Here is a 65,376-nt window from a genome sequence, read left to right as displayed (position 1 = left end):
AACAAGAGTTTTGAGAAAGTTTTTCTTCAATCTGCAATAGACACATTCAAGTAATGTATTATAATTTACACACAAAACATTATAAAGCAAAATTGACAAGTTTGATCTTAAAACAGATCAGTTATTGCTTATCACAGAGAGTGATGATTACAGGTATAATAGGCTACCCAGTTTAGGTAAATCATCCTCACAGGAATAATGATGCTGTAGTTTAGGTCCATTATTATCAAATGGATAACTGATACATGCTTCATATAAGATGCTCAATATGATGTTAATCTTTATCAATACACAAATGTAGTGGAAACAATTGCTTATTCTCTAAGTGTTGACCTTAAAACAGATCATTAGACAATCACAAAAATATTGATAATTTTAGGTAAAAGTCCTCTTAGAAGACTGTTAAAGTTGAATAAACACATAATCAATGTATTCAACACATATTTCACAAAACATAAAGGTTATTATGATGTCAATTATACAATACCATCACACAACAAAAATCTAATTTTCATGGACAATTGTCTTAGAATAATATAATGATAATATATGCCATTTAGCAGTACAACTTCTTGAGTACATTTTTTTAAGGTACATTTTGAGTACAACTGAAATGAACAGTCTCAATCACAGCAAGACTTTAAAAAACTCCTGAATAAGGAGATAGAGAATGTATCTTCCTATTGTCATTACTGTCCATGACAAATATGGCATTAATATAGACCAACATGGTCCATTGTGTTTGTCTCAGAGTGGAACTCCAGTCTGTAAGACTCTACCAGGGCCTCCAGAGGGCGATGTTAACTGGACTCTTCTCCTTACTGATGTTGTGCTCGGTTGGGGAGCTCAATTTAGGCAGGTCACTCTCCCTCCGATTATTATCAGAGGATGGCTGCAGGCTCTGGAAGTGGCTCAGCAGTCTTCTCTGGGACAGTGTCTTCACCTCATCCTTGGACAGGACATGCACAATCTGAATTGCACATCTGGAGTAACCCAGATTGACAGGTGCTGAGTAGAAGTAGGCGCTCACTGGCTGGTACTGTTGCTGTCGTTTCAGGAAGCTAACTGTCATCTCCAGGATGTCGGCTTTCTCCAGCTTGGAGTCAGGCTGCTAATTGAGGATCTCTGGACCCAGGAGAGACATGAGCTGCTGAACGCTGCTGTTGATACTATCTCCACCACTGGCTTTCTTAGCTGTAAGAAGAGGAGAGTCATTAATAACATTGCTCAGCAATATGGCATTATTGAAATAAATAATAATCAAATCAAATTGAATAATGGTCCTTGAATTTGAATCTTTAGAGTGGATCATAGCGAATGGATGATCATAGAGAAGACTGCTGAGCCACTTCCAGAGCCTGCAGCCATTCTCTGATAATAATCGGAGGGAGAGTGACCTGCCTAAATTGAGCTCCCCAACCTAGCACAACATCAGTAAAGAGAAGAGTCCAGTTAACATCGCCCTCTGGAGGCCCTGGTAGAGTCTTACAGACTGGAGTTCCACTCTGAGACAAACACAATGGACCATGTTGGACCATAGTGACTGTAGGTGCCATGGCTTGATCTCTGTGCTGTATAGGTCTCTGTGTAGAGAGAATCTGATTTCTACTGGCTTCATCTCTCCTTTGAGATTGTTGGAGTTTTTCACAGTCTGTAGCGCTGTGTGAATCTGGGAAAGTGGTGACCCTCAGATCTGTTGCCTGATGTTGGGATTGTTGTGGAAAGTCTTACACAGGGACAGTCAAAGTCAATCTTAAATGAATAATTGTTTATTTGTCAGAGCGCTGGAGAGGTTTTGACTCTATTGACATGTGTACTATGGTGCATTGAGTTGGTTGGAACATCTCCAGCGCGCTGATAATAAACGATGATTCATTTAAGATTGACTTTGAGTGTCCCTGTGTAAAAATTTCCACAACAATTTGCCGTCAATGAACAGCATGATGGATTCTGCCTGCGGAGCTTTCCAGTGGGGGTCTGCGAGGAAAACCGGTGGCGCATTTTATGAAGCATGAGGGAAATTCCTGTCTGAACATATCACAACGAGGACCCGCCCAGAACAGACCCTTACTGTGAGCTGCCCAGGAGGAGGCACATCATCCACCAACAATTGAGGGACAGCAACTGATTTCCGTTAGTCAATTTAAATGAATCTGTATAAAAAAAAATGATTACAAAAATAAATAAACAATTTGCAGATTTACTAAAGGGCCACGGGGGACCGGTAATTCCCCTTTTGGTACATATGACTCACATCGTGATTCATGAGTCCCAAAAAAACAGCAACAATGCCTGTTAAATCAAAAATAAACAAATTACAATAAATCAAATTGGGAATAGTAAACATTGGGTTTTTCAGTACATTTCTTCTAATCAAGAGAATTTACATGTGTGCAACCAAAACTCTGACAATAGAAATTTCATTTTTGTACAGCATCTTTTCCAACCTATGAAAACCCCCACTAAAACCAAATAAAAAGAACCCACACCATAAATCAGTATTAACACCACTAACAAATATTAATTAACAGGTGGGTTGTGTGTGGGTGCTGGCGTGTGTTCTCAAAAATCATAGGGTTAACACAAACAAAATGGCCAGGCCTTGCTTAATTTGGGAGATCCCTTAACAGCTGGATCCGGGTACTTTAACTGCTCTCCCAAGGCACCTGCCTCAGGAAGCCTTTCAAAGGGAGAGATACAGAATCACTGATAAACATGAAAAAAAACTTGGTATTGGACATTTCATCAGTCCTGGAAGAAAGAAAATAAACACAATCGAGTTTACTGCATCTTGGGCAGGAAGTCTTAATAAACCCATGCGTATATAGAATTATACTTCAGACACCTTAATACTTTCGACATATCAGATGACATGGGTTTACTATTCCCAAACACACTCGGTAATCTCCTCATTACCACATGTGCATCGTCAACTGTGCATCTCTTGCCGTTACTTGCTATGCACTATATCTATCATCAATGGGTCTTTTACAGCTACTTGCTATACATATAAATAACACCCCGTATTAAAAAATATCTTGTGTTATTTTGTAGTGGCTGCAGACCACATAGACATTTCTTCTAAATACCTACAGACAGCTGTCAGCGGGGCTTTCCATGGTACCGTTACGCCCTCGCTCTATTTTTCTCATAAAACTAGTGAATAGTCTTCTCTCTTTTTTTTATTTTTTATAACACCTTTATTTAACCAGGTAGGCTAGTTGAGAACAGGTTCTCATTTACAACTGCGACCTGGCCAAGATAAAGCAAAGCAGTGTGACACAAACAACAACACAGAGTTACACATGGAATAAACAAACATGCAGTCAATAATACAATAGAAAAGGTGTGTGCAAATGAGGTAGGATAAGGGAGGTAAGGCAATAAATAGGCCATAGTGGCAAGATAATTACAATATAGCAACTAAACACTGGAGTGATAGATGTGCAGAAGATGAGTGTGCAAGTAGACTATGGGTACATATTCATTTAAATTTACTTACTGAAATCAGTTGCTGTCCCTCAATTGTTGGTGGATGATGTGCCTCCTCCTGGGCAGCTCACAGTAAGGGTCTGTTCTGGGCGGGTCCTCGTTGTGATATGTTCAGACAGGAATTTCCCTCATGCTTCATAAAATGCGCCACCGGTTTTCCTCGCAGACCCCCACTGGAAAGCTCCGCAGGCAGAATCAATCATGCTGTTCGTTGATGCCAAATTGTTGTGGAAATTCTTACACAGGGACACTCAAAGTCAATCTTAAATGAATCATCGTTTATTATCAGCGCGCTGGAGAGGTTCCAACCAACTCAATGCACCATAGTACACATGTCAATCAGGAGCTCTGCTTGGGCAGTCCCAACAGTTGTCTTATATACGGCTATACACAGACAAGTTATATTTGCATGATTTAGCATAATTTATAAATCATTACTGTTTTGTTTCATTCATGTGACGACCAATAATGGTTCATAACATGTGACAGACCAATACCTCACGAGGCTTCTTCTATCTAAGCTGAGACTTTGAAACGGAGATATCTTTCATTCTCAAAACAAGGTCTGGGCGTATTTCCAAATTGCAGCTACTGATAGTGAGGATTCGTTCAGTCAGCCACTTGCATAAACACATAAATTGGTTTATAGAACAGCACATGAATACAACGTAGAAATTAGTTATAAGAAAAGCATATGTATTAAATGTCCATCACAGGATCAATGACACTGACAGAGCACAAGCTCATCATCACAATGTACACGTAAGATATGTGAAATGACACATATCTTTAAAATGCATTAAAACCACATTTTAAAATAATGTAACTATCACTGAAAGATGATTGAGACAGTGACATGGTACTGACCAGGTAATGTGACTCCATCAGAGTACAGCAGCTCTGAGGTTATGATGACTTCCTGTCTGTCTGTCTGTCTGTCTGTCTGTCTGTCTGTCTGTCTGTCTGTCTGTCTGTCTGTCTGTCTGTCTGTCTGTCTGTCTGTCTGGCTGGCTGGCTGGCTGGCTGGCTGGCTGGCTGGCTGGCTGGCTGGCTGGCTGGCTACTGTTATCTTTCACTGTCTTTTTACTGTTAATTTCTTTACTTACCTATTGTTCACCTAATACCTTTTCAGCACTATTGGTTAGAGCCTGTAAGTAAGTATTTCACTGTAAGGTCTACACCTGTTGTATTCGGCGCACGTGACAAATAAACTTTGATTTGATTGAAGTTCCAAACTAGCTCTGGAAGCAAAGTCAGCACAAGAACTGTTCGTCGGGCTAGGTCCAGCCAGCCGGCCAGATAGATAGGTCCGGCCAGTCGGTCGGCCGGCCTGAGCGCTACAGTGCATTCGGAAAGTTTTCAGACCTAGCTATCTGGCCGACCGGCCCTGGATGTAGGTATTTAGGTTGGTCCGACCGGCAGGCTATCTACAAATAATGTCAGAATCAGACCCGCAGCTCGAACGTAACTATGTGTTTTCAGGTTTTTTAGGGTTTAAACAGAAGGCGCTATGAATTTCGACCCGGCTCTGACATGTGCGATGGCCTTTAAACAAGTTGGACAAAGTCAGTTTGGTGTCAGTATCAGTTTGGTGTCAGTAAACAGTGGCGGTTGGTGACGTTTAAGATGAGGGAGGACTCTCGTTTTTTTGCAAACAAGTGTTTCTATTGGACAAATTCAGGTATGTTTATCCCCATTTCGTTTGCTTCCATTTAAGAAACGTTTTGCAACAGAATCGGTGGAATGAATGCACCTCTAATCACGCATAAACACAGTTCACTTTCATAGCAACCACATTGTATTCCTTCTTGTATCTATGCGCTCTCCTCCTCTCACCTTTTCCCTCCACTTGTGGACTTCAATGCTCAACACATCAGCTATGCCAAACCAACTATTGTCTTTCTCTTTCAATGACTCACCACATTTGATGCACTGCAGTGTTAGCTAGCTGTAGCTTATGCTTTCAGTACAAGATTCATTCTCTGATCTTTTGATTGGGTGGACAACATGTCAGTTCATGCTGCAAGAGCACTGATAGGTTGGAGGATATCCTCTGGATGTTGTCATAATGACTTTGTAAGTCTATGGTAGGGGGTGAGAACCATGAGCCTCCTAGGTTTTGTATTGAAGGTAATGCACCAAAAAGACAGAAGCTAGCTGTCCTCCGGCTACACCATGGTGCTAACCTACAGAGTGCTGTTGAGGCTACTGTTGACCTTCATTGCAAAACAGTGTGTTTTAATAAATTATTTGGTGACGTGATTATATATAGTATAGTTTTATCTAAAAAGGATAACTTTTTAATGTTTCACCATTTTTATTTTTATGAAATTCATTGAGGTGGATTGTCCTCCCCTTCTTCCTCTGAGGACCCTCCACTGGTATGATGTCCTATTGACTGATGGCTGACTTGATGGCTAACTGTCCAATTGCATTATGATAAATTGTCATTGTCCAAGCAGGGATTTACCATCACCAAATGGACAGGTTGAAATCAACACTGAAAGGCAAACGAGCAGCATCACTATAGTCTCTAGACTGTTCCGAGTTCAATGTGGTGCTCCACTTGACCGTAGCTCGTTCAATCTGACTGCAGTGACAGTGCAAACAAGTAGGCCGGAATGAAGCCTGACTAGTAGGAGCTTCTGGGTCATAAAGATACATGTAATTTTTGACAGGGGTTATCGGGGGGAGGGGGCTATTCTATCTGCGTGTGGCGGTTCATGTAGTTTGACACATCCAAATTTCTCCCGTAGGATAACATTGGTTTACAGGTTATTGTCTAACTATGCTTCCGTGCAAGCGATTTGCAAAAATGATTTTTGCCACACATGCAGGGCCACTGATACTCCTCCAGATATCGATATGATGAGAGTACACGGTCCATTTCATATCTTAACAGGGAAGTGTGAACTTGCAATATATCATATGGCCAATGCCAATGTACCACATTGCAATTGGACAGCCATCAAGTTAGTCATCTCATTGCTTAAAATCATCAGAAACAGTCAAAGGACAAGACATTTAAATGCTATTTGTACAGTACAGTGTCCCAATTGTGGACTTTATTAGTCTAAGCCCTTTAACTGTGTGTTCAATTTGTGATGGCAAATGCCCATTGTAATATATGGACAGTGTACATTAGACATATGATATATTGCCAAAATTTGCAGTATGAAATGTTGGCACTGACAATATATAATTTGTCTAATGTACACTGTCTGTATCCAATATATTTAAGAAGTGATTTACCATCATATTTCCCTCATCAATCTACACACAATACCAAGAGTGTGCAAAGCTGTCATCAAGGCAAAGGGTGCCTACTTTGAAGAATCTCAAATATAAAATAAATTTTGATTTGTTTAACACTTTTTTGGTTACTACATGATTCCATATATGTTATTACATAGTGTTGATGTCTTCACTGTTATTCAACAAAGTAGAAAATAGTAAAAATAAAGAAAAACCCTTGAATGAGTAGGTGTGTCCAAACTTTTGACTGGAACTGCATGTTCCATCAACATTCATCTCTAGTAAAAAGCTTTGTGTGTAACGATGTGCGCTGAGAGTTGCGAAGCAAGTTCAGGGAGTGAGTGTTTTAATAAATTATTGAAACATAATACAAACAAGATACACGAACAACACACAGACAGGAAACGGGGAAGGAACCAAAGGGAGTGACATATATAGGGCAGGTAATCAAGGAAGTGATGGAGTCCAGGTGAGCGATGATGCGCAGGTGCGTGTAGCGATGGTGACAGGTGTGTGCTATAATGAGCAGCCTGGTGACCTAGGGGCCGGATAGGGAGCACACATGACATTGTGATAGTCTATTTCTTCATTGATAAATATTGTACTCATGAGTTTTATTCCCAAGGGCTTGTTGGGAACTGCTTGTGTAGAGATCAATAAGCATTTAACAAGGCACACTTGTTTATTGTTTATTTGAAGCTCTCTCAATGTGAAAAGTATGGGAAAGCTCTGGAGAGCAGTCAAAATACAGTGTCATTAGCATCATCAGTCCCACCAGAACTTTTGAGTCTCAGTGGAGGAATAGGCAAGATGGCGTAGCAGTTGGACGTTTGTTTGTCTTGTCCTGTCCCATGTATATATATTTTTCTTCTTATATATTTTCGGATATATTTTAAATATTTTTTTAAATCTCAATTTCCATCTACGGACTGAACATACTCTCCTACAACCTGCCGCACCCAATCTGGTACGGATTTGCTATTTTTTACACTTTAGAACCGGAACCCCCATCAGAAGCTAGCCAGCTAACTAGCTACTAGTCAGTTAACCACTGCTAGCGGTCATCACCGTTAAGTCGGACATCAGCCAGCCTCAGCCCCGGTCAATTCCTGCCAGTCTGCCCAGCGCGATATCAACCCAGAGCATATCGGACCTCTTTTTCTCTACCACATCTCCAGATTCCTACCGCAAGCTCCAAACCTTTACACCGGATCATCGCAGCTAGCTAGCTGCTATCCGAGTGGCTACTCCTGGCTAATGTCTCTGTCCCGAAGCTAGCCTGGAGCTAGCCTCGAGCTAGGCCCATCTCCCGGCTAGCTGAAGAGGTCCATCAGCCAATTCTTGGGCTATAATACCTATTTTGCCAATTGGCCTGGACCCTTTTACTGCCGACACGGAGCCCCACCAATCCATCACGACTGGTCTGCTGACGTAACCGTCTGAGGGGGTTTCAACAGGCTCTTCCATTGCGGCATCCCCCAAAGGCCCATCTGCTAGCCTGCTAGCCCCGGCCCGCTAGCTGTCTGAATCGCCGTGTCTCCAGCTCGCCTAGCTATTCACTGGACCCTATGATCACTCGACTACACATGCCTCTTCCCTAATGTCGATATGCCTTGTCTACTGCTGTTTTGGTTAGTGATTATTGTCTTAATTCACTAGACAGCCTCCAGCCCTGCTTAATATGCCTTAGCTAGCCCTTTTGTTACACCCCCAACACATGCAGTGACCTCACCTGGCTTAAATGGTGCCTCTAGAGACAAAACCTCTCTCATCATCACTCAATGCCAAGGTTTACCTCCACTGTATTCACATCCTACCATACCCTTGTCTGTACATTATGCCTTGAATCTATTCTTCCGCACCCAGAAATCTGCTCCCTTTACTCTCTGTTCAGAACGCACAAGACGACCAGTTCTTATAGCCTTTAGCCGTACCCTTATCCTACTCCCCCTCTGGTGATGTACAGGTTAACCCAGGCCCTGCAGCCCCTAGCTCCACTCCCATTCCCCAGGCGCTCTCTTTTGTTGACTTCTGTAACCGTAAAAGCCTTGGTTTCATGCATGTTAACATTAGAAGCCTCCTCCCTAAGTTTGTTTTATTCAATGCTTTAGCACACTCTGCCAACCCAGATGTCCTAACCGTGTCTGAATCCTGGCTTAGGAAGGCCACCAAAAATCCTGACATTTCCATCCCTAACTATAACATTTTCCGACAAGATACAACTGCCAAAGGGTGCGGACTTGCAATCTACTGCAGAGATAGCATGAAGAGTTCTGTCATACTATCCCGGTCTGTGTCCAAACAATTTAAGCTTCTACTTCTACAAAAAAATGCACCTTTCCAGAAACAAGTCTCTCACCACTGCTGCTTGTTATAGACCCCCTTCAGCCCCCAGCTGTGCCCTGGACACCATATGTGAATTGATCGCCCCCCATCTATCTTCAGAGTTCGTACTGTTAGGTGACCTAAACTGGGACATGCTTAACACCCCGGCCGTCCTACAATCTAAGCTAGATGCCCTCAATCTCACAGAAATTATCAAGGAACCTACCAGGTACAACCCTAAATCCATAACCATGGGCACCCTCTTAGATATCATCCTGAACAACTTGCCCTCTAAATACACCTCTACTGTCTTCAACCAGGATCTCAGCGATAATTGCCTCATTGCCTTTGTGCGTAATGGGTCCGTGGTCAAACGACCACCCCTCATCACTGTCAAACCCTCACTAAAACACTTCAGCGAGCAGGCCTTTCTAATCGAACTGGCCCGGGTATCCTGGAAGGATATTGTCCTCATCCCATCAGTAGAGGATGCCTGGTTGCTCTTTAAAATTGCTTTCCTCACCATCTTAAATATCAAATCAAAGTTTTTGTCACGTGGGCCGAATACAACAGGTGTAGACCTTACAGTGAAATGCTTACTTACAGGCTCTAACCAATAGTGCAAAAAAGGTGTTAGGTGAACAATAGGTAAGTAAAGAAATAAAACAACAGTAAAAAGACAGGCTATATACAGTAAGACAGGCTATATACAGTAAGCATGCCCCATAAAAAAACTGTAAAACTGTAAAATTGTAAAACTAAGAACAGATATAGCCCTTGGTTCACCCCAGACTTGACTGCCCTTGACCAGCACAAAAACATCATCTGGCGTTCTGCATTAGCATCGATTAGCCCCTGCGATTTGCAACATTTCAGGGAACTAAAAAGTCAGGAACCAATATACTCAGTCAGTTAGGAAAACTAAGGCTAGCTTTTTCAAACAGAAATTTGCATTCTCTAGCACCAACTCCAAAACGTTTTGGGACACTGTAAAGTCCATGAAGAATAAGAGCACCTCCTCCCAGCTGCCCACTGCACCGAGGATAGGAAACACTGTCACCACCGATAAATCTACGATAATCGATCATTTCAATAAGAATTTTTCTACTGCTGGCCATGCTTTCCACCTGGCTACCTCTACCCCGGCAAACATCTCAGCACCCCTGCAGCAACTTGCCCAAGCCCCCCCCTGCTTCTCCTTCACCCAAATCTAGACAGCTGATGTTCTGAAAGAGCTGCAAAATCTGGATCCCTAAAAATCAGCTGGGCTAGACAATCTGGACCCTCTCTTTCTAAAATGATCCGCTGAAATTGTTGCAACCCCTATTACCAGCCTAATCAACCTCTCTTTTGTATCGTCTGAGATCCCCAAAGATTGGAAAGCTGCCGCGGTCATCCCCCTCTTCAAAGGGGAGACACTCTAGACTCAAACTGTTGACCTACGTATAACCATCCTGCCCTTCCTTTCTAAAATCTTCGAAAGCCAAGTTAACAAACAGATCACCGACCATTTCGAATCCCAACTGTACCTTCTTCACTATGCAATCTGGTTTCCGAGCTGGTCATGGGTGCACCTTAGCCACGCTCAAGGTCCTAAATTATATCATAACTGCCATCAATAAAAGACAGTACTGTGCAGCCATCTTCATAGACCTGGCCAAGGCTTTTGACTCTGTCAATCACCGTATTCTTATCGGCAGACTCAACAGCCTTGGTTTCTCAAATGACTGCCTCGCCTGGTTCACCAACTACTTCTCAGATAGAGTTCAGTGTGACAAATCGGAGGGCCTGTTGTCCGGACCTCTGGCAGTCTCTATGGGGGTGCCACAGGGTTCAAATCTCGGGCCGACTCTTTTCTCTGTACATATCAATGATGTCGCTCTTGCTGCTTGTGATTCTCTGATCCACCTCTACACAGACAACACCATTCTGTATACATCTGGCCCTTCTTTGGACACTGTGCTAACAAACCTCCAAACGAGCTTCAAATCCATACAACACTCCTTCCGAGGCCTCCAACTGCTTTTAAATGCAAGTAAAACTAAGTGCATGCTCTTCAACCGATTGCTGCCCGCACCCTCCCGCCCGACTAGCATCACTACTCTGGACGGTTCTGACTTAGAATATGTGGACAACTACAAATACCTAGGTATCTGGTGAGACTGTAAACTCTCCTTCCAGACTCACATTAAGCATCTCCAATCAAAAATTAAATCTAGAATCGGCTTCCTATTTCGCAACAAAGCATCCTTCACTCATGCTGCCACATACCCTCGTAAAACTGACTATCCTACCAATCCTTGACTTCGGAGATGTCATTAACAAAATAGCCTCCAGCACTCTACTCAGCAAATTGGATGCAGTCAATCACAGTGCCATCCGTTTTGTCACAAAAGCCACATATACTACCCATCACTGCGACCTGTATGCTCTTGTTGGCTGGCCCTCACTACATATTCGTGGCCAAACTGGCTCCAGGTCATCTATAAGTCTATGCTAGGTAAAGCCCCGCCTTATCTCAGCTCACTGGTCACCATAGCAACACCCACCCGTAGCACACGCTCCAGCAGGTATATTTCACTGGTCACCCCCAAAGCCAACACTTCCTTCGGCCGCCTTTCCATCCAGTTCTCTGCTGCAAATGACTGGAACGAATTGCAAAAATCACTGAAGCTGGAGTCTTATATCTCCCTCTCTAACTTTAAAAATCAGCTGTCAGAGCAGCTTACCGATTACTGTACTTGTATACAGACACTCTGTAAATAGCACACCCAACTACCTCACCCCTATATTGTTACTTATCCTCTTGCTCTTTTGCACCCCAGTATCTCTACTTGCACATCATCATCTGCACATCTATCACTCCAGTGTTAATGCTAAATTGTAATTATTTCACCTCCATGGCCTATTTATTGCCTTACCTCCCTACTCTTCTACATTTGCACACACTGTACATAGATTTTTCTATTGTGTTATTGACTGTACGTTTGTTTATGTGTAACTCTGTTGTTGTTTGTGTCGCACTGCTTTGCTTTATCTTGGCCAGGTCGCAGTTGTAAATGAGAACTTGTCTTTAACTGGCCTACCTGGTTAAATAAAGGTGAAATAAAATTTAAAAAATTAAGTTGCACTGAAACTGCATTGTTGGTTAGGGGCGCGCAAGTAAGCGTTTCACTGTAAGGTCTACACCTGTTGTATTCGGAGCATGTGACTAATACAATTTTATTTGATTTGATGTTATGTTTTGGACATGATAGATACATTTATAAAGCAGTAAAAAAGAAAATTAATATTCTCTGAATCATCTGAACTGCTAGACATTAAAATATTTTAACGTTTTGGCAGTTATAATAGGGGAAATCAAGAAATCGGTTATATTGACTTATTAAATTTGACTAATTAGGCAATACGAGCAAAATTATTAGGAAAAAAAATTATTAGGAAACACTACGTTTTATTGGAAAGTATTTGAGTCATTCTCACATGTGTAAATTGTGATGATGAGCGTGTGCTCTGTCAATGTCATTGATCCCAACATCAGATCTGGGAGTCACCACTTTCCCAGATTCACACAGCGCCCTGTGAGTCACTCTCCATCACCCCCCACCCCTCCACCTGTTCCCCTGAGATGTGACCATTGTCCCCCAGTAATAAGAACACTGAGCATGTGGCAGCTCCACATTCCTCATTGTCCTCCCAAGCTCACCCATTGGATACAGACTGTGAGAATCTCCAACAAGCCCAAGAGCCCACATATTCATATGCAGATTTGGGACTATATATAGGAGAGATGAAACCAGTAGAAATCAGATTATCTCTACACAAAGACCTCTACAACACAGCGATCCAGCCACGACACCTTCAATCACTTCAGCAATGTTCTACTCTAAGAACCACCTGACTCTGACCAACAAGGTAAAGTGAGATTTAAATTCAAGGAAATTAATATAATTAGACAGATTTTTTATGTGTTTCATTAATGTTATATATCAGAATAAGGTTATTAATGACCCTCCTTCTCTTCTTGCAGCTAAGAAAGCCAGTGCTGAAATTACAGAGATTGTAACAACAGCAGCATTGAGCAGCTCAAATCTTCCCTGTTTCCAGAGATCCTCAACAAGCAGCCTGACTCCAAGCTGGAGAAAGCCGACATCCTGGAGATGACAGTTTGCTTCCTAAGAGGACAGCAACAGTATCAACCAGTGAGTTCCTTCTCCTGCTCAGCACCTGTCAATCACGGTTACTCCAGCTGTATCCAAGAGATTGTCCACTTCCTGTCCAAGGATGAGGTGATGACAGAGTCCCAGAGAAGACTGCTGAGCCACTTCCAGAGCCTGCAGCCATCCTCTGATAAGAACCAGCTCAGCTCCCAAACCCAGCATCAGCAAAGACAAGAGTCCAGTCAACAGCGCCCTCTGGAGGTCCTGGTAGAGTCCTACAGACTTAAAAGCTCCACTCAGACAAAGACAATGGACCATGTTGGTCTAACATTAATGGACAGTAATGAGAATAGGAAGAGACAATCTTCTCCTTCTGCAGAAAATGTCAAAGTTCTAATTTGATTGTGTTAATTATTTTTTCATGAATATGTGAAAAAGCCTTCCTAATGAAAGTTCATATTGATATCATCACTTTTCATTTAACATGAGTATTATGTAAAGTTATTTTTACTTTGTAAGAGGAAATTCCTCCATCTGCTAAGGATGGTTTATATTGTTGACTGTTCATTATAATCTATTTATTACCCACATTGGGTGAGATAGCAAAGAATGTTTAAATTCTTTAATTGTGCAACAATATCCTTCTGTTAATGAATTTCAGAAAATATATTCTTGTTGACGACTTAAAAATCTTTAATTGATTTGCTTGATATCCAAGCCTGGTTTTTGTGATGAACTACCAATTTGTGTTGGTTTGTATTACAATTTTTTAATTCTCGTATATTGAGATATCTAACATATGTCTGCTTTGTTTTTAAAGCTCCATTTGTCAATGTTTCTTCTATGAATATTTAATATAACCCACACTCTATGATGAGTGCCTGTGTGACTTGAAGCTGTTTTCTCGCAATTGTAGTGATGCTTAATCACAAAGTTTAAGTTCTTAACAATTAAGAAACGTATTCTCTATATGAAAATAAATACAATCTTGAAATGTATCTGATTGTTTGTGGTCTATTAAAATCCTATACTTTGCGTTAGAGTCTGAGTACTGGTCATTCGACACCGTAAAGTATTAGATCCTGGGAAATAAAGATTCAAATGGTTTATGTCATTAATGTCAGATTGTCCAATATGTATTTCATATTCTGTGTGAATGAATTTAGATGAGCGTTTAGAGGTATGAGACATGTATCACTAATACCTCTGAAATTATTATCAATTTATGATGATCAATTTTTACAATCAAATACAGTAAAGGCGCCTGCATACTAGGTGGGTTCAGTTTGCTCCTACCAGAACTTGGCTAGGCGAAGCGAACCTTCGTAAGAACAACGAGAAAAAAGCGCCAATATTACTCTTTGTCTCTCCTGAGATGCGGAAGCAACCACTATACATTTCCTCAAAATAGTACAAATTAATTTAAGACAAATCAGGAAATCTGTAATACATTTTTGACGTCGCGCAATTTTACATTTAACTAAGATGTTTGGTGCAGTATTTCTGAAATGAAAACATTTGCATGAAAACTAGTCGCCTCTCAAGTGGAAATATGAGCATGAAAACTAGTTGTCTATAGTTGAATGACAACAAACACTATTGAAGAATTCAGTCCATAGTTCCCGCCCCTACTAGAAGGACTGTTGACCAATCACTGACGAAGGGGTGTAGACTTCGGCTACCGAAAATTGACTTGCTTCAAGAAACATTTTTTTGGTACGCTAACAGACAAAAATAGCCCATGCGGAACACCAAAACAAACAGAAACGGCACAAATATATGTGCAAACTGTTGCAACTGTGAAGCATGCGACAGGCTTAATGCCGTGTTCACGTGCTAGTCGTAACTACAAAACGCGGAAATGTATGACTCGCTAATAGGTTGTAGCATAGCCGCGGGAAGTATTCTTTGGGGGGGGCTGGACTAATCTTTTTGCCAGCGCTGATGTATATGTCAGTACACTAATACAGGACTATTAAAGGCCCAGTGCACTACTTTTGTAATATCAATGTTTAAAAAACAAAAATATTAATATATATATTTATTTATTCTGATTTTTCTGGGGAATTTTTCAGCACCCCTGCTTCCCGTGGCTAATAGTTGTAGTTAAACACGTGGCGCGTTCGACCAGTTAGTAAGTCGTACGAGTTTCGTAGTTCCTACATGCAAGTGGACGACGGCATTATTGTGACAGAGCATTTGTCTACGTTGGTGGTTGACAGCAAGCACAGAAGAGTGACTTTAGTTTACAGAAAAAGGAGACACTCATATTACTGAAACTTATACTACTTTCCTACTCAACATTTTTCCTACATTTTATACTGAGCATGCTTTACACATTAGTGCTTCATTGTGCAATGTCATTTCAAAAATCTAAATTAATTTTATATTGAAAAGTCTGTTCTGCATTGTTCCATAGATTACAGGTGTTCTGTATCTTGAGTTGGCTAATATGTTGATGCTAGGTAGATTTTTGGGGTGTCTTATAAAAATAAAGCTTCTTGATAACCTCGTTTTATCATAGTCAGGTGGGCAGACAGACACAGAGTAGCCTTCTTTGTCTGGGATTGGACTCAACTGCATAGCTAATGGTATGAATAATAAGACACACTTATATTGTTCTTCCATTGAAAGCAAATCAGTGAATGGAGAAAGTGTGGGAAACCCAGGAAAACTCACTCACAGAGCCTCTTTGGGACAATAGACTCAGACCCCTACCTACTGGTGTCAAGGGATAGGGAGAGGAATTTTGTTTACATCATTTCCCAAACCAAAGACATTAATAAAAAAGTGTCTGGCAAAAATAACTACATGTCATAGTCTTATTTTTAAATATAGCCTTTTGTTAAAGTTCCTATTCTAATAAAAAGGTCAATAATAATTTGCCATATGGGAAACAGGATTTTGAATGAAACTTGTTTATTCTTTTATAGGCTACCAAGAGTATTTCCAAATCATCAATTAGTCCAAATATTTGTATTACCACCTCCTTGATTGAAAAACAAACTTTACCACTAAGGAATTGATGGGCAATGAATTAGCATTTAACAATGCACACTCTATTGTTTCATGGAATCTCTCTCAATGGGCAGAGTGTGGGAAAGCTCTGGAGAGCAGAGTCACAGTTCAGTGTCATTAGTGTCATCATCATCAGTCCCACCAGCACCTGACTGTCTGGGGAACACTCAGAGACAGTGAGGAATAGGCACACTTACAGAGGGGAATTAAAAAAGGATTTGCCTATTTGGTTGAGTATGTTTTTGGAACTATCCTTATGGAAGAAAATCTAACATGTAATATAATCTTATTATTTTAAATCCTAATTTGTAATGACATGACATTTTGACGTTAATAAAACCTAGCTATTGCCTAGGAGGAAAAAAATCTGTATCATCTTAAATGCCATTTAGAAAACAGAAAGAATTGCAGACATTGACTTGGACTAACTTGGATGCAGAAAGATAAAGATGTATATATATATATATATATATACACACAGTTGAAGTTGGAAGTTTACTTACACTTAGGTTGGAGTCATTAAAATACATTTTTCAACCACTCCACAAGTTTCTTGTTAACAAACTATAGTTTGGGAAGTCAGTTAGGACATCTACTTTGTGCCCGAGACAAGTAATTTTTCCAAAAATTGTTTACAGACAGATTATTTCACTGATAATTCACTGTATCACAATTCCAGTGGGTCAGAAGTTTATATACACTAAGTTGACTGTGCCTTTAAACAGCTTGGAAAATTCCAGAAAATGATGTCATGGCTTTAGAAGCTTCTGCTAGGCTAATTGACATCATTTGAGTCAATTGGAGGTGTTCCTGTGGATTTATTTCAAGGCCTACCTTCAAACTCAGTGCCTCTTTGCTTGACATCATGGGAAAATCAAAAGAAATCAGCCAAGACCTCAGAAAAAAAAATTGCAGACCTCCACAAGTCTACTTCATCCTTGGGAGCAATTTCCAAACACCTGAAGGTACCACGTTCATCTGTACTAACAATAGTATGCAACTATAAACACCATGGGACCAAGCAGCTGTCATACCGCTCAGGAAGGAGACGCGTTCTGTCTCCTAGAGATGAACGTACTTTGGTGTGAAAAGTGCAAATCAATCCCAGAACATCAGCAAAGGACCTTGTGAAGATTGTGGAGGAAACAGATACAAAAGTATCAATATCCACAGTAAAACAAGTCCTATATCGACATAACCTGAAAGGCCGCTCAGCAAGGAAGAAGCCACTGCTCCAAAACATCCATAAAAAAGCCAGTCTACGGCTTGCAACTGCACATGGGGACAAAGATATTACTATTTGCAGAAATGTCCTCTGGTCTGATGAAACAAAAATAGAACTGTTTGGCCATAGTGACCATCGTTATGTTTGGAGGAAAAAGGGGGAGACTTGCAAGCTGAAGAACACCATCCCAACCGTGAAGAACGGGGATGGCAACATCATGTTGTGGAGGTGCTTTGCTGCAGGAGGGACTGGTGCACTTCACAAAATAGATGACATCATGAGGATGGAAAGTTACTATATTGAAGCAACATCTCAAGACATCAGTCAGGAAGTTAAAGCTTGGTCGCAAATGGGTCTTCCAAATGGACAATGACCCCAAGCATACTTCCAAAGTTGTGGCAAAATGGCTTAAGTACAACAAAGTCAAGGTATTGGAGTGGCCATCACAAAGCCCTGACCTCAATCCTATAGAAAGTTTGTGGGCAGAACTGAAAAAAACGTTTGTGAGCAAGGAGGCCTACAAACCTGACTCAGTTACACCAGCTCTATCAGGAGGAATGGGCCATAATTCACCCAACTTATTGTGGGAAGCTTGTGGAAGGCTACACAAAACGTTTGACCCAAGTTAAACAGTTTAAAGGCAATGCTATCAAATACGAATTGAGTGTATGTAAACTTCTGACCCACTGGGAATGTGATGAAAGAAATAAAAGCTGAAATAAATCATTATCTCTACTATATTCTGACATTTCACATTCTTCAAATAAAGTGGTGATCCTAACTGACCTAAGACAGGGAATTTTTACTTGGATTAAATGTCAGGAATTGAGAAAAACTGAGTATAAATGTATTTGGCTAAGGTATATATATATATATATATATATATATATATACCTTAGCCAAGTACATTTAAACCCAAATACATTTATACATTTTAGCCAAATACATTTAAACAGTACGTTTAAACAGTATATATATATATATATATATATATATATATATATATATATATATATATATATATATATATATATATATATTTAAACAGTATTTATATATATATCATCACATTCATCACATTCCCAGTGGGTCAGAAGTTTACATACCCTCAATTCATATTTGATAGCATTGCCTTTAAACTGTTTAACCTGGGTCAAACGTTTTGTGTAGCCTTCAACAAGCTTCCCACAATAAGTTGGGTATATATATATATATACCTGTACCCATAAGAGTATGTGTTGAATCAGCCAGTATAGGAGTTTCCCTCCAGATTCCAGATGGTCTGTGACGTCAGGCTGTGTCTATAGTACAACACAGAGCCAATAGCCGTCACTAATGGTCCACTGAGCAGCTTTTGTAGTGCATTGATCACAGCACACAGGAGTCAGTGTGGGAAACTCAGCTCTCTACTCACACTGACCAGTAGCTCCAAGACAGAGGACACATCTGCTGCATCTGGACTTTCAAAGCTGGAAGTGTATTCCCTCAAATCTGAATAATAGGAACAGTATTGCAACATAACTTCTCTCAAATATTTAGGAGAAATTATGTTGAAGTCACACCAGTATTGATCTATGTGTTGCTCATATTGCTATTTTCTCTGTCTTCTATAAGAATGTATCCCATTACGCTGATTATGTTGATTTGTAGCATGAACAATTATGAATTAATCTCAAAAGTGTTACAACTTTTTAGGGATGAAGCAAACAATCTAAAATACTACATTTGCACAGAATTTTGAAACAGCACTTCTTTTATTCAAATCAAGAGGTCACATTCATAATGCAGTCATCAAATATTTTCTTTATTTAACTAGGCAAGTCAGTTAAGGACAAATCCTTATTTGCAATGACAGCCTACCAGATTAACTGCCTTGTTCAGGGGCAGAACAACAGATTTTTACCTTGTCAGCTCGGGGAATCGATTCAGCAACCTTTCGGTTACTGGCCCAATGCTCTAACCACTAGGCTACCTGCCACCCCGCTATTTAAATATGATACGGTAGGCTAGGAATCCTGCAATAAAATGCATTATTGGAGATGATCGTGGACTTCAGGAAACAGCAGAGGGAGCACCCCCCTCCCCTCCTCCCCCTCCTCCTCCAATCCACATCGATGGGACCGCAGTGGAGAAGGTGGAAAGCTTCAAGTTCCTTGGCGTACACATCACTGACAAACTTAAATGGTCCACCCACATAAACAGTGTAGTGAAGAAGGCACAACAGCCCACAACCGCAAAGCTCTCCAGAGGGTGGTGCGGTCTGCCCAACGCAATACCGGGGGAAAACTTCCCACCCTCCTGGACATCTACAGCACCCGATGCCATAGGAAGGCCTAAAAGATCATCAAGGACATCAACCACCCGAGCCACTGCCTGTTCACCCCGCTATCATCCAGAAGGCGAGGTCAGTACAGGTGTATCAAAGCTGGGACAGAGAAACTGAAAAACAGTTATTGCATCACCCATCTCATGTATATACTGCATTGTATTCTATTCTACACCACTGACTGTTAAAAAGCCATCTCCAGCACATCAGAGGCTGCTGCCTATAGACATAGATTAGGAATCACTGGCCACTTTAAGGAAATGAAACACTAGACACTTTAGTGTCTCTGTATCTTGCGTTACTCATCTCATATGTGTAAACTGTACTCTATACTATTCTATGGTATCTTAGTCACTTTAATTGTGTGTAAATATTGCATCATCCATCTCATATGTATATACTGTATTCTATACTATACCACTATATCTTAGTCCAATGCCGCTCTGACATATATGTATATATTCTTCATCCATTCCTTACTTAGATGTACGTGTATTTTGGGTATATGTTGTGAAAGTGTTAGATATTACTTGTTAGATATTACTGCACTGTCGGAGTTAAAAGCACAAGCATTTTGCTACACCCACAATAACATCTGCTAAACACGTGTATGTGACCAATACATTTGATTTGATTGGAAAGCACTGTAAATTCTTATGCAGAATATGTGTGTCAGTCCCAAATGTGTACGTTGTGTTGATGAGTGTGTGCTCTGTCTGTGTCATTTATCCCAACGTTAAGCATTAGATCTGGGGGTCACCAGTTTCCCAGATTCACACAGCGCTCCGTGAGTCACTCTCCATCACCCCCCACATGTTCCCCTGAGACGTGACCATTGTCCCCCAGCATTAAGAACCCAAGCACCCCCATTGGCTACAGACTGAGAAACTCCAACAAGCCCAGGACCCACATATTCATATGCAGATTTGGGACTATAAATAGGAGAGAAGAAGCCAGTAGAAATCAGATGTTTTCTACACAGAGGCCTTTACAGCACAGAGATCCAGCCATGGCACCTTCAATCACTTCAGCAATGATCTACTCTAAGAATCACCTGACTCTGACCAACAAGGTAAACTGAGATTACAATTTGCTTTATGACTTTTTTCTTGAAAATAGTTGTCATCATTTTATCTCACCTCTAATACATTCTAGAATAATGTTATTAAAGACTCTCCTTCTTGCAGCTAAGAAAGCCAGTGGTGGAGAAGTTACGCAGAGATCGTATCAACAGCAGCCTTGAGAAGCTCAAGTCTCTCCTGGGTCCAGAGATCCTCAATCAGCAGCCTGACTCCAAGCTGGAGAAAGCCGACATCCTAGAGATGACAGTTTGCTTCCTGAAACGACAGCAACAGTATCAACCACTGAGCTCCTCCTCCTGCTCAGCACCTGACAATCAGGGTTACTCCAGGTGTGTCCAAGAGATTGTGCACTTCCTGTCCAAGGATGAGGTGAAGACACACTCCCAGAGAAGACTGCTGATCCACTTCCAGAGCCTGCAGCCATCCTCTGATAAGAACAGGAGGGAGAGTGACCTGCTTCAGTTGAGCACCCCAGCCCAGCACAGCATGAGCAAAGAGAAGGGTCCAGTCAACAGGGCCCTATGGAGGCCCTGGTAGAGCCTTACAGACTGGAGCTTCATTCTCATGCAGGATATTTCCCAGTTCTTATTACAGAGGAGTTCATCCACATTTTCTGCATTTGCAGGAGTTTATTACATCTTGTGTAATGAAAAAATGCATTGAACAATATCAGTATTTGAATCTTCCTCTCTTGACTACAAGAGGATCAATAGCATATTCTGTTTTATATTTCATTTCTATGAAGTGAATATACTGTGTATTGTTCCCTGTGGGAAAGTTTTAATCATTTATGAAATAGTGTTCACTGTCTTTCTAGCGGAAAGATTGTGAGTGAATAATGTTCATTCCTATTTGTACTGTTTTGATATCGAAATTGAATATCTTAATGGCAAAACATACAAACAGTATCAGACATCATTACATTTATGTAGATGCTATTATCCAGACCAACTTACAGTAGTGATTGCATACATTTTCTTCTCCGTACTTGTCCCCTGTGGGAATTGAACCCACAACACTGGCGTTGCAAGCATCATGCTATACCAACTGAGCTACACGGAACATAATTGCTTTCCCTTGAAAATTATATCAGCATTTTAGACAGAATAATACTTCCTCTCAATGGTGAGAGGAGTTAAAACGTGTAGACGTACTGGTTTGTATCGCTATGTGAGTGTATCCGTATTCCTCGCCTTCTGAGAAGGTATTGTAAAGATTGAAAACATGTTTTCAAAATGAATGTAAATCTTCAAATCAAGTCGATGCGAATAAAAACAATCATCGAAAACAATTAATGTTTGTTTGATTCATTACACTCCGTTGAAATGTGAAATGTCTAAATCTTTCTAATTAAACTGGTTTCCAGATATAGTACAGTAGCCTACGTATGTCTACCTAAACGGCTTTCATAATTCATAACAAAACAATCATACCATACTAACTGCCAAAATGTCTCCAAAACGTCAACATTCAAAGGCCTATTTATTTTTCTGCAACAACACGCGCACTCATGACACATTGTAGCCTATGTAAGTGTCAGTGACTTCTAGGCCTTGTCAATTAAGATGACTTGAGACAAAACAAACTCGGTTTAACTTAATGTGTTCTGCTGCTGAATCTGCCTCTCACCAGTGAGAGACAAACATGACAGATACAACTCAAAAGTTGCCAATTACCTAGGCCTACCTAAGTATTCAAATTGACTGAGTTCAAGAGATTACGAAATCAGGTAGTTTGATGTGCAATTCATTTAAAATTAAAACATTGATAAGAGACTCAAAATAAAATGTAAAAGTTTAAAAAAACTGCTCGAGGGGACTTTTTCATCATTAGTCACGTAGGAAACAAATTCATAGGCTGCCTTCTCATGAGTGATTATTAATTGAACTATGTTTACTTGAACATAGTTAATTGAACTATGTCAATTTGCTGGTCAGTAATTACTGCTAATGTAATTAATTATTTAATGTAGTATTAATAATGCAATAATTAGTAATGAATTAGTCATTAATGCCAGTTGTTACTATTAATAACTACTGATGGAAATTATGTCACAGTTAGTGCTTATCCTACATGTGGTTTCCTGCAGTGCCCTACTTAAAAGTGATGCACATAATACAAGATAATTAAGAGTCCTATTCTCTACCATTCCCTCCTAGGGCACTTCCCCCGATGGATTAAAGGAATTAACTGGTGTAAAAATATGGTGGACCACCAGTCCTTATATAAAGAAAACCAGACGGCATCGTTTTCAAATAAAAATAAATTACAATTATGGACAGCTAGAGACATGCACTCAGACATATTTTACAAACTAAGCATGTCTTTAGTGAGTCTGCCAGATCAGAGGCAGTAGGGATGACCAGGGATGTTCTCTGTTTAGTGAGTCTGCCAGATCAGAGGCAGTAGGGATGACCAGGGATGTTCTCTGTTTAGTGAGTCTACCAGATCAGAGGCAGTAGGGATGACCAGGGATGTTCTCTGTTTAGTGAGTCTGCCAGATCAGAGGCAGTAGGGATGACCAGGGATGTTCTCTTGATAAATGTGTGAATTAGGCAATTTTCCTGTCCTGCTAAGCATTCAATATTTAACGAGTACTTTTGGGTGTCAGGGAAAATGTATGGAGTAAAAAGTACATACTTTTCTTTAGGAATGTACTGAAGTAAAAATAAAAGTTGTTAAAAATGTGTCACGTCCTGACCAGCAGATGGAGCTGGTGTAGTAGTTTGGGGGTCAGGACGTGGCAGTCTGGTGTGTGTCTTGTGACTCCTGATCAGGAACAGCTGGGAATCGTTGTTCCTGATTGGGAGTCACATATGTAGGAGTTGTTTGTCACTGGGGTTTGTGGGGAATTGTTCTGTGTTGAGCCTATGCTTTGCCAGACTGTTGGCTGGCTGGCTGGCTGGCTGGCTGGCTGGCTGGCTGGCTGGCTGGCTGGCGGCTGGCTGGCTGGCTGGCTGGCTGGCTGGCTGGCTGGCTGGCTGGCTGGCTGGCTGGCTGGCTGGCTGGCTGGCTGGCTGGCTGGCTGGCTGGTTATTCTCATGGTTTGTTATTTTGGCATTCATTTTGATAGTGAATAAAAGTCAAGATGAGCCTGCACATACCTGCTGCGTTTTGGTCCTCTTCTCTCCAGTACGACATTTTTAAGGATGAGTACAACTTATTTTATGACAGAATTCCCCACCAACAAAGGACCAAGCAGCGGAAGAAGGCTGGCGAGGTAAGGGAGACCGAGAGGCACCCCCAATAATTTTTTAGGGGGGGGCACAAGGGCTGTTTGATGGGGCAAGAGCTGCCCGCCAGTCAACAGTCGTCGTCAGAGCTGCCCGCCAGTCAACAGTCGTCGTCAGAGCTGCCCGCCAGTCAACAGTCGTCGTCAGAGCTGCCCGCCAGTCAACAGTCGTCGTCAGAGCTGCCCGCCAGTCAACAGTCGTCGTCAGAGCTGCCCGCCAGTCAACAGTCGTCGTCAGAGCTGCCCGCCAGTCAACAGTCGTCGTCAGAGCTGCCCGCCAGTCAACAGTCATCGTCAGAGCTGCCCGCCAGTCAACAGTCGTCGTCAGAGCTGCCCGCCAGTCAACAGTCGTCGTCAGAGCTGCCCGCCAGTCAACAGTCGTCGTCAGAGCTGCCCGCCAGTCAACAGTCGTCGCCAGACTGCGCTGACCTGCCGGAGTGGCCAGACTGCGCTGACCTGCCGGAGTGGCCAGACTGCGCTGACCTGCCGGAGTGGCCAGACTGCGCTGACCTGCCGGAGTGGCCCGACTGCGCTGACCTGCCGGAGTGGCCCGACTGCCCTGACCTGGCCGGACTGCCCCGAGTGGCCCGACCGCCCCGACTTGCCCCGAGTGGCCCGACTGCCCCGAGTGGACAGACTGCCCCGACTGCCTGGAACGGCCTGCACCTGAGCCACCTCCAGGATAGGTGGGTTGGGGAGGGAGGGTGTAGCACAGTGCCGTCGTTGACGGCAGCCACCCTCCCTTCCCTCCCTTATGGTTTAGGGGTTAGTTTTTGTTGGGGTATTGGGGATTTTTCTTTTTCTTTTTTAGGTGCATTCTGGGGTCTGCACCTTGAGGGGGGGGGGGGGGGTACTGTCACGTCCTGACCAGCAGATGGAGCTGGTGTAGTAGTTTGGGGGTCAGGACGTGGCAGTCTGGTGTGTGTCTTGTGACTCCTGATCAGGAACAGCTGGGAATCGTTGTTCCTGATAGGGAGTCACATATGTAGGAGTTGTTTGTCACTGGGGTTTGTGGGGAATTGTTCTGTGTTGAGCCTATGCTTTGCCAGACTGTTTGTTGGTTGTTCGTTCATTCTCATGGTTTGTTATTTTGGCATTCATTTTGATAGTGAATAAAAGTCAAGATGAGCCTGCACATACCTGCTGCGTTTTGGTCCTCTTCTCTCCAGTACGACATTTTCAAGGATGAGTACAACTATTTTTATGACAAAATGTAAATAGTACATTACAGATACCCCCCAAAAACTACTTAAGTAGTACTTTCAAGTATTTTTACTTAAGTACTTTACACGATTGCAAATCAAAGATAGGAGGAATAGACCAAGAAAAGTATGTTGGATTTTGTCTGCAGTTTTATTAGCTGACAAAATCAGACAACAATATTAACAAGAATATAAATCCTCTTTGGGGCCTTAAGATAAAATAAACATTTACTTTATGTATTTTCATGCACAACAATGCACTGTTCCTTTACAGAAATAAAGGTATGCATGTGAATTTATTTTCTACCGTTATTTGAGGCAGCGTTTCACCTTGAACCGTATCTCAGGGTATTTAGTTAAGAATTTCACAAAGAATAAAGCAGTAAACCTCTGCTTATATAAATACATACAATGCATTTCAAATGCTTCTGCAACTTTACATTTCATGTAAAACAACAGAATAGGTTCCAGACAAATCTCTAACAGTCTGGTCCAAATAGGACAACCAGCCAATCACCATGGTGGGAATATTTTCCCTACGTAGATCTGGCGCTCTGATATATCCAAGCTGAATTTGCACATGAACAGTATATTGTGCTCTGTTCACCATAGGCTCAGTTCGTACCCGCTCCACAGGTTTGTATCTCATGCTGCAGTGATCATTTTGTCTCAGACCCTGGTCTCAGCCCAATATGTAACCCCTGACCTATAATCTCCCCATCCATGCATCTCTCTCAGTTCATTGTTCGAAGCAGAGTGGCACAATGTCCTCCTCTGGAGTAGGAAAGAGACGCAGCATGTCCCTGGAACATTTGGAATAACTGGTGGGTGACAGCAAGGCCTTCTTCGGAGTGAAAAAATACAGACTTCTCCAAAATAGGAGATATAGGAGATGTAGGGATCCTGTTCTGGAGATGTTCTATAATAGCTATCTTCAGTTTCTCCATACCACTGCTGCATTTCCTCTCCAACAGAGAGTTTACACCTGAAAAACAAGACAAGACAGTCATGAACACCTCTTCTCTCACACACTGTTTCTATTCATTTTAATAACTCATGACCTAAAGTATTTCAGTGTAATTTAACCTGATCTTACCTAATATGCTGATGCTTCATGTTCACGATGTGCAACTCGTCAATAAAGTAGAGATGATGGTCTTGGTAGGTCTTGCCCGAGAGTTAGTGTTGTTGTAGCTCCTCTGCTGTGCTGTGATGCTGCGGGTCTTGGGCCAGCTGATGCTCAGAGAGTCGTTGTTAGTGAGCTCTGCATCTCCACTCTCTATTTATGTGCTTACTTCTACGCTGTCTCACACTATGCAGCCAATCAGATGGTGGGACAATATTCAGTGGGAATAATAGCTGATTCCTCACAGGACAGGTGGGATGTTGTTCTTTATGCCATATGCCAAAGAGGTCTGCCACGTTAGTCACTGGGAAAGTGTCTGTGCCCATGTGTAATCAGAAATATCACGTTCCCATGTTGAGTAGTGATACAAATCATCAAATTGCAAATATAACAAATATGTTAGGATCACCAGTCTTTCTGTTCATTGCAACACATAGACACATCAAACAAAACACAACACACATCTTTATTTATAATATGGCCATTTTACGGGAGAAAAGTTATGATAAAGACAGTGTGCAGCACATAGGCGCTTGGATTATCTCTCTTTAGACTGATAGCCAACCATTAAGGCAAAATCATGACTTTAACCAAGATGCTGTATGCATGGGAATACTTCAATCCAATATTTTGCCACGTGAAGGTTTTGACTACGTAAATAGGCAAAATGATTCCAATATCCTAATGTGTCAATTATATCAAATTTGAACATGTATATACGATAAATTGAAATAAATCCATATCAGCAAGGTTGTTTGTTTGTTGTTTAAGAAGAAAAAATGTTTTGAAAATATTGTATTTGTACAAATAGAAATGACCGATCTGTTTGTTAATGGAAGAGTCTCTTTCTGAAGTGAATTATAACTGATCCAGATGGTTTGCCCTGTAAGCCACTCTCTGTCCCTGCATGGGAACAGCCAGTGTGTCTTTGTGAGAGCAGACACACTTCTATAGTGTCTCAGGGCTAGCAGGCTGCATAGAGAAGTCGGAGAAGCCGTGTGTCCCTGTGGCTCCCAGCTCCAGAGAGAGGAGAGCGTGTGACTGGGGCACGCTCAGCGTTGTGCAGAGAGCCAGCTGTGCTTTGGAGCTCAGAGGAGGGAAGTGTGCTGCCTGGGGCTTCTGGGAAACCTGAGTTCTGAATGGCCTCCAATCTGATCAGTACAATGTCACTGCGTCAAACATCTTTCAGTGAAAGCTACAATATTATGAGTACCAGTATTTCATAATGTGGTGTTTTAATGAATTTTTGTATGTTGTGATGATGAGCGTGTGCTCTGTCAGTGTCATTGATCCCAACATCAGGCAGCAGATCTGGGAGTCACCACTTTCCCAGATTCACACAGCGCTCTGTGAGTCACTCTCCATCACCCCCCACCCCTCCACCTGTTCCCCTGAGATGTGACCATTGTCCCCCAGTAATAAGAACACTGAGCATGTGGCAGCTCCACATTCCTCGTTGTCCTCCCAAGCTCACCCATTGGCTACAGACTGTGAGAATCTCAAACAAGCCCAAGACACACATATTCATATGCAGATTTGGGACTATATATAGGAGAGATGAAACCAGTAGAAATCAGATTATCTCTACACAAAGACCTCTACAACACAGAGATCCAGCCACGACACCTTCAATCACTTCAGCAATGATCTACTCTAAGAACCACCTGACTCTGACCAACAAGGTAAAGTGAGATTCATGTATGAAATGTGTGCATTCACTACTGTAAGTCGCTCTGGATAAGGTAAAGTGAGATTTAAATTCAAGGAAAGGAATTTTATTTGATAAATTTTTTTGTGTTTCATTAATTTCATATACCAGAATAAGGTTACTAATGACCCTCCTTCGCTTCTTGTAGCTAAGAAAGCCTGTGGTGGAGAAGTTGCGCAGAGATCAAATCAACAGCAGCATTGAGCACCTCAAGTCTTTCCTGGGTCCAGAGATCCTCAATCAGCAGCCTGACTCCAAGCTGGAGAAAGCAACCATCCTGGAGCTGACAGTTTGCTTCCTGAGACAACAACAACAGTACCAGCTAGTGAGCTCCTCCTCCTGCTCAGGACCTGTCAATCAGGGTTACTCCACATGTGTCCAAGAGATTGTGCACTTCCTGTCCAAGGATGAGGTGAAGAAACAGTCCCAGAGAAGACTGCTGAGCCACTTCCAGAGCCTGCAGCCATCCTCTGATAAGAACCAGAGGGAGAGTGACCTGCCTCAGCTGAGCTCCCTAGCCCAGCACAGCATCATGTGCATCAGCATGATTACTAGCTCTGAGGGTTCAGAGCTTGAGGTAGTCACCTCATACAAGTACTTGGGAGTATGGCTAGACAGTACACTGTCCTTCTCTCAGGACATATCAAAGCTGCAGGCTAAAGTTAAATCTAGACTTGGTTTCCTCTATCGTAATCGCTCCTCTTTCACCCCAGCTGCCAAACTAACCCTGATTCAGATGACCATCCTACCCATGCTAGATTACGGAGACATAATTTATGGATCAGCAGGTAAGGGTGCTCTCGTGCGGCTAGATGTTCTTTACCATTCGGCCATCAGATTTGCCACTAATGCTCCTTATAGGACACATCACAGCACTCTATACGCCTCTGTAAACTAGTCATCTCTGTTTTCCCATCGCAAGACCCATTGGTTGATGCTTATTTATGAAACCCTCTTAGGCCTCACTCCCACCTATCTGAGATATCTACTGCAGCCCTCATCCTCCACATACAACACCCGTTCTGCCAGTCACATTCTGTTAAACATCCCCAAAGCACACACATCCCTGGGTCGCTCATCTTTTCAGTTCGCTGCAGCTACGAGCTGCAACAAACACTCAAACTGGACAGTTTTATCTCAATCTCTTCATTCAAAGGCTCAATCATGGACACTCTTACTGACAGTTGTGGCTGTTTTGTGTGATGTATTGTTGTCTCTACCTTCTTGCCCTTTGTGCTGTTGTCTGTGCCCAGTAATGTTTGTACCATGTTTTGTGCTCCTACCATGTTGTGTTGCTACCATGTTGTCACTCTGGGATTAGCAATATTTGATCTGTTTTAAGATCATACCTTAGTTGTGAAATGTCATCCCTATTATAATTATAATGTGTATACTTCATATGAAAGAAAACTGTTCTGTCTTACTGTAAAACCTCTTGTTTATTTTAAACAATATGTTGTCTTTTATCAAGACAGTAATTGTGTATTATGTAGCCTACTACTGTCTTAGAGATAAGTTCTTGTTGTGATGTTTAATCACTTCATTTCTATTGAACTATTTAACTTAAATTAAGGCTTTCAATGATGTGAATCATTGAGTCAATCTGAATAAATACAGAAATTATAAAATTAAATCTTCTCATTTGTTACTCTATTCTACTCTTGACAAAGACAGCCTTCCATCCCAGTTACATTACTGATTTATGAAATTCCACATGGAGAACCAAAAAAGCCTACTATGACCCATTACTGTAAACAAGGATATTGAATACAACACTGAATACATATTCATTTGTACCTCCCTTGGTGCTTCATTCAAAATCTACCACGTAAGATAAAGGTTAAGAGACATTTTTATCCACACAGAATTGCATGATGTTAATTGTTTTAGTTCACATGTGAAATTGACTATAGCTAGATAATTAATCATAAATGCGAATTCCCCAGGAAGCATGACATATTTTTATTTTTTTACTGACGCACCTGTTTTATTTAAATGTATTATTTTGGGGGATAATCAGAATGTATTACAATTGCATATCAGTGTGTTTAGCTTGGTTATCAGGGATTCCAGGTGTTGGACCCAAACTGCTGCTGTCATCTTAGCTCTCTGAAAATGTAGGGCATCTATGCCACTCAAACTCAAAAGCTAATGTGATGTGTAATAAGACACACTTCTATTGTTCCTCCATTGAAAGCACAGAATGGAGAGAGTGTGGGAAACCCAGAAAAACTCACTCACAGAGCTCCTTTGGGACAATAGACTGGGACTTTCAGAGGTTAGAGGGTGTGTCTGGGTCTCTATGGGGAAATCATTGGCTCTATTGCTAATGATCCCATAAATGTTCAGTATTTGGGTCTTGGGTCTAGGCAGAAGACACCTACAATAAGGCCTAAGTACATAAGTAATGGCATAAAGCCATTTGTATGTGGGACATGGTTGAAATGTGCAATTTTGTTTCTGTACAGTACACAAACACACACTCAACTTGAATTGATTCTCTGTTTCTACGACAAATATTTAAATAATGAGCTTTACCCACAGGGGCTCGATGGGAACTGTTTGTTTAAAGCCTCCTTACGTTTATCACCACCCTGATCAACAAGTCCCTGCTGACCATAGAGGTGCCATCGATCTTCAAAACAGCTGCTGTCACCCCTTTACTGAAGAAACCCAACCTCAACCAGGACATCCTATCCAACTACAGGCCCATCTCCAACCTCCCCTTCCAAATCCTCAGAGATTATAGCATCAACTTCCACTGCTAGCCTGACGATACCCAGGTCTACATTAACACCAAACCTGACACCATCTCTGCCTTAGCAAAACTCAGCAACTGCCTAGAGGGCATCGGGGCATGGATGAAAGAGAACTTCCTCCAGTTGAACAGTAGCAAGTCTGAGGCTATGCTTATTGGGACACCCAAGCAGGTCACCAGTGCTGGAAACATCTGCCCTACAATCAATGGCCAGGCCATCTACCTGTCCTCTGTCATCTCCAACCTAGGAGTCTAGTTTGATCCTTCTCTGTCCTTCGATGCCCACATAAAACAAATATGTAAAACATAATTCCTGGGTTATACCATCACTCTCCCAGCCAGATGCAGAGAAACACATCCACGCCTTCATCTTCTCTCGGATCGACTACAGCAATGTACCATTTGGGGACCTCCTAGCCAAATTACTACAGAGGTGCCAACTTATCCAGAACAGTGCTGCCAGGGTCCTGACCAGGACCAAGAAGTCAGACCACATCACACCTATCCTGGCCTCCACTGGCTACCGGGCAACTACAGGATTGACTTCAAAATTCTCATGCTTTTATTTAAAGCCCTGAATGGATTGAGCCGCACATACAACAGTGATCACATCGCAATCAGTGAGCCAACTTGCAGTCTCCGGTCGAGCCACTTCCTACTGCTTCAAGTCACCAAGACACAACTTCGAACTGTAGAGGACAGAGTCTTCTGCTCCCTTGCCCCTCGCCTATGGAATGCTCTCCCTGACCATCTGAGAGCCGCTCTATCACTCAGAACTTTTAAAACCTACTTCTACAGACTGTCTTTTTCATAGTCCTAGTCCCAATCTAAAATATATTTAGCACCTAGCCCACTTTTGCTATTTTACCTGCCTTGATTCTAAATGTATGTTGTTTTAATTGTATATATAGTGAACAATAATATAAACGCAACATGCAACAATTTTAAAGATGTTACTGAGTCACAACATCCTGATCAACATCCTAATCAATTCCTATAAGGAAATCAGTCAATTGAAATAAATCAATTAAGCTCTAATCTATGGATTTCACATGACAGAATACAGATATGCATCTATTGGTCACAGATACCTTTTTTAAAAAAGTAGGGGTGTGGATCAGAAAACCAGTCCCTATCTGGTGTGCAGCGTGACACATCTCCATCACATATAGTTGATCAGGATGTTGATTGTGGCCTGTGGAATGTTGTCCCACTCCTCTTTGATGACTGTGCGAAGTTACTAAATATTGTCTGGAACTGGAACATGATGTCATACACATCGTACACATACACGCATCCCAAACATGCTCAATAGGTCTGGTGAGTATGCAGGCCATGAAAAGAACTGGTACATTTTCAGCTTCTAGGAATTGTGTACAGACCCTTGTAACATGGGATAGTGCATTATAATGCTGAAACATGAGGTGATGGTGGAGGATGAATGGCATGACAATAGGTCTCAGGATCTCATCACGGTATCTCTGTGCATTCAAATTGACATTGACAAAATGCAATTGTGTTCGTTGTCCGTTTGGACACACCTACTCATTCCAAGGTTTTTATTTATTTTTACTATTTTCTACATTGTAGAATAATATTGAAGACATCAAAACTATGAAATAACACATATGGAATCATGTAGTAACTAAAAAAGTGTTAAACAAATCTAAATATATTTTATATTTGAGATTCTTCAAAGCAGGCACCATTTGCCTTTGTTTAACACTTTTTTGGTTATTACATGATTCCGTATGTTATTTCATAGTTTTAATGTCTTCACTATTATTATACAATGTAGAAAATAGTACAAATAAAGAAAAACCCCTGAATGAGTAGGTGTTCTAAAACTTTCGACCGGTAGTGTAGGTTGACTAGTTAAAGTGTATATTTACCTGGAGTTTTTCCTTATTGTAGGCTACAACTTTAACCAGTTTTAGTTTTGAAATCTTTGGTTGTTTACTACACTACTCATTCTGTTTAGCACATGTCCTGACATGTGAATCCTTAAAGAACTATGCTGAATGGGTGTAGACAAAGAAGAGCTCTCCAGTAGGTGTACCAAAACATTCAAGGAACATTTTCTCAAAAGTGGGGTTACAAGTTTATCAACTTCCAAAGCAGAGTTACTTTCCCATTGTTCCTCAACTGCAGTGTATGATATAACATTTTCTAGCTCTGAGTCTCTACTTTTATCCAATGTAAAAAACTACATTTAAAATGTTCCTACATCGGACCGAATCCAGGTGGTTAGTCACATTTATGAATGTGTTATTCAATGCTAAGGGCTATAGGGGTAAAAGCCAAATGCAATATTTTATCAAATATTTTGTAAATCTTTTTTTAGGGTACCTAAAGACGTCCTAGAATTCAAAATGAAATCGCTAAATGAGCCATGGTATGACAATCTTAAAACAATTCCATATCTTAGCATAGTCCCCCCCCATGCTGCTGTTTCCCTCCAGAATCTAGATGATCTGTGACGTCAGGCTGTGTCTATAGTACAACACAGAGCCAATAGCCGTCACTAATTGTCCACTGAGCAGCTTTTGTAGTGCATTGATTACAGCACACAGGAGTCAGTGTGGGAAACTCAGATCAGCTCTCTACTCACACTGACCAGTAGCTCCAAGACCGAGGACAAATCTGCTGCATCTGGACTCCCAAAACAGGGAGTGTATTCCCTCCCCAAAACGTTATTTCCTACTTTGCCCTAATATTGTCTAATTGTGTCACGTCCTGACCAGTATAAGGGTTATTTGTTATTGTAGTTTGGTCAGGACGTGGCAGAGGGTATTTTGTTTATGTGGTTCGGGGTGGTGATTTATGTAGTAGGGTGTTTGATTTATTATTTCCGGGTTTTGGTCTATGTTTTGTATTTCTATGTTCTTTCTGGTTTGTGGTATTTCTGTGTAGGTTAATGGGGGGTTGGACTCTCAATTGGAGGCAGGTGCTTTCTCGTTGCCTCTGATTGAGAGTCCAATATATGGGTAATTTTTTGGTGTAGTGTTGTGGGAGATTGTTTCTTGTTTTGCCTGTGTGAGCATGACAAGACTGTTTTGTTGTTCGTGCGTTCTTCGTTTTGGTGTTCTCTTTATTTAAAATAAATATCAAGATGAGCATCCACATTCCTGCTGCGTTTTGGTCCTCTATCCCTGACGACAACCGTTACAAATTGTTTTATTTTTTGGGTTTAAAAGCAGTGAAATACTGAAATCACAAGGAATTACCAAATGGATATTGTTTAGAAATAAAGTAAAATAATGCAAATCATTCATCAAATCAGATTAACAGCTCATAGTTCAAAATCATTTGAAGCGCCTAAACTTGACCAAAACTGCACTGTATCAAGGAAATAGTAGGCTGTTCTTCAAAATTGAACAATCAAAAGGATTTGGGTAGCACCAAGAGTTTTAATGTACAGGATTTGTGTCAGTCGCACAAGTGTAAATTGTGATGATGAGCGTGTGCTCTGTCTGTGTCATTGATCCCAACATCAGGCAGCAGATCTGGGAGTCACCACATTCCCAGATTCACACAGCGCTCTGTGAGTCACTCTCCATCACCCCCCACCCCTCCACCTGTTCCCCTGAGATGTGACCATTGTCCCCCAGTAATAAGAACACTGAGCATGTGGCAGCTCCACATTCCTCGTTGTCCTCCCAAGCTCACCCATTGGCTACAGACTGTGAGAATCTCCAACAAGCCCAAGACCCACATATTCATATGCAGATTTGGGACTATATATAGGAGAGATGAAACCAGTACAAATCAGATTATCTCTACACAAAGACCTCTACAGCACAGAGATTCAGCCACGACACCTTCAATCACTTCAGCAATGATCTACTCTAAGAACCACCTGACTCTGACCAACAAGGTAAAGTGAGATTCATGTATGAAATGTGTGCATTCACTACTGTAAGTCGCTCTGGATAAGAGCGTCTGCTAAATGACTAAAATGTGAAAAATGTTATTTGATTAAAAAAAATGGTGTTTCATTAATGTCATATACCAGAATAAGGTTATTAATGACCCTCCTTCTCTTCTTGTAGCTAAGAAAGCCTGTGGTGGAGAAGCATAGATCGTATCAACAGCAGCCTTTCCTGGGTCCAGAGATCCTCAATCAGCAGCCCGTCTCCAAGCTGGAGAAAGCAACCATCCTGGAGCTGACAGTTTGCTTCCTGAGACAACAACAGTACCAGCCAGTGAGCTCCTCCTCCTGTTCAGTACCTGTCAATCAGGGTTGCTCCAGATGTGTCCAAGAGATTGTGCACTTCCTGTCCAAGGATGAGGTGAAGAAACAGTCCCAGAGAAGACTGCTGAGCAACTTCCAGAGCCTGCAGCCATCCTCTGATAAGAACAGAATGGAGAGTGACCTGCCTCAGCTCAGCTCCCCAACCCAGCACAGCATCAGCAAAGACTAGAGTCCAGTCAACAGCGCCCTCTGGAGGCCCTGGTAGAGTCCTACAGACTGAAGCTCCCCTCGCAGACAATCACAATGGACCATGTTGGTCTAAAATGTATGTCATTGACAGTAGTGAGAATAGGAAGATATGTTCCTCATAGGTTTTAAACGTCTTGTTGTGACTAAGAACATTTTTTTAATGAAAATGTAATTGAATAATCCATATTTGTCATTTTATTTTAAATAATAACCTTTATGTTTTATGAAACGTGTCATGTTGATCATGATAAACAATAACTTGAATGGTCCTCCATGAGGATTTTTAACCAAAAATAGGTTTTATATCATCAAACTGTTTGTGATTGTCTGTACGACTCATCTGTTTTAAGCTCAAACCATATAGGAAAACGTTTTGTTTACACTACATTTTTCTCATGTTAAGGTAATATTGAAAAGTTATTGAGTATGTATCAGTCTGAGTATTTATCCATCATGAGTATTTACCCCAAAATGATAGAATTTGCTTTATGTGAATGTTATTCTGATCATTTCAGTGAAGATATTACAGAGAAATGTGTGTTTTCTCAATGTAAAACCTCTTGTTTATTTTAAACAATTACAGCGAGGGAAAAAGTATTTGATCCCCTGCTGATTTTGTACGTTTGCCCACTGACAAAGAAATGATCAGTCTATAATTTTAATGGTAGGTTAATTTGAACAATGAGACAGAATAACAACAACAAAAATCCAGAAAAACGCATGTCAAAAGTGTTATAAATTGATTTGCATTTTAATGAGGGAAATAAGTATTTGACCCCCTCTCAATCAGAAAGATTTCTGGCTCCCAGGTGTCTTTTATACAGGTAACGAGCTGAGATTAGGAGCACACTCTTAAAGGGAGTGCTCCTAATCTCAGCTTGTTACCTGTATAAAATACACCTGTCCACAGAAGCAATCAATCAATCAGATTCCAAACGCTCCACCATGGCCAAGACCAAAGAGCTCTCCAATGATGTCAGGGACAAGATTGTAGACCTACACAAGGCTGGAATGGGCTATAAGACCATCACCAAGCAGCTTGGTGAGAAGGTGACAACAGTTTGTGCGATTATTCGCAAATGGAAGAAAGACAAAAGAACTGTCAATCTCCATGCAAGATCTCACCTCGTGGAGTTGCAATGATCATGAGAACGGTGTGGAATCAGCCCAGAACTACACGGGAGGATCTTGTCAATGATCTCAAGGCAGCTGGGACCATAGTCACCAAGAAAACAATTGGTAACACACTACGCCGTGAAGGACTGAAATCCTGCAGCGCCCGCAAGGTCCTCCTGCTCAAGAAAGCACATATACATGCCCATCTGAAGTTTGCCAATGAATGATTCAGAGGACAACTGGGTGAAAGTGTTGTGGTCAGATGAGACCAAAATGGAGCTCTTTGGCATCAACTCAACTCGCCATATTTGGAGGAGGAGGAATTTTGCCTATGACCCCAAGAACCCCATCCCCACCGTCAACATGGAGGTGGAAACATTATGCTTTGGGGGTGTTTTTCTGCTAAGGGGACAGGACAACTTCACCGCGTCAAAGGGATGATGGACGGGGCCATGTACCGTCAAATCTTGGGTGAGAACCTCCTTCCCTCAGCCAGGGCATTGAAAATGGGTTGTGGATGGGTATTCCAGCATGACAATGACCCAAAACACACGGCCAAGGCAACAAAGGAGTGGCTCAAGAAGAAGCACATTAAGGTCCTGGAGTGGCCTAGCCAGTCTCCAGACCTTAATCACATAGAAAATCTGTGGAAGGAGCTGAAGGTTCGAGTTGCCAAACGTCAGCCTCAAAACCTTAATGACTTGGAGAAAATCTGCAAAGAGGAGTGGGACAAAATCCCTCCTGAGATGTGTGCAAACTTGGTGGCCAACTACAAGAAACGTCTGACCTCTGATTGCCAACAAGGGTTTAGCCACCAAGTACTAAGTCATGTTTTGCAGAGGGGTCAAATACTTATTTCCCTCATTAAAATGCAAATCAATTTATAACATTTTTGACATGCGTTTTTCTGGATTTTTTTGTTGTTATTCTGTCTCTCACTCTTCAAATAAACCTACCATTAAAATTATAGACTGATAATTTCTGTCAGTGGGCAAACGTACAAAATCAGCAGGGGATCAAATACTTTTCCCCCCACTGTATAGACAATTCTGTGCTTCCAACTTCGTGGCAACAGTTTGGGGAAGACCCTTTCCTGTTTCACAATGTGTCATAAAATAAGTCGTACTCATCCTTAAAAATGTCGTACTGGAGAGAAGAGGACCAAAACACAGCAGGTATGTGCAGGCTCATCTTGACTTTTATTAACTATCAAAAATGAACACCCAAAATAACAAAGAACTCACGAGAATGAACGAACAACCAACAGTCTGGCAAAGCATAGGCTCAACACAGAACAATTCCCCACCACCCCAAAGACAAACACACACACCTATATAGGACTTCCAATCAAAGGCAACTATACACACCTGCCTTCAATTGGAAGTCCCAATCATCAACCCAACATTTAACAAACACAAACCCCCTGCCACATCCTGACCTAGACTAAGCAATACGCCCTCTGCTGGTCAGGACGTGACACAATGACAATGCTGTTGTGCACAAAGCGAGATCCATACAGAAATGGTTTGTCGAGATCGGTGTGGAAGTACTTTACTGGCCTGCACAGCGCCCTGACCTCAACCCCATCGACCAACTTTGGGATGAATTGGAATGCAGACCGCAAGCCAGGCCTAATTGCCCAACATTAGTGCCCGACCTCACTAATGCTCATGGCTGAATGGAGGCTGTTATTGCAGCAAAGGGGGAATTAATGTTCATGATTTTGGAATGATGCTTCAACAAGTAGGTGTCCATAAACTTTTGGTCAAGTAGTGTATGTGCAAATGTTGCACAACTGGCGATAAAAATACTAAAATAATATAATCATGCCACAAAGACAATATGCATTGGTTGTTAGCCTGAGGCGCAAATCTGATCCAAAATGTTCAGATACTTTCCCCAGTCTTGTGGTCATTGTCAGTATTACCACGGTCTCCACAGAGAGCCTTGGGATCGTGGTGATGATGATCTTGATGTTGACTTCTTGGCAGGGCTATGCTTGGACGGTGGTGTTCTCTGGAGCACCTAGAACCGTTTGATCTCCCCTCTTTCTGCCGCCTGCAGGGACACGTGAAGGGACAGCTGCCGGAGGGCCTCCTGCAGACACTGGGAGAATCCCTGAGAGTAGCTGGGTAAAACACCCACAGTGGTTGTCTCCTATAGGAAACTCACTGCCATCTCTAAAATATCGTCTTTCTCCAGTTTGGATGCGGGCTGCTGATGTTGCTGGCCACAATAAACAACACAGCAAAGCTCTTTTTAGAAACCAAGGCTTGGTCAAGATCATTAACTAACGTGGTTGCTGTGGTAGTACTATGCCCAGGCCTAAACCCTGATTGATAATTGTATTTTTAATATAAACCAGATAAAGAGGAACAAAGTTGTAAATTAACCAATGACTCAAGAATCTTAACTAAACAATGTAGTCTTGAAATGAGGCGATTATCAGGTAGGAAGGTAAGACCCAGATGCAGACCACGTTGAAATAACGATAGTTTTAATGATCCAATAGGGGCAGGCAATAGACAGGCAGGGCGTGGCGTCAGTAAACCAGAGGTGAGCCAACAGTACCGGATGGCAGGCAGGCTCAGGGTAAGCGGTCAAAAAAAAAAAAAAGAATCAAAAAAATAAATAAAAAAAGAGGCCAAAAATCCAGCGGGGGAAAAAGGTTCAGGTCAGTAGGCAGGCAGAGTGGTCAGGCAGGCAGGCTCAGTGAGGACAGGCTCAGAGTCAGAACCAGGAGGACAATGAAAAGAGCAACTGGGATGAAAAAATATATATAAAAAAAAAAAAAAAACACTTTAACGCCCACGCCCGCCCGCCCGCCCACCCACCCACCCACCCACCCACCCACGCCACGCCACGCCACGCCACGCCGAAACAAATCACTTGTTGACTTGACAAACAAGACCAACTGGCAACAGACAAACAGAACACAGGTATAAATAAACAGGGGATAATGGGGAAGATGGGAAACACCTGGAGGCGGGTGGAGACAATCACAAAGACAGCTGAAACAGATCAGTGTGTGACAGCGATAGTTGTCAAGATCATTTGTATCCCCACCTTTATGGAGTAGCAGCACATATGCATATTTCCATGCTTTTGGAATACGTCCTGATAACAATGTTAAATTAAAAATGTGGCCTACTGAGGCAGCAATAAAGGGAGCTGCACACTTAAGCAAACCAGGCTCCAAATGATCACCCCCTGTGGATTTTGTTGTTGTCTCATGTTAGCAAAGCATCCAGGACTTCTTAATCTCAGAATTTCCGAAAAGAAAACTCCTGCCCAGCATTTTCAGTACCATTCAAAAGATTTTCACCATCAACATCAAAACTATTCTTTTCAAGAGCTGGCTTTGAAATACATTCAAATATATAGCCCACAGAGATAAAATGGTGATTAAATGCATTAATGATATCAATTTTGTCAGTAATAGGGCCAGAATCTATATTAATTTATTGGGGGAAAGAAGAGGAGGCACAATCCTTCAGTGATGTAACAGCTTTCCAAATGTAGCTGGGTTCCCTGTATATTCAGATAGTGTATTAACATAATCTGATTTTGCTTTTTTAAATAGTTTTACACACATATTTCTCAATTGCCTGAAAGACTGCCAGTCTGGGCCTGAGTCTGTGAATCTAGCTTTGGCGCAGGCAGCATCTCTGTTGTTTATGACTTCAGATAGCTCTGGACTGAACCAAGGGCAAGACCTATTTTTATTTCTCAGTTTTTTAAAGGGAGCATGTTTATCTACAGTACAATACAACTGAAAACATTTGAGAAGTGGTTCAAAGCCAGCCATGGGTTAGGTATAGATGCAATACAATCAAAGTTACGAAAATAAAGGGCCCCAAAAAAATGCCTGTTCATTGACATTTAAAAAATTCCTCTTGTTGATAAAACGAGGTTTAGATCTAGGCATCCGTATATCCCTGACACATACAATGGGACAGTGGTCACTAATATCCAAAGCAAATACCCCACTCCCAGCATATTTCTCTGGACTATTTGTAAATAAGAGGTCAATCAAAGTCAATTTTGTAGGGTCCTTTAAGTTTGGACGAGTAGGCTTTGTAATCAGTTGGGTCAAATTTAGATTAGTACAAAAATCCTTTAAACAGTCAGCATCCTGCGTTCCCCATGCAATATTAAAATATCCAGTGATCAACACCTCTGGGGCAGTAAAAATGGCAATTAAATCAGTGCATTTGTTTAGTACACACTTCTTGGCGGAGTGTGGAAGATAGATTCCTATAACTGTTACTTTTGAGATTGAACCCACCTGAAGACTTAAAGCCAAAAATTCAAATGGTTTAGGACTGGAGGTAGCCTTTAACAGACACAGAAAGAAGATTATTTGTGTTGGAACACCACCGCCTTTGCCTTTCCTGTCAGCCCTAAACACATTGTAACCATTCAGTTCAGAGTTTTATCAGTTAACCAGGTTTCAGATAAAATAAAAATAGCAGGGTCTGCCTGAGAGAACCAGATCTTGACATGATCCATTTTAGGTAATAAACTATGAATGTTAAGATGTAAAAATGTCAAACCTTTTCTGAATTTACAATCACACGGAGTTTGAGTACAAGTCAGATTTACTTTAAGATTTCAGAACAACAGGAGACTCAAAGATTGGTTTATACCTATTACGAAAAGAAAACAAAGTAGGAATAGCAATTACATTTCTCTGGTTAGCACCATTAGGCATGTCACCACTTTCAGACAGTGGGGGATTTAGGCATAGGCGACATGGGCAGCCGCCCAGGGCAACATCTTGCGGCATGGGGCGCCCGCACAATTATTATTATTTAAAAAATAGATATATATAGATATATAAAACTCAGGAAAAAAATACATCCAATCACTGTCAACTGCGTTTATTTTCAGCAAATTTAGCATGTGAAAATATTTGTATGAACATAAGATTCAACAACTGAGACAGAAACTGAACAAGTTCCACTGACATGTGACAAACATAAATGGAAAAGTAACAGTCAGTATCTGGTGTGGCCACCAGCTGCATTAAGTACTGCTGTGCATCTCCTCCTCATGGACTGCACCAGATTTGCCAGTTCTTGTTGTGAGATGTTACCCCACTCTTCGACCAAGACACCTGCAAGTTCCCGGACATTTCTGGGGGGAATGGCCCTAGCCCTCACCCTCTGATCCAACAGGTCCCAGACGTGCTCAATGGGATTGCAATCCGGGCTCTTCGCTGGCCATGGCAGAACACTGACATTCCTGTCTTGCAGGAAATCGCGCACAGAACGAGCAGTATGGCTGGTAGCATTGTCATGCTGGAGGGTCATGTCAGGATGAGCCTGCAGGAAGGGTACCACATGAGGGAGGAGGATGTCTTCCCTGTAACGCACTGCGTTGAGATTGCCTGCAATGACAACAAGCTCAGTCCGATGATGCTGGCCCAGACCATGACGGACCCTCTACCTACAAATCGATCCCGCTCCAGAGTACAGGCCTCGGTGTAATGCTCATTCCTTCGATGATAAACGCGAATCTGACCATCACCCCTGGTGAGACAAAACCACGACTCCTCAGTGAAGAGCACTTTTTGCCAGTCCTGTCTGGTCCAGCGACGGTGGGTTTGTGCCCATAGGTGACGTTGTTGCCGGTGATGTCTGGTGAGGACCTGCCTTACAACAGCCCTACAAGCCCTCAATCCAGCCTCTCTCAGCCTATTGCGGACAGTCATAGCACTGATGGAGGGATTGTGCATTCCTGGTGTAACTCGGGCAGTTGTTGTTGCCATCCTGTACCTGTCCCGCAGGTGTGATTTTCGGATGTACCGATCATGTGAAAGTGTTGTTACACATGGTCTGCCACTGCGAGGATGATCAGCTGTCCGTCCTGTCTCCCTGTAGCGCTGTCTTAGGCGTCTCACAGTACTGACATTGCAATTTATTGCCTTGACCACATTTGCAGTCCTCATGCCTCCTTGCAGCATGCCTAAGGCACATTCACGCAGATGAGCAGGGACCCTGGGCATCTTTCTTATGGTGTTTTCAGAGTCAGTAGAAAGGCCTCTTTAGTGTCCTAAGTTTTCATAACCGTGACCTTAATTGCCTACCGTCTGTAAACTGTTAGTGTTCAACAGGTGCATGTTCATTAATTGTTTATGGTTCATTGAACAAGCATGGGAAGCAGTGTTTAAACCCTTTACAATGAAGATCTGTGAAGTTATTTGGATTTTTACAAATTATCTTTGAAAGACAGGGTCCTGAAAAAGGGACGTTTCTTTTTTGATGATTTTATATACATTCCGAATTGTGACATTTGCGCGATCGGTTTTCTATCACTCATTTGCATGTCACGTCAATGATATTATGTCACTGTGTGGGACTGTGGGTCAATTAACCTTGTCGGAGTGGGCGCCCTGATTCTAGTTTGTGAGCTAGGCAGGCTACTGCCTGGGCCTGGGAAGGTCTCCCACTCAGAAGTAGGAGATGGGGAGGGGGCGGGTATAGGTTGACCTCAAGTCTCCCCACTGGAAGCCAGAGGTAGGGGGAGCGAGGGAATCTATCAAATAGCACACCTCTAATTGTACAGTACTAATGCAATGCAATTAGTTGTGCAATTCAGTTTGTGTGTTTCTTGTTTGAAGTACAATAGTGTAATAATCAGGTCCTCTGTGTGTTATTCTATTTGTGTATTTGTGTGATATCGGATTTGTGCAATTTAGTTTTATTTGTGTGTTTTTTGTTAGCAATAGGGTAATAGTGTAATAATTTGTATTTATATACTACAATTTGTTTCTATTTGTCTTTGTTACTTCTTTTTGATATTTATGAGTCTTATTTTTGTATAGTTTTTATATTTATATAATTTTAAATGTTCTGATTTTTTCTTTGTGTTGTTCCAAATGTGTGAATAAAAATTACAGTTAGTGCAGAATGGGTATTTGGGGGGGGGGTTGTCGGGGGAGGGCTGAAGGAGGGGTTCACCCTGTAAGCCATAGAAGCCAGAACCGCCACTGCTTTCAGATACAACATGTGGAACTCTCACAGTGACCAAAGAGGAGATTGTAAAAACTGACTTACATGTAATGCTAATATTGTCCTTACATCAATTTAGTTGACCAAGAACCTTTCCAATGTTTGATGACAACAGCCGGGAGCCATTTTCACCCAGGTTAATTGCACCTTCCACAAAGTAGCCAGGCCTATTCCAGAAGGATGCAAAATTGTCGACGAAATACATGCCCAAGTCCTTGGTCAGACGCATCAACCACTGGTGAAGAGACCAAAGACGGCTAAAACACTCAGGATAACTGGGATGAAGCATTATAGAGATGATGAAACATAATACATGACAGGTATCGGGATTTCTTTATCCAACAATATTTTCAATTTGTTTATGTGTTAAAATAAAAAATAAAATAAAAAATAATATATATATAATTTCATTTTAAAAATCATAATCATCTCTGTAGTGTGATTATTCTGTGCATATCTGCCATGTGACGTGTGCTGTGTCATATCTTTTTATTTGTTTTATTTTATTTCACCTTTATTTAACCAGGTAGGCCAGTTGAGAACAAGTTCTCATTTACAACTGCGACCTGGCCAAGATAAAGCAAAGCAGTGCAACAAAAAAACAACAACACAGAGTTACACATGGGATGAACAAAAGTACAGTCAATAACACAATAGAAAAATCTATATACAGTGTGTGCAAATGAAGTAAGGAGGTAAGGCAATAAATAGGCTATAGTAGCGAAGTAATTACAATTTAGCAAATGAACACTGGAGTGATAGATGTGCAGATGATGATGTGCAAGTATAAATACTGGTGTGCAAAAAAGCAAAAAAAGTAAATAAAAACAGTATGGGGATGAGGTAGGTAGATTGGATGGGCTATTTACAGATGGGCTATGTACAGCTGCAGCGATCGGTAAGCTGCTCAGATAGCTGATGCTTAAAGTTAGTGAGGGAGACATAAGTCTCCAACTTCAGTGATTTTTGCAATTCGTTCCAGTCATTGGCAACAGAGAACTGGAAGGAAAGAAAGGGTCCCTTATCAAGGGTCCCTTAGGGTCTCTTATCAAGTCTACCATTTTGACCCAGTCCCCATCTGCAGAAGCCTGATAGAGAATGTTCCCAGGTAATACAAGTGTGACACCCTGCTTGTGTTCAGTCTGTGCCTCTGATATCTGCAGTACCATTCCTTTGTTGGCCAGTTAACCATGAGATAATTGATGCCTCTCTCATTGTTGTGTTCGCCTCGCCCACTGACCTTGGAGTGTGGGAAAGCTAATCCAGCCTGGGACTCATGGTTTTGTAATGATAATGTCCTCCTATAAATAGGGGAGTGGGCTCCTCTCTCAGCTTACAACTCACTCATCTTCCTCAGAGAAGCACACACACTCTCTCTCTTTACCAGAATGGCTCCTACCTACATCAGCAACTCTGCCAACACCATGCTCTCTGCTAAAGACAAGCATAAAGTAAATATTATTTATAACATATGTTTGTGTCATTGTTTACTATTGAATCATTTTCTTCATGATTTGAACTTTAAGGACATAGAACTAACCGAATGCCCTCTTTTCTTCATCAGCTAAGGAAACCAGTTGTGGAGAAGATGCGTAGAGACCGCATCAACATCTGTGTAGAGCAGCTCAAGACCCTGCTGGAGAGGGAGTTCCACAAACAGGACCCCAACACCAAGCTGGAGAAGGCTGACATCCTGGAGATGACGGTGGGGTTCCTGAAGCAGAAGCTGCAGCCTCAGAGCCCAGTCCCCCAGAGGGCCCACAGTGAGGGCTACTCCCAGTGCTGGAGAAAGACCCTGCACTTCCTGTCTTCCAGCTCCATGAAGGACATAATGCTTCAGAACCTCCAGAGAGCTGGCCAGGACGTCTGCCCCTCCTCGCCACTCTCCTCCCAACATCAACACCACAGCCAGGGCCCAGTGAAGCAGGCCACCAGTGGTCACAAAACAGTGTGGAGGCCCTGGTAGAGACAAACTATTTAACAAACTGGATGGGTGTTTACCGTCTTTCATGCTGTAGGAAATCTCTATTTCCAATTGTAATATCTGCTTAGGTCCTTTATGAAGGATAGCAAACATCATATGACAAGCGTTATAGTTTGTTGTCTCCTGTGTGGAGCTGTCTGTAAAAAAGGCTTCTATGAATCTGCTTTGTGAATAGACGTAGGGAATACTTTTTCTGTCATGTGGTATATGACTCCTATTTAGGCGACTCAAGTATTGATTTGTGTGTGATTCTGATGCTAAATATTTATTGGAGATTAATTCTCATGTTTAAGTGTTCTTAATGGGAAATCAGATTATGTTACCTTTTGTAAAGGAACTGATTGCACATAATGCATATTGAAACATTTGTATTTTACATTTTTACAGTGGATGTGAGTAGACTTTGTATTTTGACATTGTTGGTGTTTAACCTAAACTGAATGCACAAGTGAATATCAAACCAAAATAAACAATGATATTGACAATGCATATTGGCAGGCTGCTATTGATTATTTTATCGCCACTGAAGTCTCAAGTCTCTCTCTCTATGTCTTTCTCTCTCTCTCTCTATTTCTATCTGTCTATCTCTGTCTTTCTCTCTCTGTCTCTCTCTGTCTCTCACACTGTGCCACACAAAAATCATGTATTCTAAATCTCAGCATCTACTGTCTTCATGGGTCTAATGGCAACAGTTTTAACAAAAGCGCCGTCTTTAGTTTGTAGCTCTAAATTATAGTTAATGTGTTTTATTATTTATTAATTTGCATGTGTTGACAATATGTTGACATTGCTGGTATGACACCCCGAATAAGAGAGCATTAAATGCATAATCATATAATAATATATGGACAATGCATTCGGAAAGTATTCAGACCCCTTTCCTTTTTCCCTCATCAATCCACACACAATACCCCATAATGATAAAGCAAAAACATGTTTTTAAACATTTTTTAAAATGTATCAAGTAAAAAAAATTGAAATATTACATTTACATAAGTATTCAGACCTTTTTCTCAGTACTTTGTTGAAGCACCTTTGGCAGCGATTACGGCCTCAAGACTTCTTGGGTATGACGCAACAAGCTTGGCACACCTGTGTTTGGGAAGTTTCTCCCATTCTTCTCTGCAGATCCTCTCAAGCTCTGTCAGATTGGATGGGGAGTGGCGCTGAACAGCTATGTTCAGGTCTCTCAAGAGATGTTAGATTGGATTCAAGTCTGGGCTCCTGCGTTGTCTTGGCTGTGTGCTTAGGGCCGCTGTCCTGTTGGAAGGTGAACCTTTGACCCAGTCTGAGGTCGTGAATGCTCTGGAGCAGGTTTTTATCAACCATCTCTCTGTACTTTGCTCCGTTCATCTTTCCCTTGATCCTGACTAGTCTCCCAGTCCCTGCCACTGAAAAACATCCCCACAGTATGATTGCTTCACTGTAGGGATGCTGCCAGGTTTCTTCTGGACGTGACGCTTGGCATTCAGGCCAAAGAGTTCAATCGTGGTTTCATCAGACCAGAGAATCTTGTTTCTCATGGTCTGAGAGTTCTTTAGGTGCCTTTTGGCAAACTCCAAGCGGGTTGGCATGTGCCTTTTACTGAGGAATGGTTTCCATCTGGCCACTCTACCATAAAGGTCTGATTGGTGGAGTGCTGCAGAGATGGCTGTCCTTCTGGAAGGTTCTCCGATCTCCACAGAGGAACTCTGGAGCTCTGTCAGAGTGACCATCAGGTTCTTGGTCACCACCCTCCCCCGATTGCTCAGTTTGGCCAGGCGGCCAGCTCTAGGAAGACTCTTGGTGGTTCCAAACTTCTTCCATTTAAGAATGATGGAGGCCACTGTGTTCCTGGGGACCTTCAATGCTGCAGGAATTTTTTGGTATTCTTCCCCAGATCTGTGCCTCTACACAATCCTGTCTCGAAGCTCTACGGACAATTCATTTGACCTCATGGCTTGGTTTTGCTCTAACATGCACTGTCAACTGTGGGACCTTATATAGACAGGTGTGTGCCTTTCCAAATCATGTCTAATCAATTGCATTTACCACAGGTGGACTGATCAATGGAAACAGGATGCACCTGAGCTCAATTTCGAGTCTCATAGCAAATACTGAATACTTATGTAAATAAGGTATTTCTGTTGTTTTTTGTAATAAATGTGCAAACATTAAAAAAAAAAACAGTTTTCACTTTGTCATTATGGGGTATTGTGTGTAGATTGATGAGAAAAAATATATATTTAATCAATTTTAGAATAAGACTGTAACGTAACAAAATGTGGAAAAAGTGAAGGGATCTGAATGCTTTCTGAATGCACTGTATATACAAGCACAGGCATGATTCGAATGAGAACGTGAGCATTCGTGCACATGCATGTGTAAGTGTCTGCATGTGTGTGTGTGTGTGTGTGTGTGTGTGTGTGTGTGTGTGTGTGTGTGTGTGTGTGTGTGTGTGTGTGTGTGTGTGTGTGTGTGTGTGTGTGTGTGTGTGTGTGTGTGTGTGTGTGTGTCCAACGTGCCTCTCTTGGGGTTTGTATGTTAAGCCCTAGGCTAATGTTGGGCAGTCGACTCCGTCAGCTCTGGTTTCATCAAACAGCTGGTGATCCAGGGCGCAGCCTGCCTGCCGGGCTGTGTAACTGTGTGGCACGTCTCTCCTGTGTGGGGCCTACCTCTCCTCGGCTTTCCCACACTCCCGTTTCATTATCCCCTTTCATTGAAGGGACAAAGAAAGTGTGCCGCCCTAAATTATCCTCTCGGCATGAATGTGAGAATCCTGATCCCCATCCACTTCCTGCCGCTCCCCTTCAAACCAGCTTATTCATTTAATCATCATGTCCTTCTTCAACATTAAACACAAGTGATTATCGTATTTAAAAATATATATATTGGTTGTACAAATTTCATGAACAATATATGAAACTAGCAAGCATTTATGTTTCAATTTAATTAATTCATCAATTTTATTCAAACTAGTATGAATTTAAATGTATATTATATGTTTTTGCTTAAGTATATTCCACCTGCATTTATGAACCTGTTCTGTAATCTATCGGTGTGTACAAAATAAAGTCTGAATTCACTAGAGAATTGATTTACTTAGTGACACAACAGTGCTGTGAGGGGTAAGCCTCGCTTTGAAGACATTGTGAATGTTAGTATGTATATGACAGGATGCGCCTGTGCCTGTAGCCAGGCCTTGCTGTGTGGCGCCGTGGGAAACCTATCTTATCTGCCTGACGCAAGCAGGTGTCAGTCTGGAGGGCAAGTCTGCTCCCAGGTGTAAGATTAAAGTCTACACACATTGAGCACACACACACACACCATCTCTCACCCTATCTCACACACACAGACGACTACCACCATTGCACACTCCCTCTTCTAGCCTCACTGACTGCTCTCCACCCATAGCCCATGCACGGACTCTCTCACTCTTTGTCATTGCACGTACGCACACACACTCAATCAATCACTAAGTCATCAATGTTATCTACTGTCCCAATCAGGGCTGTTAATGGTTGAGGAGTGTGGGAAAGCATGGTGAGCTCCAGACCTATGTAGTCAGATGCAGACCCTGTGGTACACAGACTAAGCCACTTCCTGGATCATTGACCTCTACGAACTGTCAATATGCCCTATTCAAGACAAGCAGTTCCACCACCAACCCATACTGTATGTCTCAGGACAAATATACACTAATAAACATGTTACAATGCTTTTACATCTTCATTCAGTCCTCTTGATTATTCCAATTACTGTACATCACTTCCAATTATATTTTATTTAACCTTTGTTTAACTTGGCAAGTCAGTTAAGAACAAATTCTTATTTTCAATGACAGCCTAGGAACAGTTCAGTGGCAGAACGACAGACTTTTACCTTGTCAGCTCGGGGATTCGATCTTGCAACCTTTCGGTTACTAGTCCAACGCTCTAACCACTAGGCTACCTGCCGCCCCAATAAGATCTCTCGAATATGTTCATGTAAAAGTCAAGATAAACTATATGCAAGATTTCCAGGTTGGTGTCGAGATGTGGATCACTATATTCTGTCAGGCAGCTATTTTTAACACTTGAATATAAGTGCCCCATACAGCAATGCAGAAGTCTCCAAGAGCTTCAATGTAATGGGCTAGATAGGGAATTCCATTACAGTAATTACGACCATACATGTCACGGTTGTCGTAGGAAGGAGCGGACCAAAGTGCAGCGTGTGTGTCATTCCACATTTTATTTTCACTGTGAAACTATGCAATACATACAAATAAACTGAACAACAAAAACCAACAAACCGTGACGCAGAGGTGAAACATACACTAACTCAAAGACAATCTCCCACAAACCCAGGTGGGAAAAACACCTACTTAAGTATGATCTCCAATTAGAGACAACGATGACCAGCTGCCTCTAATTGGAGATCATCCCAAACAAAACCCAACATAGAAATACAAAACTAGTACATGACAACATAGAAAAACTAAACTAGAAAACCCCCCTGTCACGCCCTGACCTACTCTACCATAGAAAATAACAGCTTTCTATGGTCAGGACATGGCAATACAACTTAGGTTTAAGGGAATTATATGGATAATTTAGTGAAAGATTATAATTTATGTTTTTTTTTTTACATATCAGAAGTGAGGCTTTTCTCTGCCCAGGAGTAGATACATTGCACTGATAAACACGATAATACATCCTCATGTGCTGATGTGTCCAGATGCCTGCACTTCTAGCTACAGTACTTACCAGTACACTGCCTGTTTGCGTTATCTGTCATTTCCTGTTTATTTCCACTTCAGTTAAATTTGTTACATTCCATCTTCCCTCTACATTGTTTTTTCTACATTATGTCCCATTATCCCCCGGTTAATTACAGCTCCTTTAGAAACACACAAACACAGTATGGTTACTTTCCAAAACATTCATTGGAATCCTTTTTGGATGCATGTTCACTTTATCAACTGAGAATGAAAGACACACAGTGTCAACAATACATTTCACAGCACAACAGTGCCTATGGTGGAACAACAATGTCCCAAAAAGCCTTTACAAAAGGCATTTCAAAGCATTTGTAAATACCCTTCAATAGGGCAGTACATACAATATGGTTAACGCAAGATTTCAGTTGGCTAAGCAACCATAAATGTAAATATATAACCTTAACAAATCATCTTCAAAGAAAATGAAAGGACTAAAGGACACATTGGTGCATCAAGTGAGCACAAAATGCATACACGCGTAAACATACACATGTCAAATATAAAAAATATTCTTCATTATAAAGTGATACAAATATGTTTTTCAGCTTCTTCTCTGAGAGAGAATAATAATCACATCAGTAGAATTCATTTCATATTTAACAAGAATATAATATCATTTCAATACAACATTTGGAAATGTATTTCCTACAACAAGAAAGATGGTAAACACCCATCCAGTTTATGAGATAGAGTCTCCAAGTAGTGGTTCTACCAGGGCCTCCACACTGTTTTGTGACCACTGGTGGCCTGCTTCACTGGGCCCTGGCTGTGGTGTTGATGTTGGGAGGAGAGTGGCGAGGAGGGGCAGACGTCCTGGCCAGCTCTCTGGAGGTTCTGAAGCATTATGTCCTTCATGGAGCTGGAAGACAGGAAGTGCAGGGTCTTTCTCCAGCACTGGGAGTAGCCCTCACTGTGGGCCCTCTGGGGGACTGGGCTCTGAGGCTGCAGCTTCTGCTTCAGGAACCCCACCGTCATCTCCAGGATGTCAGCCTTCTCCAGCTTGGTGTTGGGGTCCTGTTTGTGGAACTCCCTCTCCAGCAGGGTCTTGAGCTGCTCTACACAGATGTTGATGCGGTCTCTACGCATCTTCTCCACAACTGGTTTCCTTAGCTGATGAAGAAAAGAGGGCATTCGGTTAGTTCTATGTCCTTAAAGTTCAAATCATGAAGAAAATGATTCAATAGTAAACAATGACACAAACATATGTTATAAATAATATTTACTTTATGCTTGTCTTTAGCAGAGAGCATGGTGTTGGCAGAGTCGCTGATGTAGGTAGGAGCCATTCTGGTAAAGAGAGAGAGTGTGTGTGCTTCTCTAAGGAAGATGAGTGAGTTGTAAGCTGAGAGAGGAGCCCACTCCCCTATTTATAGGAGGACATTATCATTACAAAACCATGAGTCCCAGGCTGGATTAGCTTTCCCACACTCCAAGGTCAGTGGGCGAGGCGAACACAACAATGAGAGAGGCATCAATTATCTCATGGTTAACTGGCCAACAAAGGAACGGTACTGCAGATATCAGAGGCACAGACTGAACACAAGCAGGGTGTCACAATCTTATTACCTGGGAACATTCTCTATAAGACCTTTGCAGATGGGGACTGAGTCAGACAGTAGACTTGATAAGGGACCCTCAAGGCATATAAACTCAGCAAAAAAAGAAACGTCCCTTTTTCAGGACCCTGTCTTTCAAAGATAATTCGTAAAAATCCAAATAACTTCACAGATCTTCATTGTAAAGGGTTTAAACACTGTTTCCCATGCTTGTTCAATGAACCATAAACAATTAATGAACATGCACCTGTGGAGCGGTCATTAAAACACTAACAGTTTACAGACGGTAGGCAATTAAGGTCACAGTTATGAAAACTTAGGACACCAAAGAGGCCTTCTACTTACTCTGAAAAAAAACAAAAGAAAGATGCCCAGGGTCCCTGCTCATCTATGTGAACGTGCCTTAGGCATGATGCAAGGAGGCATGAGGACTACAGATGTGGCCAGGCAATAAATTGCAATGTCCGTACTGTGAGACGCCTAAGACAGCGCTACAGGGAGACAGGACGGACAGCTGATCATCCTCGCAGTGGCAGACCACGTGTAACACACAGGATTGGTACATCCGAACATCACACCTGCGGGACAGGTACAGGATGGCAACAACAACTGCCCGAGTTACACCAGGAACACACAATCCCTCCATCAGTGCTCAGACTGTCCGCAATAGGCTGAGAGAGGCTGGACTGAGGGCTTGTCGGCCTGTTGTAAGGTAGGTCCTCACCAGACATCACCGACAACAACATCGCCTATGAGCACAAACCCACCGTCGCTGGACCAGACAGGACTGGCAAAAAGTGCTCTTCACTGACGAGTTGCGGTTTTGTCTCACCAGGGGTGATGGTCGGATTTGCGTTTATCGTCAAAGGAATGAGCATTACACCGAGGCCTGTACTCTGGAGCGGGATCGATTTGGAGGTGGAGGGTCCGTCATGGTCTGGGGCAGTGTGTCACAGCATAATCGGACTGAGTTTGTTGTCATTGCAGACAATCTCAACACTGTGAGTTACAGGGAAGACATCCTCCTCCCTCATGTGGTACCCTTCCTGCAGGCTCATCCTGACATGACCCTCCAGCATGACAATGCCACCATACTGCTCGTTCTGTGCGTGATTTCCTGCAAGACAGGAATGTCAGTGTTCTGCCATGGCCAGTGAAGAGCCCGGATCTCAATTCCATTGAGCGCGTCTGGGACCTGTTGGATCAGAGGGTGAGGGCTAGGGCCATTCCCCCAGAAATGTCCGGGAACTTGCAGGTGCCTTGGTGGAAGAGTGGGGTAACATCTCACAGCAAGAACAGGCAAGTCTGGTGCATTCCATGAGGAGGAGATGCACTACGGTACTTAATGCAGCTGGTGGCCACACCAGATGCTGACTGTTACTTTTGATTTTGACCCCCCCCCCCCCCTTTGTTCAGGGACACATCATTCAATTTCTGTTAGTCACATGTCTGTGGAACTTGTTCAGTTTATGTCTCAGTTGTTGAATCTTGTTATGTTCATACAAATATTTACACATGTTAAGTTTGCTGAAAATAAATGCAGTTGACAGTGAGAGGACGTTTCTTTTTTAGCTGAGTTTAGATATTGCCCACTTCACATTGCAGAAATTAATGTTAACCTATTAAGGAGACAATTACTATATATCAGAACTCATAGTGGTAATTGAAATTAACATGAATGAAAATAGATCAAATTGAATGTACTGCAATATTGTGATAATACTGTAATTGCGCTATATCAATTAAATAATGTATCTCCCCTGACATAACTGATTTACCATTAACATCTTCTCTGTCTTTCACATGTACAAACAGAAAGCATGAGAAAGGTACACAGGGAGAGAGGGGAGAGAGAGAGAGAGAGGGAGAGAAACATTCCCATTGTTGATGCCAATTAATACAATTATCCAGCGCCCTCTGGGAAGGCACACTTCTATTGTTGGACACCTCGCCCCCCTGCACTCAGCCCCCACAGAAAATATCTAATAAATAAGAGTGTGGGAAAGCAGGACAGGATCCTACTCACACATCCTCCGATCATTAGAGCACACCCCACTGCCCCTCCATCCACCACCCCCTCGCCCCCCTCTAGAGACACCCTTTCAACATGCTGCCCAGATCAGAGGCACCGCTGAGCCAGGGTGCGCGCGTGTTCCCCTCTAACGCCCTCGTTCACATGCCCTGGCCTGTGTGTGTGCACACTTACCTCCCACTGATTACACCTCTCCTCTTTTCATTTCCTCTGGCCTCACATACGTGGAACCTGCAGTCAAACATCTGCTCCCACTGAAGCCTCCAAACAGTACAATACAGTGAACATCAGGCAGCTCTGCAGTGGTCACTAGCAAGCACAGCCATAAAGTAATACAATCTTAAGCACACTGTTTACCCTAATGCCTAAGCCCAACCTAAAATTAATGTTTTTGTTTCCATTAATTTTTACAATATAGACAATGTTGACTTTGCAGCTGGCCGATCTAAGGAGGAATCACTCAGTTCTGCCTTCAGGACAAGATTCATGACAATAAAAATCTACCTGCAAACATCACACACCATTTCAGAGGCTATTACTAAATAGTGTTTCTCCTATCACTCCTGAATAAGTCAATAGAACTTGTATATGTCTACATACTTCAATAACTTACTAGACACTTGATTCAAATGGTTGCTCTAAAATAAATGGACAAAATGTTTTAGTTTTTTGTCAATGCTTGATGTGCCTTATAAATACAGTGGGGGGAAAAGTATTTGATCCCCTGCTGATTTTGTACGTTTGCCCACTGACAAAGAAAGGATCAGTCTATAATTTTAATGGTAGGTTTATTTGAACAGTGAGAGACAGAATAACAACAAAAATATCAAGAAAAACGCATGTCAAAAATGTTATAAATTCATTTGCATTTTAATGAGGGAAATAAGTATTTGACCCCCTCTCAATCAGAAATATTTCTGGCTCCCAGGTGTCTTTTATACAGGTAACGAGCTGAGATTAGGAGCACACTCTTAAAGGGAGTGCTCCTAACTGCAGCTTGTTACCTGTAAAAAAGACACCTGTCCACAGAAGCATTCAATCAATCAGATTCCAAACTCTCCACCATGGCCAAGACCAAAGAGCTCTCCAAGGATGTCAGGGACAAGATTGTAGACCTACACAAGGCTGGAATGGGCTACAAGACCATCGCCAAGCAGCTTGGTGAAAAGGTGACAACATTTGGTGCGATTATTCGCAAATGGAAGAAACACAAAAGAACTGTCAATATCCCTCAGCCTGGGGCTCCATGCAAGATCTCACCTCGTGGAGTTGCAATGATCATGAGAACGGTGAGGAATCAGCCCAGAACTACACGGGAGGATCTTATCAATGATCTCAAGGCAGCTGGGACCATAGTCACCAAGAAAACAATTGGTAACACACTACGCCGTGAAGGACTGAAATCCTGCAGCGCCCGCAAGGTCCCCCTGCTCAAGACTACATATACATGCCCGTCTGAAGTTTGCCAATGAACATCTGAATGACTCAGAGGACAACTGGTGAAAGTGTTGTGGTCAGATGAGACCAAAATGGAGCTCTTTGGCATCAACTCAACTCGCTGTGTTTGGAGGAGGAGGAATGCTGCCTATGACCCCAAGAACACCATCTCCACCGTCAAACATGGAGGTGGAAACATTATGCTTTGGGGGTGTTTTTCTGCTAAGGGGACAGGACAACTTCACCGCATCAAAGGGATGATGGACGGGGCCATGTACCGTCAAATCTTGGGTGAGAACCTCCTTCCCTCAGCCAGGGCATTGAAAATGGGTCGTGGATGGGAATTCCAGCATGACAATGACCCAAAACACACGGCCAAGGCAACAAAGGAGTGGCTCAAGAAGAAGCACATTAAGGTCCTAGAGTGGCCTAGCCAGTCTCCAGACCTTAATCCCATAGAAAATCTGTGGAGGGAGCTGAAGGTTCGAGTTGCCAAACGTCAGCCTCGAAACCTTAATGACTTGGAGAAGATCTGCAAAGAGGAGTGGGACAAAATCCCTCCTGAGATGTGTGCAAACCTGGTGGCCAACTACAAGAAACGTCTGACCTCTGTGATTGCCAACAAGGGTTTTGCCACCAAGTACTAAGTCATGTTTTGCAGAGGGGTCAAATACTTATTTCCCTCATTAAAATGCAAATCATTTTATAACATTTTTGACATGGGTTTTTCTGGATTTTTTTGTTGTTATTCTGTCTCTCACTGTTCAAATAAACCTACTATTATAATTATAGACTGATCATTTCTTTGTAAGTGGGAAAACGTACAAAATCAGCAGGGGATCAAATACTTTTTTCCCTCACTGTAACCATGCTAATATGTGTGTAAAGAGGCAGATGGCAAGGGTCTTTTTGGAGGGAAATCCTCTCTGGTCCGTCTTTTCTTATCTCTTTAAAGATGGGGCGGCAGGTAGCCTAGTGGTTAGAGCGTTGGGCCCGTAACTGAAAGGTTGCTGGTCCCTGGTAGGCTGACATTGTAAAAATAGTTTGTTCTTAACTGACTTGCCTAGTTAAATAAAGGTTTAAAAAAAATACAAAATTTAAGACACATTTCTAAGAAGTGAGACATGACTATGCAGATGAAAACCCATCATTTGAGTATGAACACATTCCAATGTGTACATTCCATTTATTCAGGAAGAAAAAGTGATGGCTTCATTATGAGCCCCTCCACACTCACTCACACACACACACACACACACACACACACACACACATAAACACATGCACACACGCCAAACAGTCTCCATGGCTTTGAATCCAGATGCCTCTGTGTTCAGCCAAAGCCCTCTCCCTCTCCAGTGAGGAATGTGTGAGAGCTCAGACCTGCCCCTCTTTCCCACACTTAAGCCCCCATTCAGGGCTGCGGCCACCACTGATCCATACACCCTCATTATGCCTGGACCTCAATAGACCATCTGGACCTCTGCTGCTGGGGGAGCCCAGGCCTCTCACAAACTCCACACACCTAGAGGAAGTAACAGGTAGATCACACTGGAATTAAAATAATAAGACTTGTGACTGCTATCATGATGTGAAGCCAATGAAATGTTAGCTGTTTGTTATTTGTTAAGTCATATAATGGAATAAACACATGAACATACAGTAAATACACAATTCAATGATACCTTCAAAATATTGAACTTGTATACTCCAGGTCAAGTTAATGGAAATAACCTTCTGTGGTACACTGCAGAGCTAGAGGAAGATACGTGTAATGTTTGTGTGTGTTAATACCTCTTAAAACTGACCACCAACACACTGCCCCAGTGACAATACTAAAAGAGGGCTTGATTAAGACAGAAGGCGTACATTTGACAATACCACAATTTCCCGCTTCAAGTGGCTTTGTCCGCTGCACGCCTTTACTGTGAATGTCATGTCCATGGAATGCCATAGACCGGCGCACACATCAAGGGGGATTTCTCTGGTGTAAGAGAGGTCAGGCATTTCCCAGGTTCCCTGTGTGGTTCAAGTCACAAGGATAACCCCCTACTTGATGAGGCACGTGACGCCAAGCACCTGCCCCTCTCTTTGTGAGAGAGCTGTGCCCTCGTAGGGGCACCCAGAGTCAATGCCTGGTTCAGCAAAACAGCCAGGAATGCATTGTGCCCTTTTACATGGCCCAGTTAGGAGGGAGAGAAAGAGGGATACATCTGGGAGACGCAAGGCTGGTTAAGATAATCTCACAATCTCCATTAATCCTGAAGATAAAAAAATAAACAGAAACAGGGTGAATAAAAAAATGGCTGGAGTGCTGTCCATTTCATTTTTATAGAAGATCTAAGAGGATTCAGCGGCACCCAACTATTTTTGAAGTAGACAGGCTATTGATTCAGCATGTTGTTTTCTAGCTACATTATCCTATACAGTATAGGCATACATACACACTTAAGGCCATGATACATTGGCAATTTTTTTAGGCAATGTTGCTGAGCAATGTTGCCAGCAATTGTTGCTGCACACTTTTCCCATTGAAAATAAACAAGTATTTATTATCTGGGGAATTTTGTGGACATTAACAATACCAATGAAAATTGCATTGAAATTCTAACATTCCACAGTTGTTGCACAACCGGACTGATGCCCTAAGAGCCACTTTAAAGCGAATTTATGCTTGATCCGAAAATGTGGTCAGAGGCGCCGTATGGATGGTGTGACACAATTGCGGAGCCTCTGGAGGCATGCAGAAGCCAAAATGAGCTCCGTACCGCATCGCTGTGCGCCTCCCAAATTTGGTAAAAATGCAGAGGGCTCCATATAGCTCCACATTGACATGATTGGTTGATGGTAGGTGAGGGCAGGGGGTCCTGTATAAACACAAACTCACTTCCTTGACAACTTCCTTCACAGCAACTCTGCTCAACAGCTCTGTGCTGCTCCTCGAAGTGCAAGAAGTATGAATACCTTGACTTCTGCAGAGGCCATATCCCTGTAAATGCTATACGGCTAATTCAGACATCAGATTGACAATGCAACATCTTTTATGCTTGATCTGAAAATGTGGTCAGAGGCTCCGTATGGAGGGTGTGACACAACTGCGGAGGTTCTGGATCCATGCAAAGGCCAAATTGAGCTCTGTACTGCATAGCCGTACGCCTCCTAAATTTTGTAACAGTGCTTGCTGTTTGGGGTTTTAGGCTGGGTTTCTGTATAGCACTTTGTGATATCAGCTGATGTAAAAAGGGCTTTATAAATACATTTGATTGATATAGCTCGGCTTAGACATTAATTGGTTGATGGTAGGTGGGGGTGGGAGGTCCTATATAAACCCAAATTCACTTCCTTGACAACTTCCTTCACAACAGCTCTGCTCAACAGCTCTGAGAAAGAAGTATGAATGCCCTTACGTCAGCAAAGGCTGTACACTACAATCTGTTCAATGGGAAATACCCTACATGACTAAAAGTATGTGGACACCTGCTCGTCGAACATCTCATTCCAAAATCATGGGCATTAATTTGGAGTTGCTCCCTCCTTCGCTGCTATAACAGCCTCCACTCTTCTGGGAAGGCTTTCCACTAGATGTTGGAACAGTGTGTTCTCCTGGCATCCTCCAAACCCAAATTCGTCTGTCAGACTGCCAGATGGTGAAGCGTGATTCATCACTCCAGAGAACATGTTTCCACAGCTCAAGAGTCCAGAGTTCAATGGCGGCCAGCCGACGCTTGCCATTGCACATGGTAGTTTTAGGCTTGTGTGCAGCTGCTCGGCCATGGAACCCCATTTTATGAAGATGCCGGCGAACAGTTCTTGTGCTGACGTTGCCTCCAGAGGCAGTTTGGAACTGTTCCCTTCTCTGAGCTTGTGTGGCCTACCACTTCGCGGCTGAGCCATTATTGCTCCTAGAAGTTTCCACTTCACAATAACAGCACTTACAGTTGACCGGGTCAGCAGGGTAGAAATGAACTGTCTTGTTGGAAAGGTGGCATCCTACTGTATGAAGGTGCCACGTTGAATGTCACTGAGCTCTTCAGTAAGGCCATTCTACAGCCAATGTTTGTCTATGGAGATTGCATGGCTGTGTGCTCGATTTTATACTGAAATAGCCAAATCCACTAATTTGAAGGGCTGTCTACATACTTTTGTATTTATTTATTTTATCTTTATTTAACTAGGCAAGTCAGTTAAGAACAAATTCTTATTTACAATGACAGCATACCCCGGCCAAACCTTCCCCTAACCTGGACGATGCTGGGCCAATTGTGCGCTGCCCTATGGGACTCCCGATCATGGCCGGTTGTGATACAGCCCGGGATCGAACAAGATGCACTACGATGCAGTGCCTTAGATGCAAAAGATGCATATAAATGCATATAAACCCTGGATTGCCATGCTATGTATAGGCCATTGAGAGGCTTTGAAGCCACCGGTCGGCCATATTGACACTCCGGTAGGGGCAGTCCTCCATAGAAATAAATGGAATTTTACAGTGTTTCAACTAAATGTTTCAAGGGCAAAATAAAATGTATTTAAATATGTTTTGTTGTTGTGGGGACAGTAACACAAGTAACTATACTTTAAGGAAAATGTTTATAGATAGATACAGACAGACAGATAACATAATTTTAAAGTATACATTAAGGTGTCTGTAACATAATAAATGTGACAAAAATGAATGTAGACATTAATAAATGCATTTCTATAGCTTCAAAAATATGTTTTACAACGGTGGGGGAGTGCCAAGATGGCGGCACGGTGGCTTCAACACAGTGCCCCCAAAAGGTCTTCTAGTGCATTTATAAATCGCTTGGGGGAAATAGGTATTGTAAAGTTCACCCGAGCTGACAGAGGTTTCCCGCGCACAGAAGCCAGCTGCTCCTCTCTTCAAAAACTAATCCTGTAGGCTGTGTTGTTCCAACTTTCCCACAGCACACTTTCAACAGAGCAACAATGGAAGTGTGCCTTTCTCAATACCGCATTACTCACGGTCCTCAATGAGGCATCTAATTTCCAAGGGGCCATATGGAAAAATATTACGTTGATACATTATTGAGCGATTGCTGAAAACAAAATGAACTAAGAGAAAATAGTAGTTTACAAAGTTTCGCATAGGCTACCAGACTGTTTCTGTATATCCTATATCGAAAATATCCTTACAGTGACAACAGACATATAATAATAGGAACAATAATAACAATAACAACAATAAGATGAAGAACAATAATAATAATAATAGTTTTAGAATAACATCATTATAAGCCTATATTTATTATAATACTGTTGTAATTATGTTTTATTATAATACAATAGTAGGCCTTGTAAGAGTTGCTATTAGAATACTAATAATATGCGCATTTGAAATATTTTGTAAGGTTGAATCAATTCATCAAAATAACTGATTTATCAATCAAATTGCGCGAAGAAGCATACAGCAGTAAGGCCTCTTGATACTGAATAATCTTCTGGAAGACCATTCACTTATTCAGGACTTGTTTTCCCGCCTTTTGGTCTGAGTCTTTCATGAGAATGGTGCAACATCTTGGAATGCAGTTGCAAGCAACAGTCAACTACTTCACAGCACTCTTTTATTGCACACTCCACCTGTTCCCTTGGGACACGCTCATTGTCCTGAGGCAATAGACAGTCAATTTAGCATGAAGTAATTGAAGCCTCTTTATTGTACTGTCTGCGTTCCTGATTGGCCAGCAAGTGTGTGAAACTCCTGTCAAACTGAGACCCACACGGGTTTACAGTGTGAGGAGTGTATAAATACAGAAACCCTGTCGAGATGGGCAAACCACAATTCTAACATCCGACGACTATCTACCAAGAACAAACAACTGACCGACAGCAATGGCTCCTGTCAATATTTGCGACATGGTGATGACCACGAAAGATAAAATCAAAGTAAGTACAAATAGGCTACCTCTATCTTCATCAATGTAATACGTTATGTTTGAATTTTAACATGATTTTAAAAATACAATTAAACTAATCAGATCCTTTATTTTCTCCAGCTTAGAAAACCAGTGGTGGAAAAGATGCGCCGAGACCGCATTAACAGCAGCATCGAACAGCTCAAGACACTCCTCAAAACCGAACTTCAAGCACACCAACCCAACTCGAAACTGGAAAAGGCTGACATTCTCGAGACAGCTGTGGTTTACCTGAAAGACAACAGCATGCGCCCTGCTGCTTCATTCAACGTAGCGTCACCTGTCCAAAGCTACGCGGAGGGATTCACCCGCTGCCTGGAGGAGACGCTGCGCTTCCTCTCGGCGAAAAACCAGCCGACTGGCTCACAACAGAAGCTTCTCAATCACTTCCATCGGGCCCAGAAACTCGGTGATAGAGTCGTGCTGAGTCCAAACCGCGCAACGGTCCCTCAAAACAGCAGCACCCCGAAACGTGTCACCCCAGGTGGAAGGGGGCCTCTGTGGAGACCCTGGTGATGCTCAAAGCCTATTTGAAGACGTTCAGTAATGAAACTTTCGATGTCAAAACCAGAGAATATGTTGGTCTAGCACGACTCAGTATGCTCTCTTCTTGTTGGAAATTATTCTTCCCTATACAATTTTATCTTTTGTTTGTAAAATATAAAATTATTGTTATTCTTCTGTGTAGAATTGTAATATCCTCTATTGTGCAAATGTGCATGTATTATTAACTTTACAATTGCGAAGTAAAATGTTTTTACATATTGTAAAATATATTAATATAATATATTGGTGTATCTATTTCTGGGAAAATACCTCAGCCCTATGTTGCTGAATTGTAATTTGTCCTGAAACAAACTGATTGGAACATTGTGTATCACATTGATATGGCAATATTCCCAATAAATAAATGAAATGACAATTTATGTATGAATCTATAACTATTGTATAGTCTAACCATGCTTTGTAGACACAACACTTAGGCTACAACTCAGCAGAGCACATACAATAAAGTGGCACCTGAGGGACAGGTATGTGATTTGACGTCATGGAATGAAAAGACAATGTTAACATTACAAAATGATCTACCAATAGGCCTACACAATTATTTAGACTTAGTAATATTTTAGAAAATGACTTGGGTAAATGAAGCCATGCAAATCTACAAGTGGTCTCCGCATTTTCTACTGAAAATCCTAATCTTATATTTTGTAAGGCTAATTCTTTTTAAGAGCTGAGGGAATTAATTACTCCCCGGTAATTTCGTGGTTTTTGTTTCCAGTGGTCTATTTTTCTAATAACCCGACCAGAAGAACCTCTAAATATGTTGTCACTCCAGAAGCGGTAGAAGGTTGATTTTGGGCGGGAGAATGAAGGCCTGAAAGACTCGAGTCTGTTGAGTAAACATTTTCAAATTGAATGGTACAGCTACTGTTTAGAACACAAAAGCTAGCACAGCCGCCCCGGAAAGCCCTACCTAACCTGCAACTTCTTTCCCACAGTCGCACCATTCAGAACTGTCAATTAGAAGTGTGTCGAATTTCGCTCCAACATTCTCAATCCCACGCATGGCATTTTATTGCTGGTATGAGGCCATATGGTAAAAAAAAGAATCTGATAAAAAATCTCCATGTGAATATGGCATAAACCTGAAATGCACAACAATGCCATAAACAGTTGGATATGACCAGTGAATATTAATAGGCCTACTGATTATTGAAGGGAAGAATGGACATCATATAATTCAAAGGGTGATGGGGATTTATTTGAAGCATCATTCATGGAGCTCTCCCAATTGTGCTGCATAAGACATAATGTTATTCCATAAATCTGCATAACAATTCCTTCCACTGCAGTATGTATCAGAAATTAGATCAGCCCCTGGAATACTTGGCTTAATTTTGTAATGACACACTATAAAGTACCCAGGATTTGTCCTGAATAGTTTTGACATGACAAAATAAAGATTATACTTCAGACTTCTTTCAATAGGAATAGTAGGTCAACACTTCATTTGTAGTCCAGTACAGATGGTTTGGAAATGTTCAACTAATGAGCTGCAAATGTGCTTGTGAACAGCTTAAATATTTGGTTTGTTTGGATGATGGATAAGATCTGTTTCTTTCTATTTCCCTCTAGGTAAATCAGCACCACTGCCTATGCCTGCACATTGGCGCTGGTTGTCTGATCTCATTAGAATTCATAAACAGTGGAATAAGTTGTGATGAGAAAGTTGAGTATAAAAAAAGAGACCTATAGACAGTAGGCCTATAGACTGAGTGTACAAAACATTAGGAACACCTTACTAATATTGAATTGCACCCCTCCCCCCCTGGCCCTCAGAAAAGACCCAATTCGTTGGGGCACGGAAGGACTCTATAAGGTGTCGAAAGCATTCCACAGGGATACTGGCCCATGTTGACTGTAATGCTTCCCACTGTTGTGTCAAGTTGGCTGGATGTCTTTTGGTTGGTGGACGATTCTTGATACACATGTGAAACTGTTGAGCGTGAAAAACCCAGCAGTGTTGCAGTTCTTGACATAAACCGGTGCACTTGGCACCTACCACCATACCCCGTTCAAACGCACTTAAATCTTTTGTTTTTCCCATTCACACTCTGACTGGCACACATACAGTACACAATCCATGGGTCAAGGCTTAAAAATCTATCTTTAACCTGTCTACTCCCCTTCATCTACACTGATTGAAGTGGATTTAAAATGTGACATCAATAAGGGATCATAGCTTTCACCTGGATTCACCTGGTTAGTCTGTCATGAAAAGAGCAGGGGTCCTTAATGTTTTGGTGTGTCAGGCAGGCAGTGCCCTTTCCCATATCTACACTTACAGCACTGACGCTTGGCCTTGTGTGTAGAAGTGTGTCTCTAACACTTTGAACGATGGGAGAGTATGCCAGAGGCCCAGTAATGAGGTCTCCTCACATCTGACTTTGATGTGACAGGAGTGTGACACTAAAGACACCACAGTGAGTGTGACAAGGTAGTGTGCTGGGACACACTCCAACAAGAGGCAGTAAAACCTCAGATTTGTACTTTAACACCTCAGTGTGGAACAGTACGCCCAGTTCCCACTGGTCACATTAATTTAAACTCGTCAAATTGGTTAAAGAAACTGAAGGAACACCAACTTAAAAATGTGTCAGTCTCATTAACAACAAGAAATGGTCAAGCAAGCCACATTCAGAAACAAAAAGATGACATTAAAAACAAGTTTAATATCATTTCTGAAATTATTAAATGTATAATAATGCTAATTCAATTAAGGTAAATCCCTAATTTTGCCAATACAGGCACATCAGACGACAAATAATTTATATTAACATAAAACACATTTATGAAAATATATCCTCCTCAACTTTTGTTTTAAAAGCAAGATGACATGAAATTGAGATTTTGACTGAGCAATCATATGCAGTTGAAGCATTTTTTTTTTTTTTTAATGGGCAAACACTCAGTAAAATTTGAAAACAACAGTTAGTGTGCTGTTGCTGAAGTAAACCTGATTAGATGGCAAAGCAGGGTTAAAGTAAAAAGGCAACGGCACCCTCATAGCCAGATACTGTAGGCCAAGCCATAGCTCAAGTGTAACAAGTGCATCACCTTCCTATTAGAGACAGTCAGGGGGTTGAGTATTACAATGTGATAGCACAGCAAACCAAACCACAGTGAGGAAAACCATATTATTGTAGTTTTGATACACACAACCATGTTTACTGAATATAGGTTAAGAAGGACGGTTAGTAAGGACTTTTTTAGCACCAAAAATGGATGGTAACAGCCATCCTTTCCTCTTCTTTACAATAATAGGGAACAGAAAACCTAAAATGATAAACATTGGGTTTTGATACTTGTACTGTAGCGGTCATGAAATATTGTTGAAATGTTGGGTTATTGTTTTTGTCATGACAGATGATCAGTTGATACTTATAATATATAGTGAGTTCTGTATAATAAAAAAACAGCAGGACATGTGGAAACTTAACAGTGAGTAGCCTCAGGACCAGTCAGTACTGAGATGGTCAGAAACAGAGGCTCAGATACAGCAGCTATTTCATTAAAAACAGAAGATTGATTAATTAGAACTAATAGTAAATCTCTGTAGAATCTATGGTAGACCAAACAGTTTAACTATAGTACCAGTCAAAAGTTTGGACACACATACTCATTCAAGGCTTTTTCTTTAT

General features: G+C 41.8%; 6 protein-coding genes, 1 long non-coding RNA gene and 1 pseudogene across 7 annotated transcripts in view; 5 read left to right on the top strand and 3 right to left on the bottom strand.

The window, feature by feature from the left end:
- Window positions 1–7,226: 7,226 nt before the first annotated feature.
- Window positions 7,227–13,503, top strand: LOC106565936 (transcription factor HES-5-like; annotated as a pseudogene).
- A 7,255-nt stretch (window positions 13,504–20,758) lies between these two features.
- Window positions 20,759–22,174, top strand: LOC106565955 (transcription factor HES-5-like). Its single transcript, XM_014133645.3, has 2 exons — window positions 20,759–20,873; window positions 20,989–22,174. Exons 1-2 carry the CDS (start codon window positions 20,769–20,771, stop codon window positions 21,418–21,420), a joined length of 537 nt encoding a protein of 178 aa, XP_013989120.3. The 5' UTR covers window positions 20,759–20,768; the 3' UTR covers window positions 21,421–22,174.
- Window positions 22,175–25,449: 3,275 nt separating this feature from the next.
- LOC123725634 (uncharacterized) lies at window positions 25,450–27,172 on the bottom strand. The gene is made up of 2 exons (XR_006758177.2): window positions 26,414–27,172; window positions 25,450–26,302 (listed from the first exon to the last, which is right to left on the bottom strand). It is a non-coding gene; the product is annotated as an uncharacterized LOC123725634 (long non-coding RNA).
- Window positions 27,173–27,861: 689 nt separating this feature from the next.
- On the top strand, window positions 27,862–29,784 carry LOC123725557 (uncharacterized). Its single transcript, XM_082959290.1, has 2 exons — window positions 27,862–28,125; window positions 28,300–29,784. The coding sequence occupies exons 1-2, from the start codon at window positions 27,877–27,879 to the stop codon at window positions 29,047–29,049; spliced, it is 999 nt and encodes a 332-aa protein (XP_082815416.1). The 5' UTR covers window positions 27,862–27,876; the 3' UTR covers window positions 29,050–29,784.
- Window positions 29,785–34,484: 4,700 nt separating this feature from the next.
- LOC106565908 (uncharacterized) lies at window positions 34,485–35,950 on the top strand. Its single transcript, XM_014133594.3, has 2 exons — window positions 34,485–34,786; window positions 34,962–35,950. Exons 1-2 carry the CDS (start codon window positions 34,538–34,540, stop codon window positions 35,331–35,333), a joined length of 621 nt encoding a protein of 206 aa, XP_013989069.3. The 5' UTR covers window positions 34,485–34,537; the 3' UTR covers window positions 35,334–35,950.
- An 8,876-nt stretch (window positions 35,951–44,826) lies between these two features.
- On the top strand, window positions 44,827–45,958 carry LOC106565956 (transcription factor HES-5-like). Its single transcript, XM_014133646.3, has 2 exons — window positions 44,827–44,936; window positions 45,050–45,958. The coding sequence occupies exons 1-2, from the start codon at window positions 44,874–44,876 to the stop codon at window positions 45,449–45,451; spliced, it is 465 nt and encodes a 154-aa protein (XP_013989121.1). The 5' UTR covers window positions 44,827–44,873; the 3' UTR covers window positions 45,452–45,958.
- Window positions 45,959–49,666: 3,708 nt separating this feature from the next.
- Window positions 49,667–51,546, bottom strand: LOC106565957 (transcription factor HES-5-like). The gene is made up of 2 exons (XM_014133648.2): window positions 51,434–51,546; window positions 49,667–51,320 (listed from the first exon to the last, which is right to left on the bottom strand). Exons 1-2 carry the CDS (start codon window positions 51,494–51,496, stop codon window positions 50,919–50,921), a joined length of 465 nt encoding a protein of 154 aa, XP_013989123.1. The 5' UTR covers window positions 51,497–51,546; the 3' UTR covers window positions 49,667–50,918.
- Window positions 51,547–64,387: 12,841 nt separating this feature from the next.
- Window positions 64,388–65,376, bottom strand: part of aldh4a1 (aldehyde dehydrogenase 4 family, member A1) — a 12,669-nt gene continuing 11,680 nt past the window's right edge. The window contains exon 15 of the mRNA XM_014133595.3: window positions 64,388–65,376. This exon is cut by the window's right edge and continues 2,081 nt beyond it. The gene's annotated coding sequence lies outside the window, so the exon portion shown is untranslated.

This window comes from Salmo salar, chromosome 12 (genome assembly GCF_965601325.2).
Source record: "Salmo salar chromosome 12, fSalSal1, whole genome shotgun sequence".
In the NCBI taxonomy this organism is placed as follows: Eukaryota; Metazoa; Chordata; class Actinopteri; order Salmoniformes; family Salmonidae; genus Salmo; species Salmo salar.
The sequence above is the reverse complement of the archived record's forward strand: the minus strand, read 5'-3'. Positions and strand labels throughout refer to the sequence as shown.

Excerpts from the sequence above, each read along its gene's own strand:
- LOC106565956 (XM_014133646.3), top strand. The coding sequence starts at position 44,874 with ATGGCTCCTACCTACATCAGCAACTCTGCCAACACCATGCTCTCTGCT. Across the intron at positions 44,937-45,049 it reads CTGCTAAAGACAAGCATAAA|CTAAGGAAACCAGTTGTGGA; the intron begins GTAAATATTATT and ends TTTCTTCATCAG.
- LOC106565955 (XM_014133645.3), top strand. The coding sequence starts at position 20,769 with ATGTTTTCTACACAGAGGCCTTTACAGCACAGAGATCCAGCCATGGCA. Across the intron at positions 20,874-20,988 it reads ACCTGACTCTGACCAACAAG|CTAAGAAAGCCAGTGGTGGA; the intron begins GTAAACTGAGAT and ends TCCTTCTTGCAG.
- LOC123725557 (XM_082959290.1), top strand. The coding sequence starts at position 27,877 with ATGTGGCAGCTCCACATTCCTCGTTGTCCTCCCAAGCTCACCCATTGG. Across the intron at positions 28,126-28,299 it reads ACCTGACTCTGACCAACAAG|CTAAGAAAGCCTGTGGTGGA; the intron begins GTAAAGTGAGAT and ends CGCTTCTTGTAG.
- LOC106565957 (XM_014133648.2), bottom strand. The coding sequence starts at position 51,496 with ATGGCTCCTACCTACATCAGCGACTCTGCCAACACCATGCTCTCTGCT. Across the intron at positions 51,321-51,433 it reads CTGCTAAAGACAAGCATAAA|CTAAGGAAACCAGTTGTGGA; the intron begins GTAAATATTATT and ends TTTCTTCATCAG.
- LOC106565908 (XM_014133594.3), top strand. The coding sequence starts at position 34,538 with ATGTGGCAGCTCCACATTCCTCGTTGTCCTCCCAAGCTCACCCATTGG. Across the intron at positions 34,787-34,961 it reads ACCTGACTCTGACCAACAAG|CTAAGAAAGCCTGTGGTGGA; the intron begins GTAAAGTGAGAT and ends CTCTTCTTGTAG.